Source organism: Cajanus cajan, chromosome 2, assembly GCF_000230855.2.
Source record: "Cajanus cajan strain Asha chromosome 2, NIPB_CcT2T_4, whole genome shotgun sequence".
In the NCBI taxonomy this organism is placed as follows: Eukaryota; Viridiplantae; Streptophyta; class Magnoliopsida; order Fabales; family Fabaceae; genus Cajanus; species Cajanus cajan.
The window spans coordinates 3007896-3079984 of NC_138518.1; the positions used below are offsets into that span (position 1 = coordinate 3007896).

The 72089-nt window shown below is 32.3% G+C and overlaps 5 protein-coding genes across 5 annotated transcripts; 3 read left to right on the top strand and 2 right to left on the bottom strand.

Annotated features, from left to right (window-relative positions):
• Nucleotides 1-6480: 6480 nt before the first annotated feature.
• LOC145954096 (cytochrome P450 82A3-like) lies at nucleotides 6481-9237 on the top strand. Its single transcript, XM_083067809.1, has 2 exons — nucleotides 6481-7563; nucleotides 8395-9237. The coding sequence occupies exons 1-2, from the start codon at nucleotides 6613-6615 to the stop codon at nucleotides 9022-9024; spliced, it is 1581 nt and encodes a 526-aa protein (XP_082923935.1). The 5' UTR covers nucleotides 6481-6612; the 3' UTR covers nucleotides 9025-9237.
• Nucleotides 9238-27964: 18727 nt separating this feature from the next.
• On the bottom strand, nucleotides 27965-28978 carry LOC145954079 (uncharacterized). The gene is made up of 2 exons (XM_083067757.1): nucleotides 28327-28978; nucleotides 27965-28224 (listed from the first exon to the last, which is right to left on the bottom strand). Exons 1-2 carry the CDS (start codon nucleotides 28976-28978, stop codon nucleotides 27965-27967), a joined length of 912 nt encoding a protein of 303 aa, XP_082923883.1.
• Nucleotides 28979-33287: 4309 nt separating this feature from the next.
• Nucleotides 33288-36044, top strand: LOC145954097 (cytochrome P450 82A3-like). The gene is made up of 2 exons (XM_083067810.1): nucleotides 33288-34370; nucleotides 35202-36044. Exons 1-2 carry the CDS (start codon nucleotides 33420-33422, stop codon nucleotides 35829-35831), a joined length of 1581 nt encoding a protein of 526 aa, XP_082923936.1. The 5' UTR covers nucleotides 33288-33419; the 3' UTR covers nucleotides 35832-36044.
• Nucleotides 36045-54772: 18728 nt separating this feature from the next.
• On the bottom strand, nucleotides 54773-55786 carry LOC145954080 (uncharacterized). Its single transcript, XM_083067758.1, has 2 exons — nucleotides 55135-55786; nucleotides 54773-55032 (listed from the first exon to the last, which is right to left on the bottom strand). The coding sequence occupies exons 1-2, from the start codon at nucleotides 55784-55786 to the stop codon at nucleotides 54773-54775; spliced, it is 912 nt and encodes a 303-aa protein (XP_082923884.1).
• Nucleotides 55787-60049: 4263 nt separating this feature from the next.
• Nucleotides 60050-62813, top strand: LOC109794776 (cytochrome P450 82A3-like). Its single transcript, XM_083067811.1, has 2 exons — nucleotides 60050-61139; nucleotides 61971-62813. The coding sequence occupies exons 1-2, from the start codon at nucleotides 60189-60191 to the stop codon at nucleotides 62598-62600; spliced, it is 1581 nt and encodes a 526-aa protein (XP_082923937.1). The 5' UTR covers nucleotides 60050-60188; the 3' UTR covers nucleotides 62601-62813.
• Nucleotides 62814-72089: the final 9276 nt, after the last annotated feature.

A 72089-nucleotide genomic window follows, 5' to 3' on the forward strand; every position in this document is an offset into this window, starting at 1 on the left:
ACTCCTACATTATGTAATTGTTTGGATTCTGGCAGCAAGGGGGAGCAATCACGCACAAATCAGTGAAGAAGATATGGCACTGCTCGCGGCTTTTAAGAACAACATTCAAGTTGATTGGGTATTTGTGGTAGAAGACATAATGCTAAAGACAAGGAGGTTAATGGACTGCAAGTGTCCATATGCTGTGTTCATAAGCAAGGTATTGGCGTTCTATAAAGTTCCCTTGACTGGTGAAGCAAGAGAGGTCACCAGAGATGTTCATGATATCAAGGATAGAGCTCTGAAAATGATGAAGCTAGTGAAAACAGATGCTGGTTGGATAGCAAAGGAAGATGTTCCTACTGCTGAGACTGCAGAGCCGTCTCAACCTGAAGTTCAAATTGAAGAAGAGGAAGCAGCTGAAGAGCCCAAGCCTCTTTCTACTTTTGAGCTATCTGTTCTGGCAAAGCTAGATGACATCAGAGAAACTCAGAGAAGAGATTATCAAGAGCTGAAGGCTTGTTTTGAATCTATATCTGAACGACTGGATGCGATGAACATACCCTACCCTGAAGAACTTTAGTTATGCATTACATTTTAGGCACTGCATTTTAATTTGTTCTGCATAAATACTTTGATTTATATTTCAGACTTAAAGTTTGTAATAGTTGTAGTATTTGTATGCTTCTGAACATTTTTAATGCTTATATGATGAAAGTCTTATTAAGTGCTTGTTGTTTTTGTTGCATAAGTATCATGTTATTTCTCTGTTTACTCTGTTTTTTTTTTGTTTGGTTAAGCCAAACAGGGGGAGAAATTCATGAGAAACTGATTAAATGTTTATATGGTTGTTTATGTATTGTATAAGAAAGAAATGGAAATAGAACTGCATAATGCTTTGTATGGAAGTTTTTGTTCTAGACATATGCAGGTTCAAATTCAAGTTCAAATTTCAAACAAACAAGTGAAACAAAACAACATGATGATCGTGAAAGTCAACATGAAGAGTTTGGCTCATCAAAACCAAAAAGGGGGAGATTGTTGAAGATTGAAGAATCTACATCTGGAAGATGTTCCCTAGAAGTTTTAGTTTTGATGTTTTGTTCTTGTTGTTTTTTATTTTAAGCCTATGTCAAAAGGATAATGTATTGATTGTTTAAAAGATTAGGCTTGTATGTGTTTGTTTGTTATGTGTTAAAAATTAGTAATTAACATGAAGGTGAAAATATCATAATACTCATTTTTCTTATTTCATTCATTGTTGAGAACATGAAGTATTAATTTACTGAGTGTTTGAGACTTTAAATGAAAACTTGAAAACATCAGAAATTTTCTGAGTTAAGGAATAGATTACCTGAACTGGTAATAGATTACCTGACTCATGTTGAAAAATTTGATTGATACTGGAATAATCGATTACCATGTATGGTAATAGATTACCAAACTGATTCTGATGATTTCAAGAGGAAAAAGGATCGTGTTAATCGATTACCTCTCTAAAGTAATCGATTACCTCTGTTCCAAATGTGAGTTTTGTGTTATTTTGGCATCGTGTTAATCGATTACTGTTTTAAGTAATAGATTAAAACAGTTGCTGAAACAATTAGTTCAGTTATTCTAACTCGTGGTAATAGATTACCATCACAGGTAATAGATTATCTCTGTTATGAATATAACTGAAATAACTGTTTTCTTGCACCTGAAAATTGTCTTTAAATAAGATTAAAACTGAAGTTTTTAAAAACACAGAAAAGATAGAAAATATAGAAAAGAAAAAAGAGAATAAAGATTTTCTGAAAAGAAGGAAAGAACATATCTGCTGAAAATCAACTTTTGGAAAAAGAAGTGTGCAAGATCAATTCAAGAAGATGAAGTTCATTTAGAAAATTCATTCTAAACTGGTTTACTTTGTTGAAGATCATATCTACACGAACAGGTGTATTCGTTTCTGATCTTTTCATTGTTTGAATGGTTTTAACTCTTGAGATTAGAGAATCTCTGGAAGAGTTGTGTAAAGAGAAATCTTGAGATAGGTTTTTCTCAAGTAGGATATTGTGGGATCAATATTCTTGGGTTATTTGTTTCTTGTGGAGTCAAGAAATGGTTTGTTAATCTTGTAGGTGTCAAGATTTGCTTGTTAAATTCATTGATTGGATATTGCTTGTGCAGGGTGCATGTAAAGAATATCAATAGTGGATTTGACTGGATTTAGAGGTGTATCTAAATCTGAAACTGGATGTAGGCCTTTGGATGGCTGAACCAGTATATATCTTGGTGCATGATTTTCTTAACCTTACACTCTTTACATTCTGTATAAGTTTCTTGATTAATGTTGTATGAAGAAAAACATTATCTGCAGAAACTGAACTTTAAAGATTCTTGGTAATTGATAAAATCAATCTTTACGTATCTTGTATTGATTCTGGTATTCAAATCTTGTTGGATAAGCTGTGCATTTATAACTCTGAATTACTTTTTATGTTTAAAGGTTTGTTTTAAATCAAGATTTGTTTGGTAAAGTTTTAGAAAGCAAACAAGGAAGGAAAATAACATAGAATCTATTCAACCCCCCCTTCTAGATTCTAACCGTAGGGACCAACACGTTCTGCAAGCAGTACAGGCTGTTCTGCTTGCAGAACGGGTCGTTCTGCTTGTAGAACGGGTCGTTCTGCTTGCAGTACGGGCCATTCTGCAAGCAGTACAGGTTGTTCTGGGGCCGTTCCAGACTCAAAGTTCGCCCAAAAACAACGAAATAAGACGCATGAAACGAAAATGTTACCTCAATGTTGTATTCGTCCCAGAAAATGAGAAGCTACACACTTCAGATGAGAGTCCCAGAGAGTAAAGAGGAAGAATATATGATATTGAAGCAAAATAGTAGAGAATGGAGCAATAGGAGCAGAGATAGTGTAATTAATTCTCTGATACTACTTTTAAAATTGGCTGTTCAATAACTGATTTTAAAAGTGATACTTTTAAAATCGGCTATTTAGAGCCGATTTTAAAAGTGAGACTTTTAAAATCGGCTGTTCAAGAGCCGATTTTAAAAGTAGCGTCAGAGACTTTTAAAATCGGTCATAACGTAGCCGATTTTAAAAGTAATGACATTATTTACAAAATTGCCACCGCATCACTTTTAAAATCGGCTACCTGATGACCGATTTTAAATCTCCGATTTTAAAAGCCATTTTTGTACTAGTGTATTCATAGATTCAAATGTTGAAATCCAACACAAATAAACAAAAATTTTCCAAAATTTTATAAACTAAAAAATTCAACAATATTAATGAAATCAACAACCCTAAAACGTCAACAATCTAAGTTGGGTTATTTTCTTGATCATTTTGTTTTCAAAACTTATATCGCCTCAACTACAATTAAATCATCTCAATTAAACCTAATTATTATTTTTTTAAATTTTTTTTGATCAGGTTAGTCCAACTTAAGGTCATTTGGCTCATCGGACTAAGTGGCCCAAGTCAAAATGATCTACTGCTATTTAGCAGGGGCAAATCCAGGTTGATAGAAGTGGAGGCAAATGCCCTCACTAAGTTTTTTATGTCAATTATTATCTCAATATATATTATAATAAAATCTATTATTTATTATGTTAAAAATTAAGTATTTCATTGCTTTTTATGTTTTATGTTGCAAAAAAATTTAAAATTAATATATTATTTTTGAAATATATTTTTCTTTTAAAAAAATTACATCTAAATGTAGTTTGATAACTTAATTTTTCTTAAAAATAAATGGATGTGAGTTATCAAATGTATGTGAGGTTTATTAAAATACATCTTCTTTTTTAAAAGGAGTATATTAAAAAGTTATAATTGTAATATTTTTTAAAATGTACCTAAATATAATTTGTTACCTTACTCCTTTTTTTATTTTTAAAAAATAGTTGTGAATTAAAAAAATTATATATGTGTGCATGGTGTGTCATGTTAATTATAATTAAGTAAATTTAGTCTTGACGGTTTATTCAAGTTCATATTATATTTCTTTTTATAAAAAAAAAAAGAAGACAATTTTAATGTTAGAAATGAATTGTTAAATGACTGTTTTGTTACTTATATAAAGAAAAATAATTTTGAAGATGTTAAAAATAAAAAAAATTATTCATTATTTTTAAAATATAAAATCTCGTAAAGACAATTAAAATATATATTTTTATTTAAAAAAATATAAAATTATATATTTATTATTACAAATTATATATAAATATTATTCTCACTACTTAAAATTCTGAATCTGTGCCTACTACTTGATCAAATTTTTTATGATCTAACCTTACTATATTTACCAACTGATTGAATCAACTTTAACATTAATAATCTCTACATATACATCTATACATATTTAATAATTCGTGCCTATAATAAAGTGATATATATAATTTTTTTGCGTACACATCTTTTTTTATTCTAATTTATTTTTCTAATCATTCCTTAAATTATTCTACAAATTATTTACATCCTTCGATTAATTATCCACTGGTATATATTGCTCTTTTTTTTTTTGCTTTAATTTCTTTTTAAAACAAAGTGGCGCGAAATGCCTCTTCATTTTTTTATTTTTACTAATAATTTTAAAAAGAATATTTCTTTTTAACATACACTATTTTACTCTTATAAACTACTTTTTAGCCATTTTTTCTCCTTTTTTAAATTTCAATATAAATTTCACTCTTGTAACTTTTCACACTTTCTAAATAACTCTCCAAATAATCGCCCATTCCATCAAAATTAATTGCCAAACTTTTTTTTTCTTTTAACAGAAGAAAAGTTTTTCCTCAACTCGTTTATATAATGCTTTTCTATTCTATTGTTATATTACTTTACTTCACATTAAATTTTCTTCTTTTTATATCTCTTATGTATAAAAAAATTATGTAAAAGTCTTGTATACATAAATTTTTAAAGTTTAATTATGATAAAAAATTTAAAATCAATACACACTTTTTTAACTCATAAAGATATAAATTTTAAATTTAATTCTTATTATTTTCATTGCCTGCATGGTAGAATAAATATGTAAGAATATAATTAATTTTCTTTATTTTAACACAATTATCTGTATGCGTGATAAAGTTAAAGCAACGATTTAGGGGAATAGAATTCATTGATTTTAGTTATTATTTTTTTTCAATTTAAACAAAATTTTATAACATAAAAAATAATATTGGCAATAAATAATTTTATGTTAATAAAAATAATCTATTGAAATGTTTAAAACTTTGAGCTGAATTTTTTAATTAGTATGAAAATTATACGATTTGTTGTTTTTTCGTTCTATTTTTATTCATTAAAATGAAAATATTATCTTATTTTTACTGTTCCACAAAGTGTAAACGTCACACGCAATACTGACTCCAGTGTGTTTGTCTTGTTCTCATCACGTGGAGGCCACCTTATCCTTGCTGATCAAGTATCCTTGGCCACCAAGGTTCTGATCTTGACTGTTCATAATACAATACTTGGCTGAAGTTAAAAAAAAAATAAAAAAAATAAAAAAAACTAAAAAAACTAAAAAATTCTAAAAGCGAGTATCCCAAAAGTATTAATAAGAAAATTATATATATATATATATACTAATTCATTTAATTTTTAAAAAGTAAGATAATTTTGATATTTGAATTTAATATTTCTTCATTATTATTTCTTTTATACAAAATTAAATTCATATTCGGTCATATATTAATTATTTTTAAATTAATATAATTTTAATTAAGATGTAATGATGTAATCTCTTAATTTAGTAAAATATATTAATTATAAAATTTTAAAAAAATATACATTCGAATTGATTAAAAGACATGGATATTAATTAAAAAAATAGTATAGGCGTAATTTTTGAAAATATATAAAAAATTAAATTTATGGTTATCAATTAAAATTAATTACTTTGTTTATCTTAACAAATTAAGTAATATAATTTTAGTAAATAATTCTACTTTTTGGTTTATCCATTCTTCTGTATTACGATCTTTGCTTTTTATAATACATTATTAACGGTTCCAAAAGAGTGAGTAGCCAAGTTTGAAAAAGAAAAGAAATCAAATCGCAGTCAACGTCTTTGTCTCAAATATGTAGAGCAGTAGAAGCATCTTATCCTTGCAGATCAAGTTACAATATTGGCAATTTTAAAATTATAATAGAACTGTATACACAGGCAAAACGATGCCATAATTCTTAATTCTGTCTATTTATCTTAACAAGTGAAAATGAGACACTCCTCATAAAATATTATTAAAAAGTAAATGAAAGATAAAAAAATAAAAAATTTGTGTAGTTAACTTTAAAACATTTAAATAATTAAATAAAATTAATTAAAGTGTAATAATAATTAAAAAATTAGTTAAAAAATAAAAAGTAAAAAATAATAAAAAAAGAATATCTCTTTTATTAATAAAATCATAGAATTATAAGTTATTGATATACACACAAAACCATTATTTTGAATTCTCTGATGATTCCAAGTACAATTTTGATGAATGGTCTAAAAAATGGCGTCATATTGGTCAAACCAATCGGCCATGACCCTATCCTAGATACATCAGATACCTATAAATGAAGAAAGGAGAAGGGTTTCAAATTGCAATTGCAGTGTATTGCAAAATAGCTAGCAAAAATGGACTTTCTCCTAAATTGCCTAAACCTAAACACTACCACTAGTGCCATTGCATTCCTTTCTCTAATCTTGTTATTTTTGTTTGTATGGAAAAAATCTAAAGGTAAAGAAGCTCCACTAGTTGCAGGTGCATGGCCAATACTAGGTCACCTCAAATTGTTGAATAGTTCACAAACACCCCATAAAACGTTGGGTGATTTGGCTGATAAGTATGGACCCTTATTCACCATCAAGCTCGGTGTCAAACCCGCTTTGGTTCTCAGCAACTGGGAAATGGCGAAGGAATTGTTCACCAAAAACGACCTTGCCGTTTCCTCTCGCCCTAAACTCGTTGCCGTTGAACTCATGTCGTACAACCAAGCATTTGTTGGTTTGGCACCGTACGGGACATATTGGCGCGAGTTACGTAAAATAGTTACGTTCGAGTTTCTCTCCAATCGCCGAATCGAGCAACTGAGCCACGTTCGTGTCTCCGAGGTTCAAACCTCGATCAAGGAGCTTTACGATGTTTGGTGCAGAGAAAAGAACGAGGGTAACTACGTGTCGGTGGAAATGAAACAATGGTTGTCACATTTGACTTTCAACATGGTTGTGCGAATGGTGGTTGGGAAGAGGTATTTCGGGGTAACCCATGTGGAAGGGAAAGAGAAAGCGCAAAGGTTTATGGAGAATATAGGGGAGTTCATGCGGTTGATGGGGACTTTCACGGTGGCTGATGGGGTTCCTTGTTTGAGAGGGTTGGATTTGGGGGGTTATGAGAAGGCCATGAAAGCAAACGCTAAGGAAATTGACAAGTTGTTGAGTGAGTGGTTGGTGGAACACCAAGAAAAGAAGGCTTTGGGTGAAAAGGATGAAAGAGAACGTGACTTCATGGACGTCATGATTTCTAAGATTAATGGTGCACAGATTGAGGGGTTTGATGCTGATACCATATGCAAAGCCACATCCTTGGTAAGCACTACTATATCTTTACCATTATGCTTATTTTGGTGTAGATAATTTTTCTTTTAATACAATTTTATGTTTATAACTTTTATATATATCTCATTTTATTTTTAATAACTACTCAAAAAATTGTTCAAATTGCTGATTATTAATCATCAATTTTAATTAATATTATTTTTACATGTTTTAAAAATATGCAGAAGTACAAAGTGTTTTTTATTTTACTTTTTTTATACTAGTAATAATACGGTGTGAATTCTGAAAGAGTTAGTGAAATTTCATTTTTATGACATTCAAACCTGTAAAACAGGGATTAACATGGGGACTGGTTGAATTTATTTTGGACTTCTAGTATTTTCTTCTTCTTCTTCTTTTTATTTTGTATAATACAATCTTCTAGCTTTATATTTATAGCATTAATTAATATGTTATATAATTTAAGTTTCATTTAAAGTATTTAATTTTAATATTAGCTATATAACATTTTTAAAATATAAAAAATTAAGATAAACATTACCTAAGAATCTCGTGTGGTGGCCAATATAGTGGCTTTTGTGAACTATAAGAAGAAAGTTGGAAGTTGACAATGAATACTTTTATATAAAAGCAGGTATAAATATAAAATTGGTACATGTAACTAGTTTCTTAGTTACGTATGTATTTTTTATATTTAATAATTAAATACTAATTATATGTCGAGAATACTAGGTAAAATTAGGACATAAAGGAAATTTTATCATGATAAAGATTGAATATAATATATAATTTTCCATTTTATTTATTTTTCTTAGATAATTAAACTACTCTTCTGATAAAGTTAGAACTTATTATTTACAGGAGTTGATTTTGGGCGGAACTGATACAACTGCTGTTGTTCTTACATGGGCATTTTGTTTGCTATTGCGAAATCCTCATGTATTGAAAAAGGCTAAAGAAGAAATTGATATTCAAATTGGCATAGATGGATTTATAAAAGAGTCAGATATGAGTAAACTGGTGTATCTTCAAGCTATAGTTAAAGAGACACTAAGATTGTATCCACCCGCACCTTTTTCATCACCTCGTGAATTTATAGAGAATTGTATTTTAGGTGGCTATCACATCAAAAAGGGAACTCGCCTAATGCCAAACTTGTGGAAGATTCATAGAGACCCTAGTGTCTGGTCGGATCCATTGGAATTCAAACCAGAAAGATTTCTTACTACTCATAAAGATGTTGATGTTAGGGGTCACAATTATGAGTTTTTACCGTTTGGAAGCGGAAGAAGGATCTGTGCTGGAATGTCCCTTGGCTTAAACATGGCTCATTTCGCTCTGGCTAATTTCTTGCACTCCTTTGACATTTTGAATCCATCAACTGAATCTCCTGATATGACTGAAATCTTTGGATTCACGAATACTAAAGCCACTCCACTTGAGATTTTGGTTAAGCCACGTCTCACTCCCAACTATTATGAAACTTTATAATCCTTATGTTAGTCGTGTGGTCTGTGTGTGATTCATATTGTTTGATACTTTGATGTCAAATAATGTGATGCTTTGTGGTCAATTGTATGTTAAATCGTGTCTTCCTTTGAAAATGTTATGTAACCATGTGATAGTTTTGTTCCTTGCAAAAGCTCGCTAGATGTATCATCGTCATTTAATTGTCATGAAACAAATAATATGATCTTGCTACGAGTTTATTTGTGTTAGTGTATTAATTTGCTTGTAATAGATTAAGAATATTACAGAAAAAAGGACTTGAGCATTATTCCCGTTTTTTTAGGGTGTTTTGAATTATGTGAATGGAATGATATGAGTAGGAATGTAAGTAAGTTGAGATTGATCCGTAAATCTAACTAACTCGATCCATCTCAAAGTTACACATTCACGTTAAGAGTGTTTTCCCTTCACGTGCATGACATTTTTAATAAAAAAAAAATCTAAAGAGTTTACAAGACTACTCTACTCAGTATTCATCCGACTCATCTAAACCCATTATTTAGTTTTTTTTTTATAAATAAGATAAATCCCAGAGAATAATTTTTTAATGAAAATTGTTGCTTCTTATTTTTCTAGCCGTGTTTCACAACGCTTTTTCAATAATTTATAATTGAATGTGGTTTATTTTAATTGTATCATGTAGTTATGTTAAATAAAACATTAATTATATACTTACATATTTATTTTGCTTTGCACTTAAATTAATACGTATTAAATTAAAAAAAAATAACTTTAAGGTATGTTTGGATGAGGAATTTTAATGGAGTAATTCATTTGTTTGAAGAATTTTAAATTCTTTGAGGTGAAATACTTTGTATGGATGGAGAATTTACAAAAAAATTTGAAATCTAAATATTTGTGAAAATCTTTGAAATAGTAGAATTTCAAATTCTCCCAAAAAGGTAAGAATTTGAAATTCCTCATATTTTTTCCCCTTATTTCACTTATATATTTTATCTTATATCTTCATATTTTTAATTATTGAATATTTAAAAATACTTTAAAAAATATTAAATATTATCTAATATTAATTTTAAAATTATTAAATATTTAAAATTATTAAATATTTTTATAAAATTTTATTTAAAAATCTCAACATATAAATATATTTTTAAAATCAATTTTATCATGATAGAATCAAATTATCATATCCAAATTAACAATTTAAAATTTTAAAAAAATTGAATTGACTTATCCAAACAAAATATTTTAAGAATGATAGAAATTGAAATCAAAGTAATTCAAATACCAAGAATTTCAAATTCCTTGAATTTGTAAAATTTCTCATTCAAACACACCATTAGGGAACTAAAGAATTTTTTATTAATTGTAAAACATTGTCATAAAATTTAAAAATTTATTTATATATATATTTTCAAGGAACAATAAGAGAGAAAAAACAAAAAAAAAAGTAAATTAAGTAATATAGCGAAACAATAAAAGATTATATAAATTATTATATAACTTTATCATGAGATTATATTATTTCTTTATATTTCTTTATATAGTATGTTAGTATACGTATCACTATTTGCATGATGAATTATCATCATCAATGTCTTCCATCACTGCACAAAAATTACTTTTAATGATAATTATTATACTTTTAGGGTAATTATTTTAATTTTTAATGACAATATAAATAGTTTCTAAACTATTTATCATCAATTAAATTATAGCTAATGTATCCAAAGTCAATAAAAATATTACCGATAATTATAACGAATAATAAAAGTTTGTTTATGATAACTAAAAATAAAGGGTGTTTAACTATTCACTTAAATTATATATACTAATAACTATTTAAATCACCACTAAAAGTGTGTTTAACAAATTTATATATTTTTTCAACAGCTACATTACATGATGAATATATCCCTTTTTAGAGCACACAACTAGAAATGTGCTGGTTTCCTGCTAGTTTCCTACGAAAAATTGTTAGCAGAAATTTTTTTTGTGAATTTGCTGCCATCATGTTAATGATAGGATTATTCTCCGTGAGCGAGTAATTTTGTATACTTTTTGAGGATTTTATTGCGAATCTAGATTGACAGAAAATATTTAACATTATTTTAATAAACCGCAGAAAAATGTCGCAAGCATTTTTTTAATAATTTTTTTTATACATTTAATTGAGGACTTTTTTTTTTGTGAATTTATATCCCCAGGAAATATTTCTCGTGAATTTAATTCCGTAAGAAAATCTACAAGTAATTCCTTCGTAATCCATATCAGTACTAAAGAAACCTTCCTCTACTTAATTTGTTGATAAAACTAGAAAAACATTGAATGCAGCGGTTATACTTCTCGTGGTTAGAAAGCAACACTAACTTCTTCAGACTATGCTTCTGTGTAATGTTGCTGTCATATAGGAAATTAATTGTACAAATTTTGATTATTGCAATGCTAGCTCTTTTTCGTATAGATTTCTATTGCTTAGTTAGAGTAACATGCGTGCCATTGTTGGAGGAGAGGTTATAATAACTGATTATTGGATTAATTTATGCTTCATGCAAGGCTTTTACAAGGCATCACTTTGGAATGATGATTTATCTGAAACTATAGTTTGTGCTTAAATTGAAACAATGCTTAATTGCTTATATCAAAATAATGGATTTGGCATTTTAGAATAACTTGTCGAAAATGGTCACGATGATTGGATTTGCTCTAACAGATGAGTATGCTTTTTGGTTTGCTCAGTAACTGTATCTGTATGTATTGATCGTGTATACTCTTAAGGGAGCTTCCTATTTTCTTGAGCTTCATTATCTGTCTTTTAAAGCCTCTATCTTGGCCAGCTCAACAAGTGCTTGCTCTTCATTGGTTTCCTTAATCTCCTTTTTAAGCACATCTATAGTTGTTAATTAAACATGAAAACATCAGAGTTTGATGCTTGAATTTCTTTCTCTTCCATCAAAGAAGCCACATCAAGATATTAACAAATACTAACACATCATAGAAATTAACAACAGCTTTAACTGAAATTTAAACGTGTGAATATGCAAATTTAATTACAGGTGTCTACTCTGACCATTATTAATTTAGATTTGGTAAGCTTTTTCCAAATTTATTTAATTTAATTATTTGCTAAGATATTTGTTTCAGGTGCAATATAGTTAATATTTTAATTTACAAAACTAATTAACTTTAAGATTGCAAAGCCCTAAGTTCATTCTTATTATTTACATTTTCTAATTTTATTAGTTCATCAAGATTGCAGAGGAAGCAGAATAAAGTTCTTTTCATTGGCAAATGAATTAAAGCAGGTATTACAATCAACTCTTTTCAACAAAATAACACGCCAATATTGAATATCTTCAGATTAGATTTTCACGAGTTGATCAAAATTTCACAGGTACCATGATGATGTTTCCATCATTATTATTTCACTAGTACAAAAATGGGTTATTACGTCACTCATTTTATGTTAGAAAAGTGAAACCCTGACGTTATAAAAACGCGGTGGCAGTTTCGTAAATATTGACTGACTAATTTACGTCGGATCCCCCAATGTCCGACGTAAATTAGTCACTATAGTAGCAACGTTCTTTTCACTTCCCGCGCGCGTCCCTTTGTTTTCTTTCATTCTTCTCTCAATCTTCTTCTCTCAATCTGTAAGTGTCTAAGTTCGTGTGTTTGCACATTCAAGACTAAGCCATTATTTTGGACTTATCTGATATGTGTATGGAATTGAACTATGAGATGTTGTGTGGAATGTGAATGAGATGTGGTTGTGGTTCTTCATACCTATGACCAGGGGTGAGCATGACCCGAGATTGTTACATGAGTATCGTGACCTTGGTTAACATGTCAGGGGTGAGCACGACCCTAGGTTAGGGGTAACGTGACCTTGGCACAGTGTTATATCAAGGGTGAGCACGGCTCTGGATTGTTACCTGGGTATCGTGACCTTGGTTAACATGTCAGGGGTGAGCACGACCCTAGGATAGGGATAACGTGACCTTGGCACAGTGTTATATCAGGGGTGAGCACGGCCCGAGATTGTTAAATGGGTAGCGTGACCTTGGCATAGTGTGAAGTGCAAGATTTGTGATGATTGGTGTGATTGAGAATTATGACGTGATGACAATGCATGATTGATTGAAATACGATATGTTGAAATATTTATGAATATTAAATTATAATGAGATAATATATTGTGTTTTCTTATGTGCTATATATATAGATGTTTTCTTTTCTCACCGTGCGATTTGTGGATATTTTAGGTGAGGAAGATCTGGCTACGAGTGGTATCTAGAATGCCAACGGTTGAATTGTCGGGATGCTCTGATATTGTGACATCGGGCAAAGGATTTTTTAGAACATAGGTTTTTATTGTAAATGTTATTTTTTGAAAATAATTTGAAAACTCTTGCGTTTCATTTTTGTTATTGTGGTTATTGAAGGATAATTTTTAAGATTCTCATGTGAACCCTTTTATCGAAATAAAAAAAATATATTTATAAGTTTTTATTATTACAATATATATGTTGGGGTAGTAAGGGTGTCACATTTAGTGGTATCAGAGAAGGTTGATCCAATCGGCCGTGAGTTGTGAGTCTACTATGCTTGTTTGGTAGATAATTGATGGAATGATTTGATTGTAGAATTTGTTGATATGTTAGTACTATGATTGATTAAGTTGGTTGTTTACTTATAGTATAATTGGTAACTTTTCTGGTGATCAGAAAAGTAATGGCAGGAGGTAGGAACGATCGTGCAATCGTTGATGCTCTTCAAGCGATGGCTCAGGCTCTGGGTAATATGAACCAACAACCAGAGGTAGATGGGCTGGAGAGATTCCAGCGAAATAATCTACCAAGCTTCCGTGGGGGTTATAATCCTGATGGAGCTGCTGACTGGATTTTTGAAGTTGAAAAGATATTCCAAGCTATGGGATGTCCTTTGATACAGAAGGTGACTTTGGCTGCCTTCATGCTTTCTGGTGAGGCTGGCATCTGGTGGCAAGGTACTTTACAAAGAATGATAGCTGCAGGTACCCAAGTGAATTGGGAGAATTTCAAGCAGCTATTCTTGGAGAAATACTTTCCCCGAGATGTAAGACATAAGAAATAGGTGGAATTCCTTGAATTGAAGCAAGGAGATGATTCTGTGGCTGAGTATGTGACTAAGTTTGAAGACTTGGTCAGATTTTGTCCCATGTATGATGGTGTGGGCAATGAGAAGGACAAATGTGTGAAGTTTGTGAGTGGTCTTCGCCCTGAGATTAAACAAGTTTTTAATTATCAAGGGATCACTCACTATCACAAATTGGTAAACAAGTGCCGAGTATATGATGACGATAACCGTGCTAGGGTAACTCATTATAAGAGTGGAGGAACCATGAGGAATAATAAGTTTGGGTCATCTAGTAAGGGTAAACCTTACACCAAGTTTTCCGGGAATTCGAGTTCTAAGGTGAATAATCAAGGTTCTATGCAACAAAGAAGCCAAGTTCCCACGGCTAGCCAAACTTCTAGAGAAGGAAGTGTGGGTTCTGTTTCACACAACAACTGCTACAATTGTGGGAAGCCAGGTCATAGGGCATATGAATGTTCGTTGCCTAGAGAAATAATGTGCTTCAAATGTCAAGAGAAGGGACACAAAGCTCGTGATTGCCCCAAGAACAAGACAATAGAGGTTGGGGGGAGTGCTAGCAAACCTCGAGCGACAGGAAGGGTGTTTGCCTTGAGTGGTGCTGAAGCTTCACAATCCAAAGACTTAATCCAGGGTATATGTTTCATCAATGGAACTCCTCTAATTGTTTTGTATGACTCTGGTGCGACTCACTCTTTTATATCACATGCGTGTGTGTCCAAATTAAAATTACCTGTTTCTTCCTTGTCTTTTGAATTAATAGTAGAGACACCAACTAGTGACTCAATGTCTACTTCTGATGTCTGTTTAAAGTGTCCTTTGATTATTAATGGTAGAGATTTTATAGTTGACTTAATTTGTTTGCCTCTAAGTCAGCTAGATGTTATTCTGGGTATGGACTGGTTATCTTCCAATCATGTCCTTTTGAATTGTGCTGATAAATCTATTGTCTTTGGTGAGCCTGTTGAAAAAGTGAGTAAGGATTATTTGACTGCCAACCAAGTTAAGGTATCTTTACAAGAGGATGCTCAAGTGTACATGTTGTTAGCATCTTTGAATTCTGAGAGTAATATTTTGGTGAATGAACTGCCTGTTGTATGTGACTTTTCGGATGTCTTCTCTGATGATATGTCTAGCTTACCACCTAGAAGAGAAGTAGAATTTTCCATAGACTTAGTACTAGGAACAGGACCTATTTCTAATGCACCTTATAGAATGTCACCCGTAGAGTTAGTGGAGCTTAAGAAACAAATAGAAGACTTGTTGGAGAAGGGGTTTGTGAGGCCTAGTGTATCACCTTGGGGAGCACCCGTACTATTAGTTAAGAAGAAGGATGGTAACATGAGATTGTGTGTAGATTATCGCCAGTTGAACAAGGTAACCATTAAGAATAAATATCCATTGCCTAAGATAGATGATCTTATGGACCAGTTGGTGGGTGCTTGTGTATTTAGTAAAATTGATCTTAGATCGGGGTACCATCAGATTAGAGTTAAGGATGAGGATGTACCTAAGACAACATTTAGGACTCGTTATGGACACTATGAGTATCTAGTAATGCCTTTTGGTGTAACAAATGCTTTTGCAATTTTTATGGATTACATGAACCGAATTTTTCATCCGTACTTGGATAAATTTGTAGTTGTCTTCATAGTTGACATACTAGTTTATTCCAAGACTAAAGAGGAACATGAGGAACACTTAAAGGTAGTTCTTCAAACCCTCAGGGAGAGACAACTTTATGCCAAGTTGTCTAAGTGTGACTTTTGGCTAGAGGAAGTGAGTTTCTTAGGACATGTGATTTCAAGTGGGGGTATAGCAGTATATCCATCTAAAATTGAGGCGGTACTTAAGTGGGAGACACCTAAGTCAGTTAGTGAGATTAGGAGCTTCCTTGGATTGGCTGGATACTATAGAAGGTTCATAGAGGGATTCTCTAAGTTAGCATTACCCTTGACAAATTTAACTAGGAAAGGAGTTATGTTTGTATGGGATAGTAAATGTGAGAATAGTTTCCGAACTCTTAAGGAGAAGTTGACTAGTGCACCTATTTTAGTGTTGCCTGACCTTAGTAAGACTTTTGTGGTTTATTGTGACGCTTCTAAGATGGGTTTGGGTGGAGTGTTAATGCAAGAGGGAAAGGTCGTATCGTATGCATCTAGGCAATTGAAAATACATGAGAAGAATTACCCCACCCATGATCTTGAATTAGCAGCTGTGGTATTCACACTTAAGATTTGGAGACATTATTTGTATGGTTCAAAATTTGAGGTGTTTAGTGATCATAAGAGTCTTAGATATTTATTTGACCAAAAGGAATTAAATATGAGGCAAAGCAGATGGTTAGAGTTCCTTAAGGATTATGATTTTGATCTTAGTTATCATCCGGGCAAAGCCAATGTGGTGGCTGATGCTTTAAGTAGGAAATCTTTGCATTTGTCTTCTCTTATGATTAGGGAGATGGACCTTTTGGCTCAATTTAGAGACTTGAGTTTGACTTGTGAGGTGACCCCTAGTAGTGTGAGACTAGGTATGACTTGGGTGACTAGTGAGTTGTTGAAGGAAATTGGAGAAACACAGTTAGTGGATTCATTTCTAGTGGCTAGACGTGATGCTATAGGACAAGGTGTTGGAGGAGAATTTACCTTGGGTGTAGATGGAGTGTTAAGATTTAAAGATCGAGTGTGCGTGCCTAGTGACCCTACACTTAGACGTTTGATCCTAGAGGAAGGTCATAGGAGCAAGCTTAGTTTTCACCCAGGGGCAACTAAGATGTATCAAGACCTTAGAAAGATATTTTGGTGGCCTAGGATGAAGAAAGATATAACTGAATTTGTGAGTGCCTGTTTAGTGTGTCAGAAGGCTAAGATAGAACATCAGAAACCTTCAAGACTACTTCAGCCTTTGAGTATACCCGAGTGGAAGTGGGATAACATTTCTATGGATTTTGTAGTTGCTTTGCCTAGGACTAGGAGAGGGCATGATTCCATTTGGGTTATAGTTGATAGGTTGACTAAGAGTGCACATTTCTTACCTATTAACATTAGGTATTCTCTAGAGAGATTGGCTGGACTGTATATTGATGAGATTGTGAGATTGCATGGGATACCATCTAGCATAGTTTCAGACAGAGACCCTAGATTCACCTCTAGGTTTTGGGAGAGTCTACAACGAGCTTTGGGGACCCAACTTAGACTTAGTTCAGCTTACCACCCTCAAACTGATGGTCAGACTGAGAGGACTATTCAATCTTTAGAGGATTTGCTTAGAGCCTGTGTGTTGGACCAAGGGGGTAGTTGGGATAGTCTTTTACCTTTGATAGAGTTTACCTATAATAATATTTACCACTCTAGTATAGGTATGGCACCTTTTGAAGCCCTGTATGGTAGGAGATGTAGGACCCCTTTGTGTTGGTGCGAGCCTGGTGATAATGTTATCTTAGGACCTGAGATTATGCAACAAACCACTGATAAGGTTAGATTGATACAAGAGAGGATGAGGACAACTCAGAGTAGACAGAAAAGTTATGCTGACAGGAGAAGGAAGGATTTGGAATTTCAAGAAGGTGACCATGTGTTCTTGAAAGTCACTCCGTGGACTGGGGTTGGCAGGGCATTGAAATCCAGAAAACTTACTCCTCGATTTATTGGTCCTTTCCAAATTCCTAAAAGAGTCGGTAGTGTTGCCTACTAAATTGCTTTGCCTCCTAATCTGTCAAATCTCCATGATGTGTTCCACATTTCCCAACTTCAGAAATACATCTATGATCCTTCGCATGTGATTGAGTCGGATCATCTTGAGGTTAAGGAGAACCTAACTGTGGAAGCTACCCCGATGAGAGTCGAGGATCGAATGGTGAAGCAACTTAGGGGAAAGGAAATTCCTTTGGTAAAAGTTATTTGGGGAGGAGCTACACCTGAAAGTGCTACTTGGGAGCTAGAGGAGAAGATGAAAGCGTCGTATCCGTTTTTATTTGCTTCAGGTAATTTCGAGGACGAAATTTCTTAAAGGAGGGGAGAATTGTAACACCCCATTTTTCTTATTTCAATTTTATTTTATTTTAATTAAGGGTATTTTGGTAATTTTATAAAGGAGATAGGGGTGATTTAGTAGCTTGGAACGGGCTGTTCCGGAATTGGAACGGGCCGTTCCAAACTACCAAAAGGTATGTGATTTAGTAACTTGGAACGGGCTGTTCCGGAATTGGAACGGGTCGTTCCAAACTACCAAATTGTATGTGAGTTAATAGCCCAGAACAGGCCATTCTCAAGATGAAACGGGCCGTTCCGGACTATTAAATATGCCATTAACCCTAAATGGGAACGGGCTTGGAACGGGACGTTCCCAAAATTATGGCCGTTGGGTGTAATTAATGCACACCAGAACGGGCCGTTCTGGTTTTGGAATGGGCCGTTCTAGATGTGATTTTTAGCCATGGTTTAAGGGTCTGGAACGGGCCGTTCCGGATTTGGAACGGGCCGTTCTGGTGTAAAAAGCCTATAAATAGAGCTGTTTGCCACTCCCAAAAAGCACACCTCTCATTTCTGATTTCTTTTCTTCTGGTCTCTCTCTTCTTTCCTCTACTTTCTGCTTCAGACCGAGGGGAACCCAACGAGGGAGATCAACTAGATCTAGTGTAGATTCAGCTTCTACATATCTAGATTCAGCTTCTTCATATCCAGGTACGGGGGAAAAGGGAAATTATTTATATATAGAGTTACATGAGAGAATTGGGTAGAGGAAAAACCCCTTAGGATTATGAGTAATTTTAGAATTATTTCTGTTTGAAGAATTATTGACATTATTTGATTCTGTATATATTTAGGACAACAAATATATGATTTGTTTGTAAAAATGATGCTCTAGGAGAGAGAACGAAATTATAGAAAAGTGCCTGTAGGTTAGGTTTTGAAAAAATTGGATTATTTCTGTTTGAGGAATTAATTATACCATTAGATTCCGTATGTGTTGAGGATTAGAAATATGTATTTAAATTGAAAGAATGATGATCCGGGAGAGAGAATGAAATTGTAGAAAAGTGCTTGTGAGCTAGGTTTTGGAACAATTGGGGGTTTTTACTGTTATGCTGAAATTACATTAAATTGCTAATTCTATTTATTATTATATTAATTTATGAATATCATTGTTATATTATTTGATAAAAATTGTTGATTTAAACGTGAATTGCTTGATATGTATGAAACCCATTATTTTGGACTTATCTGATATGTGTATGGAATTAAACTATGAGATGTTGTGTGGAATGTGAATGAGATGTGGTTGTGGTTCTTCACACCTATGACCAGGGGTGAGCACGGCCCGAGATTGTTACATGAGTATCGTGACCTTGGTTAACATGTTAGGGGTGAGCACGACCTTAGGTTAGGGGTAACGTGACCTTGGCACAGTGTTATATCAAGGGTGAGCACGGCTCTGGATTGTTACGTGGGTATCGTGACCTTGGTTAACATGTCAGAGGTGAGCACGACCCTAGGATAGGGATAACGTAACCTTGGCACATTGTTATATCAGGGGTGAGCACGACCCGAGATTGCTAAATGGGTAGCGTGACCTTGGCATAATGTGAAGTGCAAGATTTGTGATGATTGGTGTGATTGAGAATTATGACGTGATGACAATGCATGATTGATTGAAATACGATATGTTGAAATATTTATGAATATTAAATTATAATGAGATAATATATTGTGTTTTCTTATGTGCTATATATATAGATGTTTTCTTTTCTCACCGTGCGATTTGTGGATATTTTAGGTGAGGAAGATCTGGCTACGAGTGGTATCTAGAATGCCAACGGTTGAATTGTCGGGATGCTCTGATATTGTGACATCGGGGCAAAGGATTTTTTAGAACATATGTTTTTATTGTAAATGTTATTTTTGAAAATAATTTGAAAACTCTTGCGTTTCATTTTTGTTATTGTGGTTATTGAAGGATAATTTTTAAGATTCTCATGTGAACCCTTTTACCGAAATAAAAAAATTTATTTATAAGTTTTTATTATTACAATATATATGTTGGGGTAGTAAGGGTGTCACAGCTGAAGGAAAAGGAGCTCGAATGGTGGAACATCCATCTATATTTATTTAATTATTTTTATGATTATATTACACAAGAAATATAAGGAGTGAGAACAATTTTCAAATAAATATTTATAATCACATAATATGCATAGCAATAATTAATAAAAAAAATATATTAATGATGATTAACATTAAAATTTGAATTATACTTGTAATGACTAGTCAGGATAAATGAGCATCATCATAATATCAATCAATAAAAGGATATTTCACCTTAACCAACAATAGGATATTTCACTTTCATTTCTTACTCATTTAAATCCCCAAGGTAAAACCTCCAGCTACAAATAATTCAAATTTTATCTTCTATGGCCATAGAACAATATTTATCTTCATAAATACGTAAAAGAAATTAACAAAAAGACGAGTCCAAGAATTCACAATTATATCATAGTTGATTATAAACATATTTACAATAAATATAGTTACGTAAAAAGAATACATTAAGAGTACCAATGATATAAATAAATATGACAATCATTATAAAATAATTAAGTAATATAAAATATAAACACCTTAATAATTAATATGGATAAAAATAATTATAAGTTAAGCAAATAAATGAGGTTAGGGACACCTCACTAGATAAATGTACAAAGAAAATAACATAAATAAATAAACATAGTAGTAGATAAAATTTTAAAGAAACAAAGTTCTCCTCCCCCTTACCTTGAAATGTAGGTTTATCGAAATGTAGTTGTGTAAATTTTATTTTCTCACTCCGCTACTTCCTCTTTTTCTTCCTTCTCTCTTTCTCTCTTCTCTCTTTTTTTCTTTCTACTCCGTCAGTTTTGTATCTGAGTTTTGTGTGTCTCAAAATTACCACAACTGATGCCTATTTATAGCATACAAAGTAATGATTACATATTTATAATGTAATGGTAAAATTAATATAAATTCGTTCAGTTACACCTCCATTTGTACCTTTAGTTACTTAGAGATAATATTGAAATTGATTTGATTTCACGAGATAAGATTCTGAGCTGCGTTGCTTATCCCTGCGTTGCTTATCCGTGCATTTATTGCACCACATTTTTTTTTTGAAAATCATTAGAAATTCCGGAAAATGAAAAAAATTTGTAATATTTTATGTATTTATATATAATAATCCAAATGTTCATTAAATATATATATATATATATAATTTATAATTAGAGTATTATTCTAAAATAACATAATTTGTTGAATTAAATATTGTTTATTTCCATTTTAATTTCTGAAAATTTTGACAATAAAATTTTAATGTATTATAAATATCAAACTTATTTTCTATTTGTTCTTAAAATATAAAAAATTGATTACTATTTTAAGAATAATATAAAAATATTATATTTAAATTTTAGGATGTTACACTTCCCTTCATAACAGAGGTCTATTTCCTTGTTTGTATGCCCCCGGACGAAATTGGGTGTCTATAGGGTTGGGTCATTTTTTTTTTAAAAAAGCTCACATATTTGACCTAACACAACGTGATTAAGTTTAACTGAGTTGGATAAAAAATTAGATTAAAATTGACTTGACTCGATCTATTTACACCGCTAATTATGAAGGTGTTTAAAATCATGTAATTAAGACCGACACTTACATACGAAAGAAATACTATAACATTATAATAAAATTATATAATAATTAGAGTCGTCAAACAGATCAATCTTATAGTGTCTTTAAGGTAGTCTAACTTGGATTGAATTATATCTAGGATAGTATTTTTTGGCCTAGTGTGACCAATGTCAAGCCACTAGGCTATCAAGATAATTTGTCCTTAAATAGAAATTAATAAAAATTAGAAAAATGATTTATATCCAAAATTAAAAAATCTATTTTTAAATAAAAAACAAATAAAATGTTTAGTGAAATAAATTGTCCTTAAACTATTAATAATTATTTAGAGATAATTTAGTCTCAACACAATTGTAAATACAAATTAATATAAAAGAACTGATCATAGTCTCATTGCATTGATATATCTAACCTTAATAGATTAATATGTGGTAACACATAAAGGTGACAAATGCAACTATCCACAACACAAATATTTAAGTTTTCAAACTTCAACATATCACAAGTGGAAAAAACACTTTTAAAATCGGTCGTTTTTGACTTTTAAAATCGGTTCTATGATCGATTTTAAAAGAGCCGATTTTGAAAACTAGCACTTTTAAAATCGATCGTTGACCGATTTTAAAAGTCCCACTTTTAAAATCGGTCATGCCATGACCGATTTTAAAAGTTGTTAATTTTTTTTAAATATTTGACTTATTTTAGGAGGATCCCTGAACAAAACCTGCAAATTAATAAAATACTAGACAATTCATATATTTTTAATATACCAAATTACATACAAATAGCAAGAGTTGGTAAATGTCAACCATATATGTAATCAAAGTAACTTACAAATTATGTACATCCTAAACTACAAAATGAGTAAAACTATAATCATAACTCGTAGCTAGCCAATGTTTCAATGAAAAATGTAGTCCATTGCTCCCTAATGGTGTTTATATCTTCTAGCGACAATGGTGATCGATCTATAAATATCTATTAAGAAAATTTAGAACAATTAGAAGTAACTCTTAAAACATGATAAAATGCAAACTTAAAATAAAAAATTTTAAAATTCTAAAACGTACTTCAGTCCACCCATATACTATTTGTGAATCAACAATAGTATGCATTGCCTTCATTACATAGTATCCGCACTCATAGTTTCCTTTTTGCTTATGAGACTACAAAAAGAATATAAAAACCAATTTTAGTAGTAATGGTAATTCAAAAGAAAATACCTTAGAAAAAATATCATTACTAAAATAACTTACTTTAAGAGAGACCCAAAGCATTTTTTTCTTCAACTTTGAACCTTTAAGCATATGGTATCCTTCCATAGCCCTAATGATAAAAGGACATCATTATTATATTTTAAAATAAAATGTAATGATAAATAAAATAAAGTAGTTTTTTTAAAACAACTTACTTATCTAATAATTGTTTAAAATCTACAGGAGGAGGTTTGTGCATCGAACAAATGCATACAGATATATTGTCCATAGGACAAATAATCAGAAGTTGCCAATGAGCACTGCATTGAGAAACTATCAGTAATAGAAAATACATTTTTTAACAATTTATAATCAATTATATACAAATATACTTAGAAAAGTAAGGAACTAAGTAAACTTTTTTATTTGATTCAGACATCCAATTTTGGATGTAAGCTTGAATTTCTTCTGTCTTGTTCCCAATTTTTTGGATTAACTCGGGTTCCAAAAATCCATAAATGTGATCATTCCCTTTATCCACACCCAATTTATGGATAAATCTACAAGGTTAGAAATAAAGTTAGAAAAAAGAAACAAAACATAATTAAAATTAATTCAAATACTTACAATAACCACAATTGCAAAATTGATATGTTCAGCATGCAGTGCCCGTTTGTAATCTCTGATATGTCGCTCTGGCTTATATACAAGGGGTCATTACTACAAAAGCCAAACACTTCAGGAACCCAAGGGACCTGTTTGGGTCGATTGTCATCTTCCATATCTGCAACCAATCTCCATAGCTTTTTCATCGGAGTTAGATTTCTAGAATGGTTAAGCATAGCCTTTGGTGGGGCAACAACATCCTATTAAATAAAGTACACAAATAATGTTATACTACATTATAATAAAATAACACCAAGTTAAAATTAAATAGTTAAATAACTTACCTCCGTAGATATCACTTTTACCAACTTATAAGGCCATTGAAGGAAGGTATTTAGGGCTTGTTCCATCGTCTGAACCTCTTGTGTGGGCACAGGAACTCTAGCCTTTGGGTTTCTAACATCCAACATTGAAACCCTTACCATATCATTTCCCATGGTCTGATGGTGCACAACAGACCCCAACACGTGAATCCTCCCTATGCCCACAAGATCGAGTGATCCATCAATGAATAACTCACACTTATTAGATGTACCATGGTCAGTGGCAGAAGTAGAGGGATTTGTAGTTGCACATGAACCTTTTGTACTCACATGTGCAACAATTGGTTCAATTGGTGGAGTTTTCTGTTGAAATTGTTGGCTAAGTGACTGCATATACTCTTGCAGTTGCCTTTGCATGTCATATTTTAATTGCCTATTCTCATCTTGTCATTGTCTTTGCATCTCCTCTTTCAATTGGCTTAATTTATCCTCATAAGTTGCTACAACCTGAGAGACCTTCAATTCCAGCAATTGGTCCACCGACCCAGATCAATGTGAAGATGACTGTGGTCCAAAGTAAGTTTGCAAGGTATGACCTCTACCTGCTGCCCGAACTTGACCTGTGTGCTCGGGCTTCCCAATGGCAACAATGAGTATATTCTGTCGTCCATGGGAAACAAAAGATCCCTCTTTCGCCTGCTGATCTAATATATCCTACAATATATGACACATAAACAATTTAACAAATTCTTATCGATCAATATGTTAATTAGCATCATATGAACAGTAAAATTATACTTACTATCTTGCTAACAATCTCCTTTGCTGCCTCAGTTGTAAACTCGCCATTTTTTTTATGCGGGCAACCTTCCATAATTCATGGCGTTCAGGTGGAGATGGAGGATCACTAACTATACTGTCATCTTGTCTAGTCTGGCGCTTCATAGCTTTCTCCTTCATGATCTTCTTCTTAAGCCATTCATAACCTCCACGAGAAATCACAACATAGGTTTCATTCTTTGCCTGAGTCTCTTGTGCCTTCTTTCTTTTCTCCTACAAAAGTATCATATAATGAAATTAAGGGTAAAATATAATATTCACAACTACACAAATGGTAATGCATATAATCCTAACTTACCAAAAACTCCACACTCATTCTAGACTCTATAAATGTGTTCCACGTCTCTTGGTCTATAGTGGGATTTTTATCACCAGGAAATTGTCCTTTCTTTTCACAAAAAATATACTTGTTTGTGAGGGTGGTCTTATATTGCCTCCACCTCTTAACCACAATGGAGAGGGTCTTCCTTCTCATCCTCTCTATGTTGGGAATGTCCCAAGTTTCCTACATTTAAATTAACAACGAGTTAATACATATTGATACCCTAATTAAATTTAATAATGAAAATGAGTATAAACAAAATTTACCAAAACATCTGTCCAAATATGGTTTTTGACAACCTCCTCTACCTCATCCCAACTGGGCAATAAAATAGAAACCTTGGTTCTAGCATGAACCCCCATCATACTCATAAATTGAGCAGCTGAATCCCCCGTAGGTTGCCCAGTGATCTCATCTATATCAACATGTATCCTCTCTCCATTGAGGCATTTGGCTGCAACATTTTTCATTCTAGTGGGACCTCTGACATTCTTCTTGGTTGTAGATTGTGTAGAGGATGTAGACTGTGTAAAGCCTGAAGTAGAGTCTTGAGGTTCATCCATATTTACCTATTAACACAAAAATAAATTGTAAGTCATTAGTATAAATTGAATTGATAACATGTAGTATAAAAATAGAAGTTAATAAAAATACAAAATTATAATAACCTATTTCGGAAATATCATCAAGTTGGAATGTTTTCCCATATTCCTTCTTGATGATCATCACGAGTGGCATGTATGTCGTCCACATCATCATTTTCATTAAAAGTTGGCAGACATGTTGAGAAGGAAGGAGTATCCATAATATCAATTGAATCCCCAAATTCGTCACCGATATTGTTACTCCTACCTTGCAAAATAACTGACCACCTATTATTAGGTGGATCAGTGACATAAAATACTTGCTTTACTTGAATAGCCATGATGAAAGGCTCTTCTTTATGACCAACTTTATTAAGGTCCACCAAGGTAAATCCAAATTCATCAATTTTGACACCACTATTACTATCAACCCATTTGCATTTAAATACAGGTACTCGGAATGGACCGTAATCGACCTCCCATATGTCTTCAATAACTCCGAAATAGCACATGGACGCTTTGATAGGGTTCTTATCATTTTTGGTTGAGAAATGCATAGATTGAGCAACTATCATAATCCCACTATTTTGCATGGTACTTTTGTCATCTTGTGCCTTTGTATAAAATGAGTAATTGTTAATGTCATATCCACAAAAAGTAAACATATCATAGTTAGGTCCTTGAGCTAGGCGTTGTAAAGTTTCAGAAACATTTAAATCTGTCCCAACATTCTTTTTGAACCACTCGGTGAAAGTCTTGTTATGCTCATTCAACACCCATTTTTCAGGCATTCGAGGGTTGTTTGTCTTCACTAAGTCTTTATGGGCATTTAAATAAGGAAGAACCTCATCGGTGTTGTTCAATATATACAAATGTGCTTGAAGCACTTCTTCTCGTGGAATGCTCTTCAATTTTGTGCTTATCGTACCCTTCCCAGCAATTCGTTCCTCATGACGAGTCTTAGGAATGCCTATTGATTCAGCTTGGGACATGTATTCAGAACAAAACTCAATTGCTTCCTCTGCAATATACCTTTCTACAATGGATGCTTCTGGACGATGTTGGTTCTTCACATACCCTTTTAATATCTTCATGTATCACTCAATTGGGTACATCCATCTCAAAAAGACAGGACCACACAACCTAACCACTCTGACCAAGTGGATGATTAAGTGAACCATAATGTCAAAAAATGAAGGAGGAAAATACATCTCCAATTGACACAATATTAGAACAACTTCATTTTCCAACTCATCTAACTTATGTGGATCAATTACTTTGCTGCATATGCCATTGAAAAACAAGCAAAGCCTAGTTATGACTTGTCTCACATTTTTAGGTAAAACGTCACGTATCGCGACAGGAAGAAGTTGTTGCATTAGTACATGACAATCATGAGACTTCAAGCCAACTAATTTCAAACCTTTCATTGATACTAGACTTTTTACATTAGAAGAGTAACCATGCGGCACTTTGACACCATGTAAGCACTCACAAAAACTTGTTTTCTCCTTTTTTGACAATGTGTGACATGCTAGGTTCGCTTACCCTTAGGTTGTGGATACAATTGTTGTCGTATTCCCATGAGTTGCAAATCTAGACGAGAGTTGAGTCCATCTTTTGTCTTTCCTTGAATAATGAGAAGTGTGCCAATTACACTATCACATACATTTTTCTCAACATGCATGACATCAATGCAATGTCTAACATCAAGAACTTTCCAGTATGGAAGATCAAATAATATCGACCTCTTCTTCCATATGCTTCTTTCTTTCAGTTGTTTTCCCTTCTTTCCAAGTGTCATATTTAAATTCTTCACCCGTTCATAAACTTGCTCACCAGTTAATGCAGTAGGAGCACTGTCATATTCTTGAAATCCATTAAAAGCTTTTTTTAACCTTCGATATGGATGATTAGGTTTAAGAAATCTTCGATGGCCAAGGTAAACTGTCTTTTTCCAATTAAGTAGTTGATGGTAACAAGTGTCCTCTTCACATATAGGGCAAGCTTTATGCCCCTTAACACTGTAGCCGCACAAGTTTCCATATGTTGGAAAGTCATTGATTGTGCAGAACAACATGGCATGCAACCTGAACAATTCACCTGAATACCCGTCAAACACATCAATTCCCTCTTCCCACAACATCTTTAAGTCTTCCACCAATGGACTTAAATAAACATCAATGTCGTTTCCTGGTTGCCTTGGACCAGAAATCATCATAGATAGCATTAAATATTTGCGTTTCATGCACAACTACGGAGGTAAATTGTAAATTGTCAACAAAACAGGCTATGAACTATGCTTAGTACTTAAGTTACCAAACGGATTCATTCCATCCGTAGCTAGTCCAAGCCTCACATTTCTTGGCTCCTTGCCAAAATTTGGAAACATAGAATCAATTTTTTTCCATTGCAAACAATCTGCTGGATGCCTAAGACTTCCATCACACTTCCTTTCATCTCCATGCCATCTCATTAGCTTTGCGTCATCCGCATTAGCAAACAAACGTTTTAATCTCGGAACAATTGGCAAATACCATAAAACCTTCGCTGGATGACCCTTAGTGCTCACATCATAATCAGAATCATCTTATTTCTTTTTATATCGTGACAACCCACATCTTGGACATTGATGCAACCCTTCAAACTCACCATGATATAACATAAAATCATTTGGGCACACATGTATCTTCTTATACTCCAAACCCATAGGACACAACACCTTTTTTGCCTCGTAGTTACGATTAGGCAATGTGTTACCCTCTTGAAGCATTTCTTTTAGTAGCTCTAACAATTCTGTGAAGCTTTTATCACTCCATCCATTTCTTGCCTTCAAGTTGAACAATCTTAATATTGCTGAAAGTCTAGTGAATTTTTTACAGTTTGGATACAACGACTTCTCCAAATCGTTGCACATAGTTTCATACATATGTGCATGCTTGAATGATTCTGGACCAACATCACGAAGCATCTCCTCTAACCGATCATCCATATCTATCTCTTGTGTAAATGTTTGAGTTTGAGTTTCGACTGATTCACTTTGAATGTCAACATTTTCACCATGCCATATCCAACGTGTATAATTGTTAAGAAATCCATCACACAAAAGATGTTCTCTTATAACATCAAGTTCTAGGCGAGTCGCATTACAACAATTAACACAAGGACAAAAAAACCTTCCATTCATATCATCATTAGCATTTCGTATTACATATTCAATAAAATACTCTACTCCAGTCTCATACTCATCACTTATACGTGATGCATGTATCCAACTTCGATTCAATAACCAACTTTTATCCATAACTTCTGTTCTTCATAAAAAAAAAAACATAGACCATGAACGTTAATCTCACTATTTTAATCATTTGTATTAAATTTCAAAAGGGAAACTAAGGTTCACTCAATATGTGCATAAATATAACATCATACTAATTTATAAAAATCAAATAAACCACCTAATTTTTCTAAACACTAAATTACTAGGTAGACATTAATTATATAACAAATTATTAATAAAATACAAATATATAACACATACATACAAGGGGTCCAATTTAGAAAAAATCCTAAAACTGCTTCAGTGTCTGGAACGGCCCCAGAACGGGCTGTTCTGCAAGCAGAACGACCCGTACTGCAAGCAGAATGGCCCGTACTGCAAGCAGAACGGCCCGTTCTGCAAGCAGTACAGGCTGTTCTGCTTGCAGAACGGGTCGTTCTGCTTGTAGAACGGGTCGTTCTGCTTGCAGTACGGGCCATTCTGCAAGCAGTACAGGTTGTTCTGGGGCCGTTCCAGACTCAAAGTTCGCCCAAAAACAACGAAATAAGACGCATGAAACGAAAATGTTACCTCAATGTTGTATTCGTCCCAGAAAATGAGAAGCTACACACTTCAGATGAGAGTCCCAGAGAGTAAAGAGGAAGAATATATGATATTGAAGCAAAATAGTAGAGAATGGAGCAATAGGAGCAGAGATAGTGTAATTAATTCTCTGATACTACTTTTAAAATTGGCTGTTCAATAACTGATTTTAAAAGTGATACTTTTAAAATCGGCTATTTAGAGCCGATTTTAAAAGTGATACTTTTAAAATCGGCTATTTAGAGCCGATTTTAAAAGTGAGACTTTTAAAATCGGCTGTTCAAGAGCCGATTTTAAAAGTAGCGTCAGAGACTTTTAAAATCGGTCATAACGTAGCCGATTTTAAAAGTAATGACATTATTTACAAAATTGCCACCGCATCACTTTTAAAATCGGCTACCTGATGACCGATTTTAAATCTCCGATTTTAAAAGCCATTTTTGTACTAGTGTATTCATAGATTCAAATGTTGAAATCCAACACAAATAAACAAAAATTTTCCAAAATTTTATAAACTAAAAAATTCAACAATATTAATGAAATCAACAACCCTAAAACGTCAACAATCTAAGTTGGGTTATTTTCTTGATCATTTTGTTTTCAAAACTTATATCGCCTCAACTACAATTAAATCATCTCAATTAAACCTAATTATTATTTTTTTAAATTTTTTTTGATCAGGTTAGTCCAACTTAAGGTCATTTGGCTCATCGGACTAAGTGGCCCAAGTCAAAATGATCTACTGCTATTTAGCAGGGGCAAATCCAGGTTGATAGAAGTGGAGGCAAATGCCCTCACTAAGTTTTTTATGTCAATTATTATCTCAATATATATTATAATAAAATCTATTATTTATTATGTTAAAAATTAAGTATTTCATTGCTTTTTATGTTTTATGTTGCAAAAAAATTTAAAATTAATATATTATTTTTGAAATATATTTTTCTTTTAAAAAAATTACATCTAAATGTAGTTTGATAACTTAATTTTTCTTAAAAATAAATGGATGTGAGTTATCAAATGTATGTGAGGTTTATTAAAATACATCTTCTTTTTTAAAAGGAGTATATTAAAAAGTTATAATTGTAATATTTTTTAAAATGTACCTAAATATAATTTGTTACCTTACTCCTTTTTTTATTTTTAAAAAATAGTTGTGAATTAAAAAAATTATATATGTGTGCATGGTGTGTCATGTTAATTATAATTAAGTAAATTTAGTCTTGACGGTTTATTCAAGTTCATATTATATTTCTTTTTATAAAAAAAAAAAGAAGACAATTTTAATGTTAGAAATGAATTGTTAAATGACTGTTTTGTTACTTATATAAAGAAAAATAATTTTGAAGATGTTAAAAATAAAAAAAATTATTCATTATTTTTAAAATATAAAATCTCGTAAAGACAATTAAAATATATATTTTTATTTAAAAAAATATAAAATTATATATTTATTATTACAAATTATATATAAATATTATTCTCACTACTTAAAATTCTGAATCTGTGCCTACTACTTGATCAAATTTTTTATGATCTAACCTTACTATATTTACCAACTGATTGAATCAACTTTAACATTAATAATCTCTACATATACATCTATACATATTTAATAATTCGTGCCTATAATAAAGTGATATATATAATTTTTTTGCGTACACATCTTTTTTTATTCTAATTTATTTTTCTAATCATTCCTTAAATTATTCTACAAATTATTTACATCCTTCGATTAATTATCCACTGGTATATATTGCTCTTTTTTTTTTTGCTTTAATTTCTTTTTAAAACAAAGTGGCGCGAAATGCCTCTTCATTTTTTTATTTTTACTAATAATTTTAAAAAGAATATTTCTTTTTAACATACACTATTTTACTCTTATAAACTACTTTTTAGCCATTTTTTCTCCTTTTTTAAATTTCAATATAAATTTCACTCTTGTAACTTTTCACACTTTCTAAATAACTCTCCAAATAATCGCCCATTCCATCAAAATTAATTGCCAAACTTTTTTTTTCTTTTAACAGAAGAAAAGTTTTTCCTCAACTCGTTTATATAATGCTTTTCTATTCTATTGTTATATTACTTTACTTCACATTAAATTTTCTTCTTTTTATATCTCTTATGTATAAAAAAATTATGTAAAAGTCTTGTATACATAAATTTTTAAAGTTTAATTATGATAAAAAATTTAAAATCAATACACACTTTTTTAACTCATAAAGATATAAATTTTAAATTTAATTCTTATTATTTTCATTGCCTGCATGGTAGAATAAATATGTAAGAATATCATTAATTTTCTTTATTTTAACACAATTATCTGTATGCGTGATAAAGTTAAAGCAACGATTTAGGAGAATAGAATTCATTGATTTTAGTTATTATTTTTTTTCAATTTAAACAAAATTTTATAACATAAAAAATAATATTGGCAATAAATAATTTTATGTTAATAAAAATAATCTATTGAAATGTTTAAAACTTTGAGCTGAATTTTTTAATTAGTATGAAAATTATACGATTTGTTGTTTTTTCGTTCTATTTTTATTCATTAAAATGAAAATATTATCTTATTTTTACTGTTCCACAAAGTGTAAACGTCACACGCAATACTGACTCCAGTGTGTTTGTCTTGTTCTCATCACGTGGAGGCCACCTTATCCTTGCTGATCAAGTATCCTTGGCCACCAAGGTTCTGATCTTGACTGTTCATAATACAATACTTGGCTGAAGTTAAAAAAAAAATAAAAAAAATAAAAAAAACTAAAAAAACTAAAAAATTCTAAAAGCGAGTATCCCAAAAGTATTAATAAGAAAATTATATATATATATATATACTAATTCATTTAATTTTTAAAAAGTAAGATAATTTTGATATTTGAATTTAATATTTCTTCATTATTATTTCTTTTATACAAAATTAAATTCATATTCGGTCATATATTAATTATTTTTAAATTAATATAATTTTAATTAAGATGTAATGATGTAATCTCTTAATTTAGTAAAATATATTAATTATAAAATTTTAAAAAAATATACATTCGAATTGATTAAAAGACATGGATATTAATTAAAAAAATAGTATAGGCGTAATTTTTGAAAATATATAAAAAATTAAATTTATGGTTATCAATTAAAATTAATTACTTTGTTTATCTTAACAAATTAAGTAATATAATTTTAGTAAATAATTCTACTTTTTGGTTTATCCATTCTTCTGTATTACGATCTTTGCTTTTTATAATACATTATTAACGGTTCCAAAAGAGTGAGTAGCCAAGTTTGAAAAAGAAAAGAAATCAAATCGCAGTCAACGTCTTTGTCTCAAATATGTAGAGCAGTAGAAGCATCTTATCCTTGCAGATCAAGTTACAATATTGGCAATTTTAAAATTATAATAGAACTGTATACACAGGCAAAACGATGCCATAATTCTTAATTCTGTCTATTTATCTTAACAAGTGAAAATGAGACACTCCTCATAAAATATTATTAAAAAGTAAATGAAAGATAAAAAAATAAAAAATTTGTGTAGTTAACTTTAAAACATTTAAATAATTAAATAAAATTAATTAAAGTGTAATAATAATTAAAAAATTAGTTAAAAAATAAAAAGTAAAAAATAATAAAAAAAGAATATCTCTTTTATTAATAAAATCATAGAATTATAAGTTATTGATATACACACAAAACCATTATTTTGAATTCTCTGATGATTCCAAGTACAATTTTGATGAATGGTCTAAAAAATGGCGTCATATTGGTCAAACCAATCGGCCATGACCCTATCCTAGATACATCAGATACCTATAAATGAAGAAAGGAGAAGGGTTTCAAATTGCAATTGCAGTGTATTGCAAAATAGCTAGCAAAAATGGACTTTCTCCTAAATTGCCTAAACCTAAACACTACCACTAGTGCCATTGCATTCCTTTCTCTAATCTTGTTATTTTTGTTTGTATGGAAAAAATCTAAAGGTAAAGAAGCTCCACTAGTTGCAGGTGCATGGCCAATACTAGGTCACCTCAAATTGTTGAATAGTTCACAAACACCCCATAAAACGTTGGGTGATTTGGCTGATAAGTATGGACCCTTATTCACCATCAAGCTCGGTGTCAAACCCGCTTTGGTTCTCAGCAACTGGGAAATGGCGAAGGAATTGTTCACCAAAAACGACCTTGCCGTTTCCTCTCGCCCTAAACTCGTTGCCGTTGAACTCATGTCGTACAACCAAGCATTTGTTGGTTTGGCACCGTACGGGACATATTGGCGCGAGTTACGTAAAATAGTTACGTTCGAGTTTCTCTCCAATCGCCGAATCGAGCAACTGAGCCACGTTCGTGTCTCCGAGGTTCAAACCTCGATCAAGGAGCTTTACGATGTTTGGTGCAGAGAAAAGAACGAGGGTAACTACGTGTCGGTGGAAATGAAACAATGGTTGTCACATTTGACTTTCAACATGGTTGTGCGAATGGTGGTTGGGAAGAGGTATTTCGGGGTAACCCATGTGGAAGGGAAAGAGAAAGCGCAAAGGTTTATGGAGAATATAGGGGAGTTCATGCGGTTGATGGGGACTTTCACGGTGGCTGATGGGGTTCCTTGTTTGAGAGGGTTGGATTTGGGGGGTTATGAGAAGGCCATGAAAGCAAACGCTAAGGAAATTGACAAGTTGTTGAGTGAGTGGTTGGTGGAACACCAAGAAAAGAAGGCTTTGGGTGAAAAGGATGAAAGAGAACGTGACTTCATGGACGTCATGATTTCTAAGATTAATGGTGCACAGATTGAGGGGTTTGATGCTGATACCATATGCAAAGCCACATCCTTGGTAAGCACTACTATATCTTTACCATTATGCTTATTTTGGTGTAGATAATTTTTCTTTTAATACAATTTTATGTTTATAACTTTTATATATATCTCATTTTATTTTTAATAACTACTCAAAAAATTGTTCAAATTGCTGATTATTAATCATCAATTTTAATTAATATTATTTTTACATGTTTTAAAAATATGCAGAAGTACAAAGTGTTTTTTATTTTACTTTTTTTATACTAGTAATAATACGGTGTGAATTCTGAAAGAGTTAGTGAAATTTCATTTTTATGACATTCAAACCTGTAAAACAGGGATTAACATGGGGACTGGTTGAATTTATTTTGGACTTCTAGTATTTTCTTCTTCTTCTTCTTTTTATTTTGTATAATACAATCTTCTAGCTTTATATTTATAGCATTAATTAATATGTTATATAATTTAAGTTTCATTTAAAGTATTTAATTTTAATATTAGCTATATAACATTTTTAAAATATAAAAAATTAAGATAAACATTACCTAAGAATCTCGTGTGGTGGCCAATATAGTGGCTTTTGTGAACTATAAGAAGAAAGTTGGAAGTTGACAATGAATACTTTTATATAAAAGCAGGTATAAATATAAAATTGGTACATGTAACTAGTTTCTTAGTTACGTATGTATTTTTTATATTTAATAATTAAATACTAATTATATGTCGAGAATACTAGGTAAAATTAGGACATAAAGGAAATTTTATCATGATAAAGATTGAATATAATATATAATTTTCCATTTTATTTATTTTTCTTAGATAATTAAACTACTCTTCTGATAAAGTTAGAACTTATTATTTACAGGAGTTGATTTTGGGCGGAACTGATACAACTGCTGTTGTTCTTACATGGGCATTTTGTTTGCTATTGCGAAATCCTCATGTATTGAAAAAGGCTAAAGAAGAAATTGATATTCAAATTGGCATAGATGGATTTATAAAAGAGTCAGATATGAGTAAACTGGTGTATCTTCAAGCTATAGTTAAAGAGACACTAAGATTGTATCCACCCGCACCTTTTTCATCACCTCGTGAATTTATAGAGAATTGTATTTTAGGTGGCTATCACATCAAAAAGGGAACTCGCCTAATGCCAAACTTGTGGAAGATTCATAGAGACCCTAGTGTCTGGTCGGATCCATTGGAATTCAAACCAGAAAGATTTCTTACTACTCATAAAGATGTTGATGTTAGGGGTCACAATTATGAGTTTTTACCGTTTGGAAGCGGAAGAAGGATCTGTGCTGGAATGTCCCTTGGCTTAAACATGGCTCATTTCGCTCTGGCTAATTTCTTGCACTCCTTTGACATTTTGAATCCATCAACTGAATCTCCTGATATGACTGAAATCTTTGGATTCACGAATACTAAAGCCACTCCACTTGAGATTTTGGTTAAGCCACGTCTCACTCCCAACTATTATGAAACTTTATAATCCTTATGTTAGTCGTGTGGTCTGTGTGTGATTCATATTGTTTGATACTTTGATGTCAAATAATGTGATGCTTTGTGGTCAATTGTATGTTAAATCGTGTCTTCCTTTGAAAATGTTATGTAACCATGTGATAGTTTTGTTCCTTGCAAAAGCTCGCTAGATGTATCATCGTCATTTAATTGTCATGAAACAAATAATATGATCTTGCTACGAGTTTATTTGTGTTAGTGTATTAATTTGCTTGTAATAGATTAAGAATATTACAGAAAAAAGGACTTGAGCATTATTCCCGTTTTTTTAGGGTGTTTTGAATTATGTGAATGGAATGATATGAGTAGGAATGTAAGTAAGTTGAGATTGATCCGTAAATCTAACTAACTCGATCCATCTCAAAGTTACACATTCACGTTAAGAGTGTTTTCCCTTCACGTGCATGACATTTTTAATAAAAAAAAAAATCTAAAGAGTTTACAAGACTACTCTACTCAGTATTCATCCGACTCATCTAAACCCATTATTTAGTTTTTTTTTTATAAATAAGATAAATCCCAGAGAATAATTTTTTAATGAAAATTGTTGCTTCTTATTTTTCTAGCCGTGTTTCACAACGCTTTTTCAATAATTTATAATTGAATGTGGTTTATTTTAATTGTATCATGTAGTTATGTTAAATAAAACATTAATTATATACTTACATATTTATTTTGCTTTGCACTTAAATTAATACGTATTAAATTAAAAAAAAATAACTTTAAGGTATGTTTGGATGAGGAATTTTAATGGAGTAATTCATTTGTTTGAAGAATTTTAAATTCTTTGAGGTGAAATACTTTGTATGGATGGAGAATTTACAAAAAAATTTGAAATCTAAATATTTGTGAAAATCTTTGAAATAGTAGAATTTCAAATTCTCCCAAAAAGGTAAGAATTTGAAATTCCTCATATTTTTTCCCCTTATTTCACTTATATATTTTATCTTATATCTTCATATTTTTAATTATTGAATATTTAAAAATACTTTAAAAAATATTAAATATTATCTAATATTAATTTTAAAATTATTAAATATTTAAAATTATTAAATATTTTTATAAAATTTTATTTAAAAATCTCAACATATAAATATATTTTTAAAATCAATTTTATCATGATAGAATCAAATTATCATATCCAAATTAACAATTTAAAATTTTAAAAAAATTGAATTGACTTATCCAAACAAAATATTTTAAGAATGATAGAAATTGAAATCAAAGTAATTCAAATACCAAGAATTTCAAATTCCTTGAATTTGTAAAATTTCTCATTCAAACACACCATTAGGGAACTAAAGAATTTTTTATTAATTGTAAAACATTGTCATAAAATTTAAAAATTTATTTATATATATATTTTCAAGGAACAATAAGAGAGAAAAAACAAAAAAAAAAGTAAATTAAGTAATATAGCGAAACAATAAAAGATTATATAAATTATTATATAACTTTATCATGAGATTATATTATTTCTTTATATTTCTTTATATAGTATGTTAGTATACGTATCACTATTTGCATGATGAATTATCATCATCAATGTCTTCCATCACTGCACAAAAATTACTTTTAATGATAATTATTATACTTTTAGGGTAATTATTTTAATTTTTAATGACAATATAAATAGTTTCTAAACTATTTATCATCAATTAAATTATAGCTAATGTATCCAAAGTCAATAAAAATATTACCGATAATTATAACGAATAATAAAAGTTTGTTTATGATAACTAAAAATAAAGGGTGTTTAACTATTCACTTAAATTATATATACTAATAACTATTTAAATCACCACTAAAAGTGTGTTTAACAAATTTATATATTTTTTCAACAGCTACATTACATGATGAATATATCCCTTTTTAGAGCACACAACTAGAAATGTGCTGGTTTCCTGCTAGTTTCCTACGAAAAATTGTTAGCAGAAATTTTTTTTGTGAATTTGCTGCCATCATGTTAATGATAGGATTATTCTCCGTGAGCGAGTAATTTTGTATACTTTTTGAGGATTTTATTGCGAATCTAGATTGACAGAAAATATTTAACATTATTTTAATAAACCGCAGAAAAATGTCGCAAGCATTTTTTTAATAATTTTTTTTATACATTTAATTGAGGACTTTTTTTTTTGTGAATTTATATCCCCAGGAAATATTTCTCGTGAATTTAATTCCGTAAGAAAATCTACAAGTAATTCCTTCGTAATCCATATCAGTACTAAAGAAACCTTCCTCTACTTAATTTGTTGATAAAACTAGAAAAACATTGAATGCAGCGGTTATACTTCTCGTGGTTAGAAAGCAACACTAACTTCTTCAGACTATGCTTCTGTGTAATGTTGCTGTCATATAGGAAATTAATTGTACAAATTTTGATTATTGCAATGCTAGCTCTTTTTCGTATAGATTTCTATTGCTTAGTTAGAGTAACATGCGTGCCATTGTTGGAGGAGAGGTTATAATAACTGATTATTGGATTAATTTATGCTTCATGCAAGGCTTTTACAAGGCATCACTTTGGAATGATGATTTATCTGAAACTATAGTTTGTGCTTAAATTGAAACAATGCTTAATTGCTTATATCAAAATAATGGATTTGGCATTTTAGAATAACTTGTCGAAAATGGTCACGATGATTGGATTTGCTCTAACAGATGAGTATGCTTTTTGGTTTGCTCAGTAACTGTATCTGTATGTATTGATCGTGTATACTCTTAAGGGAGCTTCCTATTTTCTTGAGCTTCATTATCTGTCTTTTAAAGCCTCTATCTTGGCCAGCTCAACAAGTGCTTGCTCTTCATTGGTTTCCTTAATCTCCTTTTTAAGCACATCTATAGTTGTTAATTAAACATGAAAACATCAGAGTTTGATGCTTGAATTTCTTTCTCTTCCATCAAAGAAGCCACATCAAGATATTAACAAATACTAACACATCATAGAAATTAACAACAGCTTTAACTGAAATTTAAACGTGTGAATATGCAAATTTAATTACAGGTGTCTACTCTGACCATTATTAATTTAGATTTGGTAAGCTTTTTCCAAATTTATTTAATTTAATTATTTGCTAAGATATTTGTTTCAGGTGCAATATAGTTAATATTTTAATTTACAAAACTAATTAACTTTAAGATTGCAAAGCCCTAAGTTCATTCTTATTATTTACATTTTCTAATTTTATTAGTTCATCAAGATTGCAGAGGAAGCAGAATAAAGTTCTTTTCATTGGCAAATGAATTAAAGCAGGTATTACAATCAACTCTTTTCAACAAAATAACACGCCAATATTGAATATCTTCAGATTAGATTTTCACGAGTTGATCAAAATTTCACAGGTACCATGATGATGTTTCCATCATTATTATTTCACTAGTACAAAAATGGGTTATTACGTCACTCATTTTATGTTAGAAAAGTGAAACCCTGACGTTATAAAAACGCGGTGGCAGTTTCGTAAATATTGACTGACTAATTTACGTCGGATCCCCCAATGTCCGACGTAAATTAGTCACTATAGTAGCAACGTTCTTTTCACTTCCCGCGCGCGTCCCTTTGTTTTCTTTCATTCTTCTCTCAATCTTCTTCTCTCAATCTGTAAGTGTCTAAGTTCGTGTGTTTGCACATTCAAGACTAAGCCATTATTTTGGACTTATCTGATATGTGTATGGAATTGAACTATGAGATGTTGTGTGGAATGTGAATGAGATGTGGTTGTGGTTCTTCATACCTATGACCAGGGGTGAGCATGACCCGAGATTGTTACATGAGTATCGTGACCTTGGTTAACATGTCAGGGGTGAGCACGACCCTAGGTTAGGGGTAACGTGACCTTGGCACAGTGTTATATCAAGGGTGAGCACGGCTCTGGATTGTTACCTGGGTATCGTGACCTTGGTTAACATGTCAGGGGTGAGCACGACCCTAGGATAGGGATAACGTGACCTTGGCACAGTGTTATATCAGGGGTGAGCACGGCCCGAGATTGTTAAATGGGTAGCGTGACCTTGGCATAGTGTGAAGTGCAAGATTTGTGATGATTGGTGTGATTGAGAATTATGACGTGATGACAATGCATGATTGATTGAAATACGATATGTTGAAATATTTATGAATATTAAATTATAATGAGATAATATATTGTGTTTTCTTATGTGCTATATATATAGATGTTTTCTTTTCTCACCGTGCGATTTGTGGATATTTTAGGTGAGGAAGATCTGGCTACGAGTGGTATCTAGAATGCCAACGGTTGAATTGTCGGGATGCTCTGATATTGTGACATCGGGCAAAGGATTTTTTAGAACATAGGTTTTTATTGTAAATGTTATTTTTTGAAAATAATTTGAAAACTCTTGCGTTTCATTTTTGTTATTGTGGTTATTGAAGGATAATTTTTAAGATTCTCATGTGAACCCTTTTATCGAAATAAAAAAAATATATTTATAAGTTTTTATTATTACAATATATATGTTGGGGTAGTAAGGGTGTCACATTTAGTGGTATCAGAGAAGGTTGATCCAATCGGCCGTGAGTTGTGAGTCTACTATGCTTGTTTGGTAGATAATTGATGGAATGATTTGATTGTAGAATTTGTTGATATGTTAGTACTATGATTGATTAAGTTGGTTGTTTACTTATAGTATAATTGGTAACTTTTCTGGTGATCAGAAAAGTAATGGCAGGAGGTAGGAACGATCGTGCAATCGTTGATGCTCTTCAAGCGATGGCTCAGGCTCTGGGTAATATGAACCAACAACCAGAGGTAGATGGGCTGGAGAGATTCCAGCGAAATAATCTACCAAGCTTCCGTGGGGGTTATAATCCTGATGGAGCTGCTGACTGGATTTTTGAAGTTGAAAAGATATTCCAAGCTATGGGATGTCCTTTGATACAGAAGGTGACTTTGGCTGCCTTCATGCTTTCTGGTGAGGCTGGCATCTGGTGGCAAGGTACTTTACAAAGAATGATAGCTGCAGGTACCCAAGTGAATTGGGAGAATTTCAAGCAGCTATTCTTGGAGAAATACTTTCCCCGAGATGTAAGACATAAGAAATAGGTGGAATTCCTTGAATTGAAGCAAGGAGATGATTCTGTGGCTGAGTATGTGACTAAGTTTGAAGACTTGGTCAGATTTTGTCCCATGTATGATGGTGTGGGCAATGAGAAGGACAAATGTGTGAAGTTTGTGAGTGGTCTTCGCCCTGAGATTAAACAAGTTTTTAATTATCAAGGGATCACTCACTATCACAAATTGGTAAACAAGTGCCGAGTATATGATGACGATAACCGTGCTAGGGTAACTCATTATAAGAGTGGAGGAACCATGAGGAATAATAAGTTTGGGTCATCTAGTAAGGGTAAACCTTACACCAAGTTTTCCGGGAATTCGAGTTCTAAGGTGAATAATCAAGGTTCTATGCAACAAAGAAGCCAAGTTCCCACGGCTAGCCAAACTTCTAGAGGAGGAAGTGTGGGTTCTGTTTCACACAACAACTGCTACAATTGTGGGAAGCCAGGTCATAGGGCATATGAATGTTCGTTGCCTAGAGAAATAATGTGCTTCAAATGTCAAGAGAAGGGACACAAAGCTCGTGATTGCCCCAAGAACAAGACAATAGAGGTTGGGGGGAGTGCTAGCAAACCTCGAGCGACAGGAAGGGTGTTTGCCTTGAGTGGTGCTGAAGCTTCACAATCCAAAGACTTAATCCAGGGTATATGTTTCATCAATGGAACTCCTCTAATTGTTTTGTATGACTCTGGTGCGACTCACTCTTTTATATCACATGCGTGTGTGTCCAAATTAAAATTACCTGTTTCTTCCTTGTCTTTTGAATTAATAGTAGAGACACCAACTAGTGACTCAATGTCTACTTCTGATGTCTGTTTAAAGTGTCCTTTGATTATTAATGGTAGAGATTTTATAGTTGACTTAATTTGTTTGCCTCTAAGTCAGCTAGATGTTATTCTGGGTATGGACTGGTTATCTTCCAATCATGTCCTTTTGAATTGTGCTGATAAATCTATTGTCTTTGGTGAGCCTGTTGAAAAAGTGAGTAAGGATTATTTGACTGCCAACCAAGTTAAGGTATCTTTACAAGAGGATGCTCAAGTGTACATGTTGTTAGCATCTTTGAATTCTGAGAGTAATATTTTGGTGAATGAACTGCCTGTTGTATGTGACTTTTCGGATGTCTTCTCTGATGATATGTCTAGCTTACCACCTAGAAGAGAAGTAGAATTTTCCATAGACTTAGTACTAGGAACAGGACCTATTTCTAATGCACCTTATAGAATGTCACCCGTAGAGTTAGTGGAGCTTAAGAAACAAATAGAAGACTTGTTGGAGAAGGGGTTTGTGAGGCCTAGTGTATCACCTTGGGGAGCACCCGTACTATTAGTTAAGAAGAAGGATGGTAACATGAGATTGTGTGTAGATTATCGCCAGTTGAACAAGGTAACCATTAAGAATAAATATCCATTGCCTAAGATAGATGATCTTATGGACCAGTTGGTGGGTGCTTGTGTATTTAGTAAAATTGATCTTAGATCGGGGTACCATCAGATTAGAGTTAAGGATGAGGATGTACCTAAGACAACATTTAGGACTCGTTATGGACACTATGAGTATCTAGTAATGCCTTTTGGTGTAACAAATGCTTTTGCAATTTTTATGGATTACATGAACCGAATTTTTCATCCGTACTTGGATAAATTTGTAGTTGTCTTCATAGTTGACATACTAGTTTATTCCAAGACTAAAGAGGAACATGAGGAACACTTAAAGGTAGTTCTTCAAACCCTCAGGGAGAGACAACTTTATGCCAAGTTGTCTAAGTGTGACTTTTGGCTAGAGGAAGTGAGTTTCTTAGGACATGTGATTTCAAGTGGGGGTATAGCAGTATATCCATCTAAAATTGAGGCGGTACTTAAGTGGGAGACACCTAAGTCAGTTAGTGAGATTAGGAGCTTCCTTGGATTGGCTGGATACTATAGAAGGTTCATAGAGGGATTCTCTAAGTTAGCATTACCCTTGACAAATTTAACTAGGAAAGGAGTTATGTTTGTATGGGATAGTAAATGTGAGAATAGTTTCCGAACTCTTAAGGAGAAGTTGACTAGTGCACCTATTTTAGTGTTGCCTGACCTTAGTAAGACTTTTGTGGTTTATTGTGACGCTTCTAAGATGGGTTTGGGTGGAGTGTTAATGCAAGAGGGAAAGGTCGTATCGTATGCATCTAGGCAATTGAAAATACATGAGAAGAATTACCCCACCCATGATCTTGAATTAGCAGCTGTGGTATTCACACTTAAGATTTGGAGACATTATTTGTATGGTTCAAAATTTGAGGTGTTTAGTGATCATAAGAGTCTTAGATATTTATTTGACCAAAAGGAATTAAATATGAGGCAAAGCAGATGGTTAGAGTTCCTTAAGGATTATGATTTTGATCTTAGTTATCATCCGGGCAAAGCCAATGTGGTGGCTGATGCTTTAAGTAGGAAATCTTTGCATTTGTCTTCTCTTATGATTAGGGAGATGGACCTTTTGGCTCAATTTAGAGACTTGAGTTTGACTTGTGAGGTGACCCCTAGTAGTGTGAGACTAGGTATGACTTGGGTGACTAGTGAGTTGTTGAAGGAAATTGGAGAAACACAGTTAGTGGATTCATTTCTAGTGGCTAGACGTGATGCTATAGGACAAGGTGTTGGAGGAGAATTTACCTTGGGTGTAGATGGAGTGTTAAGATTTAAAGATCGAGTGTGCGTGCCTAGTGACCCTACACTTAGACGTTTGATCCTAGAGGAAGGTCATAGGAGCAAGCTTAGTTTTCACCCAGGGGCAACTAAGATGTATCAAGACCTTAGAAAGATATTTTGGTGGCCTAGGATGAAGAAAGATATAACTGAATTTGTGAGTGCCTGTTTAGTGTGTCAGAAGGCTAAGATAGAACATCAGAAACCTTCAAGACTACTTCAGCCTTTGAGTATACCCGAGTGGAAGTGGGATAACATTTCTATGGATTTTGTAGTTGCTTTGCCTAGGACTAGGAGAGGGCATGATTCCATTTGGGTTATAGTTGATAGGTTGACTAAGAGTGCACATTTCTTACCTATTAACATTAGGTATTCTCTAGAGAGATTGGCTGGACTGTATATTGATGAGATTGTGAGATTGCATGGGATACCATCTAGCATAGTTTCAGACAGAGACCCTAGATTCACCTCTAGGTTTTGGGAGAGTCTACAACGAGCTTTGGGGACCCAACTTAGACTTAGTTCAGCTTACCACCCTCAAACTGATGGTCAGACTGAGAGGACTATTCAATCTTTAGAGGATTTGCTTAGAGCCTGTGTGTTGGACCAAGGGGGTAGTTGGGATAGTCTTTTACCTTTGATAGAGTTTACCTATAATAATATTTACCACTCTAGTATAGGTATGGCACCTTTTGAAGCCCTGTATGGTAGGAGATGTAGGACCCCTTTGTGTTGGTGCGAGCCTGGTGATAATGTTATCTTAGGACCTGAGATTATGCAACAAACCACTGATAAGGTTAGATTGATACAAGAGAGGATGAGGACAACTCAGAGTAGACAGAAAAGTTATGCTGACAGGAGAAGGAAGGATTTGGAATTTCAAGAAGGTGACCATGTGTTCTTGAAAGTCACTCCGTGGACTGGGGTTGGCAGGGCATTGAAATCCAGAAAACTTACTCCTCGATTTATTGGTCCTTTCCAAATTCCTAAAAGAGTCGGTAGTGTTGCCTACTAAATTGCTTTGCCTCCTAATCTGTCAAATCTCCATGATGTGTTCCACATTTCCCAACTTCAGAAATACATCTATGATCCTTCGCATGTGATTGAGTCGGATCATCTTGAGGTTAAGGAGAACCTAACTGTGGAAGCTACCCCGATGAGAGTCGAGGATCGAATGGTGAAGCAACTTAGGGGAAAGGAAATTCCTTTGGTAAAAGTTATTTGGGGAGGAGCTACACCTGAAAGTGCTACTTGGGAGCTAGAGGAGAAGATGAAAGCGTCGTATCCGTTTTTATTTGCTTCAGGTAATTTCGAGGACGAAATTTCTTAAAGGAGGGGAGAATTGTAACACCCCATTTTTCTTATTTCAATTTTATTTTATTTTAATTAAGGGTATTTTGGTAATTTTATAAAGGAGATAGGGGTGATTTAGTAGCTTGGAACGGGCTGTTCCGGAATTGGAACGGGCCGTTCCAAACTACCAAAAGGTATGTGATTTAGTAACTTGGAACGGGCTGTTCCGGAATTGGAACGGGTCGTTCCAAACTACCAAATTGTATGTGAGTTAATAGCCCAGAACAGGCCATTCTCAAGATGAAACGGGCCGTTCCGGACTATTAAATATGCCATTAACCCTAAATGGGAACGGGCTTGGAACGGGACGTTCCCAAAATTATGGCCGTTGGGTGTAATTAATGCACACCAGAACGGGCCGTTCTGGTTTTGGAATGGGCCGTTCTAGATGTGATTTTTAGCCATGGTTTAAGGGTCTGGAACGGGCCGTTCCGGATTTGGAACGGGCCGTTCTGGTGTAAAAAGCCTATAAATAGAGCTGTTTGCCACTCCCAAAAAGCACACCTCTCATTTCTGATTTCTTTTCTTCTGGTCTCTCTCTTCTTTCCTCTACTTTCTGCTTCAGACCGAGGGGAACCCAACGAGGGAGATCAACTAGATCTAGTGTAGATTCAGCTTCTACATATCTAGATTCAGCTTCTTCATATCCAGGTACGGGGGAAAAGGGAAATTATTTATATATAGAGTTACATGAGAGAATTGGGTAGAGGAAAAACCCCTTAGGATTATGAGTAATTTTAGAATTATTTCTGTTTGAAGAATTATTGACATTATTTGATTCTGTATATATTTAGGACAACAAATATATGATTTGTTTGTAAAAATGATGCTCTAGGAGAGAGAACGAAATTATAGAAAAGTGCCTGTAGGTTAGGTTTTGAAAAAATTGGATTATTTCTGTTTGAGGAATTAATTATACCATTAGATTCCGTATGTGTTGAGGATTAGAAATATGTATTTAAATTGAAAGAATGATGATCCGGGAGAGAGAATGAAATTGTAGAAAAGTGCTTGTGAGCTAGGTTTTGGAACAATTGGGGGTTTTTACTGTTATGCTGAAATTACATTAAATTGCTAATTCTATTTATTATTATATTAATTTATGAATATCATTGTTATATTATTTGATAAAAATTGTTGATTTAAACGTGAATTGCTTGATATGTATGAAACCCATTATTTTGGACTTATCTGATATGTGTATGGAATTAAACTATGAGATGTTGTGTGGAATGTGAATGAGATGTGGTTGTGGTTCTTCACACCTATGACCAGGGGTGAGCACGGCCCGAGATTGTTACATGAGTATCGTGACCTTGGTTAACATGTTAGGGGTGAGCACGACCTTAGGTTAGGGGTAACGTGACCTTGGCACAGTGTTATATCAAGGGTGAGCACGGCTCTGGATTGTTACGTGGGTATCGTGACCTTGGTTAACATGTCAGAGGTGAGCACGACCCTAGGATAGGGATAACGTAACCTTGGCACATTGTTATATCAGGGGTGAGCACGACCCGAGATTGCTAAATGGGTAGCGTGACCTTGGCATAATGTGAAGTGCAAGATTTGTGATGATTGGTGTGATTGAGAATTATGACGTGATGACAATGCATGATTGATTGAAATACGATATGTTGAAATATTTATGAATATTAAATTATAATGAGATAATATATTGTGTTTTCTTATGTGCTATATATATAGATGTTTTCTTTTCTCACCGTGCGATTTGTGGATATTTTAGGTGAGGAAGATCTGGCTACGAGTGGTATCTAGAATGCCAACGGTTGAATTGTCGGGATGCTCTGATATTGTGACATCGGGGCAAAGGATTTTTTAGAACATATGTTTTTATTGTAAATGTTATTTTTGAAAATAATTTGAAAACTCTTGCGTTTCATTTTTGTTATTGTGGTTATTGAAGGATAATTTTTAAGATTCTCATGTGAACCCTTTTACCGAAATAAAAAAATTTATTTATAAGTTTTTATTATTACAATATATATGTTGGGGTAGTAAGGGTGTCACAGCTGAAGGAAAAGGAGCTCGAATGGTGGAACATCCATCTATATTTATTTAATTATTTTTATGATTATATTACACAAGAAATATAAGGAGTGAGAACAATTTTCAAATAAATATTTATAATCACATAATATGCATAGCAATAATTAATAAAAAAAATATATTAATGATGATTAACATTAAAATTTGAATTATACTTGTAATGACTAGTCAGGATAAATGAGCATCATCATAATATCAATCAATAAAAGGATATTTCACCTTAACCAACAATAGGATATTTCACTTTCATTTCTTACTCATTTAAATCCCCAAGGTAAAACCTCCAGCTACAAATAATTCAAATTTTATCTTCTATGGCCATAGAACAATATTTATCTTCATAAATACGTAAAAGAAATTAACAAAAAGACGAGTCCAAGAATTCACAATTATATCATAGTTGATTATAAACATATTTACAATAAATATAGTTACGTAAAAAGAATACATTAAGAGTACCAATGATATAAATAAATATGACAATCATTATAAAATAATTAAGTAATATAAAATATAAACACCTTAATAATTAATATGGATAAAAATAATTATAAGTTAAGCAAATAAATGAGGTTAGGGACACCTCACTAGATAAATGTACAAAGAAAATAACATAAATAAATAAACATAGTAGTAGATAAAATTTTAAAGAAACAAAGTTCTCCTCCCCCTTACCTTGAAATGTAGGTTTATCGAAATGTAGTTGTGTAAATTTTATTTTCTCACTCCGCTACTTCCTCTTTTTCTTCCTTCTCTCTTTCTCTCTTCTCTCTTTTTTTCTTTCTACTCCGTCAGTTTTGTATCTGAGTTTTGTGTGTCTCAAAATTACCACAACTGATGCCTATTTATAGCATACAAAGTAATGATTACATATTTATAATGTAATGGTAAAATTAATATAAATTCGTTCAGTTACACCTCCATTTGTACCTTTAGTTACTTAGAGATAATATTGAAATTGATTTGATTTCACGAGATAAGATTCTGAGCTGCGTTGCTTATCCCTGCGTTGCTTATCCGTGCATTTATTGCACCACATTTTTTTTTTGAAAATCATTAGAAATTCCGGAAAATGAAAAAAATTTGTAATATTTTATGTATTTATATATAATAATCCAAATGTTCATTAAATATATATATATATATATAATTTATAATTAGAGTATTATTCTAAAATAACATAATTTGTTGAATTAAATATTGTTTATTTCCATTTTAATTTCTGAAAATTTTGACAATAAAATTTTAATGTATTATAAATATCAAACTTATTTTCTATTTGTTCTTAAAATATAAAAAATTGATTACTATTTTAAGAATAATATAAAAATATTATATTTAAATTTTAGGATGTTACACTTCCCTTCATAACAGAGGTCTATTTCCTTGTTTGTATGCCCCCGGACGAAATTGGGTGTCTATAGGGTTGGGTCATTTTTTTTTTAAAAAAGCTCACATATTTGACCTAACACAACGTGATTAAGTTTAACTGAGTTGGATAAAAAATTAGATTAAAATTGACTTGACTCGATCTATTTACACCGCTAATTATGAAGGTGTTTAAAATCATGTAATTAAGACCGACACTTACATACGAAAGAAATACTATAACATTATAATAAAATTATATAATAATTAGAGTCGTCAAACAGATCAATCTTATAGTGTCTTTAAGGTAGTCTAACTTGGATTGAATTATATCTAGGATAGTATTTTTTGGCCTAGTGTGACCAATGTCAAGCCACTAGGCTATCAAGATAATTTGTCCTTAAATAGAAATTAATAAAAATTAGAAAAATGATTTATATCCAAAATTAAAAAATCTATTTTTAAATAAAAAACAAATAAAATGTTTAGTGAAATAAATTGTCCTTAAACTATTAATAATTATTTAGAGATAATTTAGTCTCAACACAATTGTAAATACAAATTAATATAAAAGAACTGATCATAGTCTCATTGCATTGATATATCTAACCTTAATAGATTAATATGTGGTAACACATAAAGGTGACAAATGCAACTATCCACAACACAAATATTTAAGTTTTCAAACTTCAACATATCACAAGTGGAAAAAACACTTTTAAAATCGGTCGTTTTTGACTTTTAAAATCGGTTCTATGATCGATTTTAAAAGAGCCGATTTTGAAAACTAGCACTTTTAAAATCGATCGTTGACCGATTTTAAAAGTCCCACTTTTAAAATCGGTCATGCCATGACCGATTTTAAAAGTTGTTAATTTTTTTTAAATATTTGACTTATTTTAGGAGGATCCCTGAACAAAACCTGCAAATTAATAAAATACTAGACAATTCATATATTTTTAATATACCAAATTACATACAAATAGCAAGAGTTGGTAAATGTCAACCATATATGTAATCAAAGTAACTTACAAATTATGTACATCCTAAACTACAAAATGAGTAAAACTATAATCATAACTCGTAGCTAGCCAATGTTTCAATGAAAAATGTAGTCCATTGCTCCCTAATGGTGTTTATATCTTCTAGCGACAATGGTGATCGATCTATAAATATCTATTAAGAAAATTTAGAACAATTAGAAGTAACTCTTAAAACATGATAAAATGCAAACTTAAAATAAAAAATTTTAAAATTCTAAAACGTACTTCAGTCCACCCATATACTATTTGTGAATCAACAATAGTATGCATTGCCTTCATTACATAGTATCCGCACTCATAGTTTCCTTTTTGCTTATGAGACTACAAAAAGAATATAAAAACCAATTTTAGTAGTAATGGTAATTCAAAAGAAAATACCTTAGAAAAAATATCATTACTAAAATAACTTACTTTAAGAGAGACCCAAAGCATTTTTTTCTTCAACTTTGAACCTTTAAGCATATGGTATCCTTCCATAGCCCTAATGATAAAAGGACATCATTATTATATTTTAAAATAAAATGTAATGATAAATAAAATAAAGTAGTTTTTTTAAAACAACTTACTTATCTAATAATTGTTTAAAATCTACAGGAGGAGGTTTGTGCATCGAACAAATGCATACAGATATATTGTCCATAGGACAAATAATCAGAAGTTGCCAATGAGCACTGCATTGAGAAACTATCAGTAATAGAAAATACATTTTTTAACAATTTATAATCAATTATATACAAATATACTTAGAAAAGTAAGGAACTAAGTAAACTTTTTTATTTGATTCAGACATCCAATTTTGGATGTAAGCTTGAATTTCTTCTGTCTTGTTCCCAATTTTTTGGATTAACTCGGGTTCCAAAAATCCATAAATGTGATCATTCCCTTTATCCACACCCAATTTATGGATAAATCTACAAGGTTAGAAATAAAGTTAGAAAAAAGAAACAAAACATAATTAAAATTAATTCAAATACTTACAATAACCACAATTGCAAAATTGATATGTTCAGCATGCAGTGCCCGTTTGTAATCTCTGATATGTCGCTCTGGCTTATATACAAGGGGTCATTACTACAAAAGCCAAACACTTCAGGAACCCAAGGGACCTGTTTGGGTCGATTGTCATCTTCCATATCTGCAACCAATCTCCATAGCTTTTTCATCGGAGTTAGATTTCTAGAATGGTTAAGCATAGCCTTTGGTGGGGCAACAACATCCTATTAAATAAAGTACACAAATAATGTTATACTACATTATAATAAAATAACACCAAGTTAAAATTAAATAGTTAAATAACTTACCTCCGTAGATATCACTTTTACCAACTTATAAGGCCATTGAAGGAAGGTATTTAGGGCTTGTTCCATCGTCTGAACCTCTTGTGTGGGCACAGGAACTCTAGCCTTTGGGTTTCTAACATCCAACATTGAAACCCTTACCATATCATTTCCCATGGTCTGATGGTGCACAACAGACCCCAACACGTGAATCCTCCCTATGCCCACAAGATCGAGTGATCCATCAATGAATAACTCACACTTATTAGATGTACCATGGTCAGTGGCAGAAGTAGAGGGATTTGTAGTTGCACATGAACCTTTTGTACTCACATGTGCAACAATTGGTTCAATTGGTGGAGTTTTCTGTTGAAATTGTTGGCTAAGTGACTGCATATACTCTTGCAGTTGCCTTTGCATGTCATATTTTAATTGCCTATTCTCATCTTGTCATTGTCTTTGCATCTCCTCTTTCAATTGGCTTAATTTATCCTCATAAGTTGCTACAACCTGAGAGACCTTCAATTCCAGCAATTGGTCCACCGACCCAGATCAATGTGAAGATGACTGTGGTCCAAAGTAAGTTTGCAAGGTATGACCTCTACCTGCTGCCCGAACTTGACCTGTGTGCTCGGGCTTCCCAATGGCAACAATGAGTATATTCTGTCGTCCATGGGAAACAAAAGATCCCTCTTTCGCCTGCTGATCTAATATATCCTACAATATATGACACATAAACAATTTAACAAATTCTTATCGATCAATATGTTAATTAGCATCATATGAACAGTAAAATTATACTTACTATCTTGCTAACAATCTCCTTTGCTGCCTCAGTTGTAAACTCGCCATTTTTTTTATGCGGGCAACCTTCCATAATTCATGGCGTTCAGGTGGAGATGGAGGATCACTAACTATACTGTCATCTTGTCTAGTCTGGCGCTTCATAGCTTTCTCCTTCATGATCTTCTTCTTAAGCCATTCATAACCTCCACGAGAAATCACAACATAGGTTTCATTCTTTGCCTGAGTCTCTTGTGCCTTCTTTCTTTTCTCCTACAAAAGTATCATATAATGAAATTAAGGGTAAAATATAATATTCACAACTACACAAATGGTAATGCATATAATCCTAACTTACCAAAAACTCCACACTCATTCTAGACTCTATAAATGTGTTCCACGTCTCTTGGTCTATAGTGGGATTTTTATCACCAGGAAATTGTCCTTTCTTTTCACAAAAAATATACTTGTTTGTGAGGGTGGTCTTATATTGCCTCCACCTCTTAACCACAATGGAGAGGGTCTTCCTTCTCATCCTCTCTATGTTGGGAATGTCCCAAGTTTCCTACATTTAAATTAACAACGAGTTAATACATATTGATACCCTAATTAAATTTAATAATGAAAATGAGTATAAACAAAATTTACCAAAACATCTGTCCAAATATGGTTTTTGACAACCTCCTCTACCTCATCCCAACTGGGCAATAAAATAGAAACCTTGGTTCTAGCATGAACCCCCATCATACTCATAAATTGAGCAGCTGAATCCCCCGTAGGTTGCCCAGTGATCTCATCTATATCAACATGTATCCTCTCTCCATTGAGGCATTTGGCTGCAACATTTTTCATTCTAGTGGGACCTCTGACATTCTTCTTGGTTGTAGATTGTGTAGAGGATGTAGACTGTGTAAAGCCTGAAGTAGAGTCTTGAGGTTCATCCATATTTACCTATTAACACAAAAATAAATTGTAAGTCATTAGTATAAATTGAATTGATAACATGTAGTATAAAAATAGAAGTTAATAAAAATACAAAATTATAATAACCTATTTCGGAAATATCATCAAGTTGGAATGTTTTCCCATATTCCTTCTTGATGATCATCACGAGTGGCATGTATGTCGTCCACATCATCATTTTCATTAAAAGTTGGCAGACATGTTGAGAAGGAAGGAGTATCCATAATATCAATTGAATCCCCAAATTCGTCACCGATATTGTTACTCCTACCTTGCAAAATAACTGACCACCTATTATTAGGTGGATCAGTGACATAAAATACTTGCTTTACTTGAATAGCCATGATGAAAGGCTCTTCTTTATGACCAACTTTATTAAGGTCCACCAAGGTAAATCCAAATTCATCAATTTTGACACCACTATTACTATCAACCCATTTGCATTTAAATACAGGTACTCGGAATGGACCGTAATCGACCTCCCATATGTCTTCAATAACTCCGAAATAGCACATGGACGCTTTGATAGGGTTCTTATCATTTTTGGTTGAGAAATGCATAGATTGAGCAACTATCATAATCCCACTATTTTGCATGGTACTTTTGTCATCTTGTGCCTTTGTATAAAATGAGTAATTGTTAATGTCATATCCACAAAAAGTAAACATATCATAGTTAGGTCCTTGAGCTAGGCGTTGTAAAGTTTCAGAAACATTTAAATCTGTCCCAACATTCTTTTTGAACCACTCGGTGAAAGTCTTGTTATGCTCATTCAACACCCATTTTTCAGGCATTCGAGGGTTGTTTGTCTTCACTAAGTCTTTATGGGCATTTAAATAAGGAAGAACCTCATCGGTGTTGTTCAATATATACAAATGTGCTTGAAGCACTTCTTCTCGTGGAATGCTCTTCAATTTTGTGCTTATCGTACCCTTCCCAGCAATTCGTTCCTCATGACGAGTCTTAGGAATGCCTATTGATTCAGCTTGGGACATGTATTCAGAACAAAACTCAATTGCTTCCTCTGCAATATACCTTTCTACAATGGATGCTTCTGGACGATGTTGGTTCTTCACATACCCTTTTAATATCTTCATGTATCACTCAATTGGGTACATCCATCTCAAAAAGACAGGACCACACAACCTAACCACTCTGACCAAGTGGATGATTAAGTGAACCATAATGTCAAAAAATGAAGGAGGAAAATACATCTCCAATTGACACAATATTAGAACAACTTCATTTTCCAACTCATCTAACTTATGTGGATCAATTACTTTGCTGCATATGCCATTGAAAAACAAGCAAAGCCTAGTTATGACTTGTCTCACATTTTTAGGTAAAACGTCACGTATCGCGACAGGAAGAAGTTGTTGCATTAGTACATGACAATCATGAGACTTCAAGCCAACTAATTTCAAACCTTTCATTGATACTAGACTTTTTACATTAGAAGAGTAACCATGCGGCACTTTGACACCATGTAAGCACTCACAAAAACTTGTTTTCTCCTTTTTTGACAATGTGTGACATGCTAGGTTCGCTTACCCTTAGGTTGTGGATACAATTGTTGTCGTATTCCCATGAGTTGCAAATCTAGACGAGAGTTGAGTCCATCTTTTGTCTTTCCTTGAATAATGAGAAGTGTGCCAATTACACTATCACATACATTTTTCTCAACATGCATGACATCAATGCAATGTCTAACATCAAGAACTTTCCAGTATGGAAGATCAAATAATATCGACCTCTTCTTCCATATGCTTCTTTCTTTCGGTTGTTTTCCCTTCTTTCCAAGTGTCATATTTAAATTCTTCACCCGTTCATAAACTTGCTCACCAGTTAATGCAGTAGGAGCACTGTCATATTCTTGAAATCCATTAAAAGCTTTTTTTAACCTTCGATATGGATGATTAGGTTTAAGAAATCTTCGATGGCCAAGGTAAACTGTCTTTTTCCAATTAAGTAGTTGATGGTAACAAGTGTCCTCTTCACATATAGGGCAAGCTTTATGCCCCTTAACACTGTAGCCGCACAAGTTTCCATATGTTGGAAAGTCATTGATTGTGCAGAACAACATGGCATGCAACCTGAACAATTCACCTGAATACCCGTCAAACACATCAATTCCCTCTTCCCACAACATCTTTAAGTCTTCCACCAATGGACTTAAATAAACATCAATGTCGTTTCCTGGTTGCCTTGGACCAGAAATCATCATAGATAGCATTAAATATTTGCGTTTCATGCACAACTACGGAGGTAAATTGTAAATTGTCAACAAAACAGGCTATGAACTATGCTTAGTACTTAAGTTACCAAACGGATTCATTCCATCCGTAGCTAGTCCAAGCCTCACATTTCTTGGCTCCTTGCCAAAATTTGGAAACATAGAATCAATTTTTTTCCATTGCAAACAATCTGCTGGATGCCTAAGACTTCCATCACACTTCCTTTCATCTCCATGCCATCTCATTAGCTTTGCGTCATCCGCATTAGCAAACAAACGTTTTAATCTCGGAACAATTGGCAAATACCATAAAACCTTCGCTGGATGACCCTTAGTGCTCACATCATAATCAGAATCATCTTATTTCTTTTTATATCGTGACAACCCACATCTTGGACATTGATGCAACCCTTCAAACTCACCATGATATAACATAAAATCATTTGGGCACACATGTATCTTCTTATACTCCAAACCCATAGGACACAACACCTTTTTTGCCTCGTAGTTACGATTAGGCAATGTGTTACCCTCTTGAAGCATTTCTTTTAGTAGCTCTAACAATTCTGTGAAGCTTTTATCACTCCATCCATTTCTTGCCTTCAAGTTGAACAATCTTAATATTGCTGAAAGTCTAGTGAATTTTTTACAGTTTGGATACAACGACTTCTCCAAATCGTTGCACATAGTTTCATACATATGTGCATGCTTGAATGATTCTGGACCAACATCACGAAGCATCTCCTCTAACCGATCATCCATATCTATCTCTTGTGTAAATGTTTGAGTTTGAGTTTCGACTGATTCACTTTGAATGTCAACATTTTCACCATGCCATATCCAACGTGTATAATTGTTAAGAAATCCATCACACAAAAGATGTTCTCTTATAACATCAAGTTCTAGGCGAGTCGCATTACAACAATTAACACAAGGACAAAAAAACCTTCCATTCATATCATCATTAGCATTTCGTATTACATATTCAATAAAATACTCTACTCCAGTCTCATACTCATCACTTATACGTGATGCATGTATCCAACTTCGATTCAATAACCAACTTTTATCCATAACTTCTGTTCTTCATAAAAAAAAAAACATAGACCATGAACGTTAATCTCACTATTTTAATCATTTGTATTAAATTTCAAAAGGGAAACTAAGGTTCACTCAATATGTGCATAAATATAACATCATACTAATTTATAAAAATCAAATAAACCACCTAATTTTTCTAAACACTAAATTACTAGGTAGACATTAATTATATAACAAATTATTAATAAAATACAAATATATAACACATACATACAAGGGGTCCAATTTAGAAAAAATCCTAAAACTGCTTCAGTGTCTGGAACGGCCCCAGAACGGGCTGTTCTGCAAGCAGAACGACCCGTACTGCAAGCAGAATGGCCCGTACTGCAAGCAGAACGGCCCGTTCTGCAAGCAGTACAGGCTGTTCTGCTTGCAGAACGGGTCGTTCTGCTTGTAGAACGGGTCGTTCTGCTTGCAGTACGGGCCATTCTGCAAGCAGTACAGGTTGTTCTGGGGCCGTTCCAGACTCAAAGTTCGCCCAAAAACAACGAAATAAGACGCATGAAACGAAAATGTTACCTCAATGTTGTATTCGTCCCAGAAAATGAGAAGCTACACACTTCAGATGAGAGTCCCAGAGAGTAAAGAGGAAGAATATATGATATTGAAGCAAAATAGTAGAGAATGGAGCAATAGGAGCAGAGATAGTGTAATTAATTCTCTGATACTACTTTTAAAATTGGCTGTTCAATAACTGATTTTAAAAGTGATACTTTTAAAATCGGCTATTTAGAGCCGATTTTAAAAGTGAGACTTTTAAAATCGGCTGTTCAAGAGCCGATTTTAAAAGTAGCGTCAGAGACTTTTAAAATCGGTCATAACGTAGCCGATTTTAAAAGTAATGACATTATTTACAAAATTGCCACCGCATCACTTTTAAAATCGGCTACCTGATGACCGATTTTAAATCTCCGATTTTAAAAGCCATTTTTGTACTAGTGTATTCATAGATTCAAATGTTGAAATCCAACACAAATAAACAAAAATTTTCCAAAATTTTATAAACTAAAAAATTCAACAATATTAATGAAATCAACAACCCTAAAACGTCAACAATCTAAGTTGGGTTATTTTCTTGATCATTTTGTTTTCAAAACTTATATCGCCTCAACTACAATTAAATCATCTCAATTAAACCTAATTATTATTTTTTTAAATTTTTTTTGATCAGGTTAGTCCAACTTAAGGTCATTTGGCTCATCGGACTAAGTGGCCCAAGTCAAAATGATCTACTGCTATTTAGCAGGGGCAAATCCAGGTTGATAGAAGTGGAGGCAAATGCCCTCACTAAGTTTTTTATGTCAATTATTATCTCAATATATATTATAATAAAATCTATTATTTATTATGTTAAAAATTAAGTATTTCATTGCTTTTTATGTTTTATGTTGCAAAAAAATTTAAAATTAATATATTATTTTTGAAATATATTTTTCTTTTAAAAAAATTACATCTAAATGTAGTTTGATAACTTAATTTTTCTTAAAAATAAATGGATGTGAGTTATCAAATGTATGTGAGGTTTATTAAAATACATCTTCTTTTTTAAAAGGAGTATATTAAAAAGTTATAATTGTAATATTTTTTAAAATGTACCTAAATATAATTTGTTACCTTACTCCTTTTTTTATTTTTAAAAAATAGTTGTGAATTAAAAAAATTATATATGTGTGCATGGTGTGTCATGTTAATTATAATTAAGTAAATTTAGTCTTGACGGTTTATTCAAGTTCATATTATATTTCTTTTTATAAAAAAAAAAAGAAGACAATTTTAATGTTAGAAATGAATTGTTAAATGACTGTTTTGTTACTTATATAAAGAAAAATAATTTTGAAGATGTTAAAAATAAAAAAAAATTATTCATTATTTTTAAAATATAAAATCTCGTAAAGACAATTAAAATATATATTTTTATTTAAAAAAATATAAAATTATATATTTATTATTACAAATTATATATAAATATTATTCTCACTACTTAAAATTCTGAATCTGTGCCTACTACTTGATCAAATTTTTTATGATCTAACCTTACTATATTTACCAACTGATTGAATCAACTTTAACATTAATAATCTCTACATATACATCTATACATATTTAATAATTCGTGCCTATAATAAAGTGATATATATAATTTTTTTGCGTACACATCTTTTTTTATTCTAATTTATTTTTCTAATCATTCCTTAAATTATTCTACAAATTATTTACATCCTTCGATTAATTATCCACTGGTATATATTGCTCTTTTTTTTTTTGCTTTAATTTCTTTTTAAAACAAAGTGGCGCGAAATGCCTCTTCATTTTTTTATTTTTACTAATAATTTTAAAAAGAATATTTCTTTTTAACATACACTATTTTACTCTTATAAACTACTTTTTAGCCATTTTTTCTCCTTTTTTAAATTTCAATATAAATTTCACTCTTGTAACTTTTCACACTTTCTAAATAACTCTCCAAATAATCGCCCATTCCATCAAAATTAATTGCCAAACTTTTTTTTTCTTTTAACAGAAGAAAAGTTTTTCCTCAACTCGTTTATATAATGCTTTTCTATTCTATTGTTATATTACTTTACTTCACATTAAATTTTCTTCTTTTTATATCTCTTATGTATAAAAAAATTATGTAAAAGTCTTGTATACATAAATTTTTAAAGTTTAATTATGATAAAAAATTTAAAATCAATACACACTTTTTTAACTCATAAAGATATAAATTTTAAATTTAATTCTTATTATTTTCATTGCCTGCATGGTAGAATAAATATGTAAGAATATCATTAATTTTCTTTATTTTAACACAATTATCTGTATGCGTGATAAAGTTAAAGCAACGATTTAGGAGAATAGAATTCATTGATTTTAGTTATTATTTTTTTTCAATTTAAACAAAATTTTATAACATAAAAAATAATATTGGCAATAAATAATTTTATGTTAATAAAAATAATCTATTGAAATGTTTAAAACTTTGAGCTGAATTTTTTAATTAGTATGAAAATTATACGATTTGTTGTTTTTTCGTTCTATTTTTATTCATTAAAATGAAAATATTATCTTATTTTTACTGTTCCACAAAGTGTAAACGTCACACGCAATACTGACTCCAGTGTGTTTGTCTTGTTCTCATCACGTGGAGGCCACCTTATCCTTGCTGATCAAGTATCCTTGGCCACCAAGGTTCTGATCTTGACTGTTCATAATACAATACTTGGCTGAAGTTAAAAAAAAATAAAAAAAATAAAAAAAACTAAAAAAACTAAAAAATTCTAAAAGCGAGTATCCCAAAAGTATTAATAAGAAAATTATATATATATATATATATACTAATTCATTTAATTTTTAAAAAGTAAGATAATTTTGATATTTGAATTTAATATTTCTTCATTATTATTTCTTTTATACAAAATTAAATTCATATTCGGTCATATATTAATTATTTTTAAATTAATATAATTTTAATTAAGATGTAATGATGTAATCTCTTAATTTAGTAAAATATATTAATTATAAAATTTTAAAAAAATATACATTCGAATTGATTAAAAGACATGGATATTAATTAAAAAAATAGTATAGGCGTAATTTTTGAAAATATATAAAAAATTAAATTTATGGTTATCAATTAAAATTAATTACTTTGTTTATCTTAACAAATTAAGTAATATAATTTTAGTAAATAATTCTACTTTTTGGTTTATCCATTCTTCTGTATTACGATCTTTGCTTTTTATAATACATTATTAACGGTTCCAAAAGAGTGAGTAGCCAAGTTTGAAAAAGAAAAGAAATCAAATCGCAGTCAACGTCTTTGTCTCAAATATGTAGAGCAGTAGAAGCATCTTATCCTTGCAGATCAAGTTACAATATTGGCAATTTTAAAATTATAATAGAACTGTATACACAGGCAAAACGATGCCATAATTCTTAATTCTGTCTATTTATCTTAACAAGTGAAAATGAGACACTCCTCATAAAATATTATTAAAAAGTAAATGAAAGATAAAAAAATAAAAAATTTGTGTAGTTAACTTTAAAACATTTAAATAATTAAATAAAATTAATTAAAGTGTAATAATAATTAAAAAATTAGTTAAAAAATAAAAAGTAAAAAATAATAAAAAAAGAATATCTCTTTTATTAATAAAATCATAGAATTATAAGTTATTGATATACACACAAAACCATTATTTTGAATTCTCTGATGATTCCAAGTACAATTTTGATGAATGGTCTAAAAAATGGCGTCATATTGGTCAAACCAATCGGCCATGACCCTATCCTAGATACATCAGATACCTATAAATGAAGAAAGGAGAAGGGTTTCAAATTGCAATTGCAGTGTATTGCAAAATAGCTAGCAAAAATGGACTTTCTCCTAAATTGCCTAAACCTAAACACTACCACTAGTGCCATTGCATTCCTTTCTCTAATCTTGTTATTTTTGTTTGTATGGAAAAAATCTAAAGGTAAAGAAGCTCCACTAGTTGCAGGTGCATGGCCAATACTAGGTCACCTCAAATTGTTGAATAGTTCACAAACACCCCATAAAACGTTGGGTGATTTGGCTGATAAGTATGGACCCTTATTCACCATCAAGCTCGGTGTCAAACCCGCTTTGGTTCTCAGCAACTGGGAAATGGCGAAGGAATTGTTCACCAAAAACGACCTTGCCGTTTCCTCTCGCCCTAAACTCGTTGCCGTTGAACTCATGTCGTACAACCAAGCATTTGTTGGTTTGGCACCGTACGGGACATATTGGCGCGAGTTACGTAAAATAGTTACGTTCGAGTTTCTCTCCAATCGCCGAATCGAGCAACTGAGCCACGTTCGTGTCTCCGAGGTTCAAACCTCGATCAAGGAGCTTTACGATGTTTGGTGCAGAGAAAAGAACGAGGGTAACTACGTGTCGGTGGAAATGAAACAATGGTTGTCACATTTGACTTTCAACATGGTTGTGCGAATGGTGGTTGGGAAGAGGTATTTCGGGGTAACCCATGTGGAAGGGAAAGAGAAAGCGCAAAGGTTTATGGAGAATATAGGGGAGTTCATGCGGTTGATGGGGACTTTCACGGTGGCTGATGGGGTTCCTTGTTTGAGAGGGTTGGATTTGGGGGGTTATGAGAAGGCCATGAAAGCAAACGCTAAGGAAATTGACAAGTTGTTGAGTGAGTGGTTGGTGGAACACCAAGAAAAGAAGGCTTTGGGTGAAAAGGATGAAAGAGAACGTGACTTCATGGACGTCATGATTTCTAAGATTAATGGTGCACAGATTGAGGGGTTTGATGCTGATACCATATGCAAAGCCACATCCTTGGTAAGCACTACTATATCTTTACCATTATGCTTATTTTGGTGTAGATAAATTTTCTTTTAATACAATTTTATGTTTATAACTTTTATATATATCTCATTTTATTTTTAATAACTACTCAAAAAATTGTTCAAATTGCTGATTATTAATCATCAATTTTAATTAATATTATTTTTACATGTTTTAAAAATATGCAGAAGTACAAAGTGTTTTTTATTTTACTTTTTTTATACTAGTAATAATACGGTGTGAATTCTGAAAGAGTTAGTGAAATTTCATTTTTATGACATTCAAACCTGTAAAACAGGGATTAACATGGGGACTGGTTGAATTTATTTTGGACTTCTAGTATTTTCTTCTTCTTCTTCTTTTTATTTTGTATAATACAATCTTCTAGCTTTATATTTATAGCATTAATTAATATGTTATATAATTTAACTTTCATTTAAAGTATTTAATTTTAATATTAGCTATATAACATTTTTAAAATATAAAAAATTAAGATAAACATTACCTAAGAATCTCGTGTGGTGGCCAATATAGTGGCTTTTGTGAACTATAAGAAGAAAGTTGGAAGTTGACAATGAATACTTTTATATAAAAGCAGGTATAAATATAAAATTGGTACATGTAACTAGTTTCTTAGTTACGTATGTATTTTTTATATTTAATAATTAAATACTAATTATATGTCGAGAATACTAGGTAAAATTAGGACATAAAGGAAATTTTATCATGATAAAGATTGAATATAATATATAATTTTCCATTTTATTTATTTTTCTTAGATAATTAAACTACTCTTCTGATAAAGTTAGAACTTATTATTTACAGGAGTTGATTTTGGGCGGAACTGATACAACTGCTGTTGTTCTTACATGGGCATTTTGTTTGCTATTGCGAAATCCTCATGTATTGAAAAAGGCTAAAGAAGAAATTGATATTCAAATTGGCATAGATGGATTTATAAAAGAGTCAGATATGAGTAAACTGGTGTATCTTCAAGCTATAGTTAAAGAGACACTAAGATTGTATCCACCCGCACCTTTTTCATCACCTCGTGAATTTATAGAGAATTGTATTTTAGGTGGCTATCACATCAAAAAGGGAACTCGCCTAATGCCAAACTTGTGGAAGATTCATAGAGACCCTAGTGTCTGGTCGGATCCATTGGAATTCAAACCAGAAAGATTTCTTACTACTCATAAAGATGTTGATGTTAGGGGTCACAATTATGAGTTTTTACCGTTTGGAAGCGGAAGAAGGATCTGTGCTGGAATGTCCCTTGGCTTAAACATGGCTCATTTCGCTCTGGCTAATTTCTTGCACTCCTTTGACATTTTGAATCCATCAACTGAATCTCTTGATATGACTGAAATCTTTGGATTCACGAATACTAAAGCCACTCCACTTGAGATTTTGGTTAAGCCACGTCTCACTCCCAACTATTATGAAACTTTATAATCCTTATGTTAGTCGTGTGGTCTGTGTGTGATTCATATTGTTTGATACTTTGATGTCAAATAATGTGATGCTTTGTGGTCAATTGTATGTTAAATCGTGTCTTCCTTTGAAAATGTTATGTAACCATGTGATAGTTTTGTTCCTTGCAAAAGCTCGCTAGATGTATCATCGTCATTTAATTGTCATGAAACAAATAATATGATCTTGCTACGAGTTTATTTGTGTTAGTGTATTAATTTGCTTGTAATAGATTAAGAATATTATAGAAAAAAGGACTTGAGCATTATTCCCGTTTTTTTAGGGTGTTTTGAATTATGTGAATGGAATGATATGAGTAGGAATGTAAGTAAGTTGAGATTGATCCGCAAATCTAACTAACTCGATCCATCTCAAAGTTACACATTCACGTTAAGAGTGTTTTCCCTTCACGTGCATGACATTTTTAAAAAAAAAAAAAAATCTAAAGAGTTTACAAGACTACTCTACTCAGTATTCATCCGACTCATCTAAACCCATTATTTAGTTTTTTTTTTTATAAATAAGATAAATCCTAGAGAATAATTTTTTAATGAAAATTGTTGCTTCTTATTTTTCTAGCCGTGTTTCACAACGCTTTTTCAATAATTTATAATTGAATGTGGTTTATTTTAATTGTATCATGTAGTTATGTTAAATAAAACATTAATTATATACTTACATATTTATTTTGCTTTGCACTTAAATTAATACGTATTAAATTAAAAAAAAAATAACTTTAAGGTATGTTTGGATGAGGAATTTTAATGGAGTAATTCATTTGTTTGAAGAATTTTAAATTCTTTGAGGTGAAATACTTTGTATGGATGGAGAATTTACAAAAAAATTTGAAATCTAAACATTTGTGAAAATCTTTGAAATAGTAGAATTTCAAATTCTCCCAAAAAGGTAAGAATTTGAAATTCCTCATATTTTTTCCCCTTATTTCACTTATATATTTTATCTTATATCTTCATATTTTTAATTATTGAATATTTAAAAATACTTTAAAAAATATTAAATATTATCTAATATTAATTTTAAAATTATTAAATATTTAAAATTATTAAATATTTTTATAAAATTTTATTTAAAAATCTCAACATATAAATATATTTTTAAAATCAATTTTATCATGATAGAATCAAATTATCATATCCAAATTAACAATTTAAAATTTTAAAAAAATTGAATTGACTTATCCAAACAAAATATTTTAAGAATGATAGAAATTGAAATCAAAGTAATTCAAATACCAAGAATTTCAAATTCCTTGAATTTGTAAAATTTCTCATTCAAACACACCATTAGGGAACTAAAGAATTTTTTATTAATTGTAAAACATTGTCATAAAATTTAAAAATTTATTTATATATATATTTTCAAGGAACAATAAGAGAGAAAAAACAAAAAAAAAAGTAAATTAAGTAATATAGCGAAACAATAAAAGATTATATAAATTATTATATAACTTTATCATGAGATTATATTATTTCTTTATATTTCTTTATATAGTATGTTAGTATACGTATCACTATTTGCATGATGAATTATCATCATCAATGTCTTCCATCACTGCACAAAAATTACTTTTAATGATAATTATTATACTTTTAGGGTAATTATTTTAATTTTTAATGACAATATAAATAGTTTCTAAACTATTTATCATCAATTAAATTATAGCTAATGTATCCAAAGTCAATAAAAATATTACCGATAATTATAACGAATAATAAAAGTTTGTTTATGATAACTAAAAATAAAGGGTGTTTAACTATTCACTTAAATTATATATACTAATAACTATTTAAATCACCACTAAAAGTGTGTTTAACAAATTTATATATTTTTTCAACAGCTACATTACATGATGAATATATCCCTTTTTAGAGCACACAACTAGAAATGTGCTGGTTTCCTGCTAGTTTCCTACGAAAAATTGTTAGCAGAAATTTTTTTTGTGAATTTGCTGCCATCATGTTAATGATAGGATTATTCTCCGTGAGCGAGTAATTTTGTATACTTTTTGAGGATTTTATTGCGAATCTAGATTGACAGAAAATATTTAACATTATTTTAATAAACCGCAGAAAAATGTCGCAAGCATTTTTTTAATAATTTTTTTTATACATTTAATTGAGGACTTTTTTTTTTGTGAATTTATATCCCCAGGAAATATTTCTCGTGAATTTAATTCCGTAAGAAAATCTACAAGTAATTCCTTCGTAATCCATATCAGTACTAAAGAAACCTTCCTCTACTTAATTTGTTGATAAAACTAGAAAAACATTGAATGCAGCGGTTATACTTCTCGTGGTTAGAAAGCAACACTAACTTCTTCAGACTATGCTTCTGTGTAATGTTGCTGTCATATAGGAAATTAATTGTACAAATTTTGATTATTGCAATGCTAGCTCTTTTTCGTATAGATTTCTATTGCTTAGTTAGAGTAACATGCGTGCCATTGTTGGAGGAGAGGTTATAATAACTGATTATTGGATTAATTTATGCTTCATGCAAGGCTTTTACAAGGCATCACTTTGGAATGATGATTTATCTGAAACTATAGTTTGTGCTTAAATTGAAACAATGCTTAATTGCTTATATCAAAATAATGGATTTGGCATTTTAGAATAACTTGTCGAAAATGGTCACGATGATTGGATTTGCTCTAACAGATGAGTATGCTTTTTGGTTTGCTCAGTAACTGTATCTGTATGTATTGATCGTGTATACTCTTAAGGGAGCTTCCTATTTTCTTGAGCTTCATTATCTGTCTTTTAAAGCCTCTATCTTGGCCAGCTCAACAAGTGCTTGCTCTTCATTGGTTTCCTTAATCTCCTTTTTAAGCACATCTATAGTTGTTAATTAAACATGAAAACATCAGAGTTTGATGCTTGAATTTCTTTCTCTTCCATCAAAGAAGCCACATCAAGATATTAACAAATACTAACACATCATAGAAATTAACAACAGCTTTAACTGAAATTTAAACGTGTGAATATGCAAATTTAATTACAGGTGTCTACTCTGACCATTATTAATTTAGATTTGGTAAGCTTTTTCCAAATTTATTTAATTTAATTATTTGCTAAGATATTTGTTTCAGGTGCAATATAGTTAATATTTTAATTTACAAAACTAATTAACTTTAAGATTGCAAAGCCCTAAGTTCATTCTTATTATTTACATTTTCTAATTTTATTAGTTCATCAAGATTGCAGAGGAAGCAGAATAAAGTTCTTTTCATTGGCAAATGAATTAAAGCAGGTATTACAATCAACTCTTTTCAACAAAATAACACGCCAATATTGAATATCTTCATATTAGATTTTCACGAGTTGATCAAAATTTCACAGGTACCATGATGATGTTTCCATCATTATTATTTCACTAGTACAAAAATGGGTTATTACGTCACTCATTTTACGTTAGAAAAGTGAAACCCTGACGTTATAAAAACGCGGTGGCAGTTTAGTAAATATTGACTGACTAATTTACGTCGGATCCCCCAATGTCCGACGTAAATTAGTCACTATAGTAGCAACGTTCTTTTCACTTCCCGCGCGCGTCCCTTCGTTTTCTTTCATTCTTCTCTCAATCTTCTTCTCTCAATCTGTAAGTGTCTAAGTTCGTGTGTTTGCACATTCCAGACTAAGCCTAAGATTATGCACATTTGACAAGTGAGGTAACTTTCTTAAACGAATTAATTTCTAAATTTTCTGTTAATGTTCATCTGGAACGGCCCGTTCTGCAACTAGAACGACCCGTTCTGCTTGATTTATTTGTTTGTTTATTGTTGATCTGGAATGGGCCGTCCCGAAACCAGAACGGCCCATTCCAGATAAACAATTAACAAAGAATTATGTAGCTGGAACGGGCCGTTCTGACTTTAGAACGGGCCGTTCCAGATGCATAAATCTTTGTTTATTTTGAATCTGGAACGACCCGTTCTGGTTTCAAAACGGGCCGTTCCAGATGCATTAAAGAGGGACTTTTTAATGCATTGACCTTTAGTTTATCATCGTATTAGTAGAAATATTTATGGATTTTATCCGAAATTACTATCGATTTTTTAGGGTTATAGTTTAGGTTAGAAAAATTATGAATAACTGAGTCAATAGTTAATTTGTGTTAATATATAGATAATGAATCGAAGTTGGATGAATGCAAGTCGCATTAGTCAAGAGTACAAAAATGAAGTTGAAGAGTTCTTGCAGTTTGCAAGAGAAAATGGGAAACCCATAAAAGGGGCATATTATTGTCTATGTGTTCGTTGTTTGAATCAGATACGTCAAGAAGTTGGGGAAATACGTGATCACCTGTTTATATATGGTATTGTGAAGAGTTATACAGTATGGACATGGCACGGAGAAATATTAGACATTCCAACGGTGTCAACAACTGAAAATTTTGAAGGGATGGACGATAATTTAGAAGAGATGATACGTGATGTTGGTGAAGGAAATTTTGAAAGAGCACATGTGTATGATACCTTAAAGTCTGATTTTGAGCAACCATTGTACCCAAGATGCAGTATGTTTACAAGATTATCAGCAACTTTAAGATTGTTTAGTTTAAAAGCAAGAAATAGCTGGACTGATAAAAGTTTCACAGAATTGTTGGAGTTGTTGAAGGAGATGCTTCCAGAAGATAACACGTTACCTAATCGCAACTATGAAGCAAAAAAGATACCATGTCCAATGGGTTTGGAGTATAAGAAGATACACGCATGCCCTAATGATTGCGTATTGTATACAAATGATTTTGCTACACTGAAAGTATGTCCGACATGTGGATTGTCGTGGTTCAAAAAGAAAACTGATGGAAGTAGTGGTGAGGAAGAAATAGAGGGTCCCCCTACTAAGGTGTTATGGTATTTGCCAATAATACCTAGGTTTAAAAGATTGTTTGCCATTAAAGAGGATGCAAAAAACCTCACATGGCATGAAAATGGTAGAAAATGTGACAATTTTCTTCGACATCCAGCTGATTCTCTGCAATGGAAGAGGATTGATGAAACATTTCCAGAATTTGGTGCAGAGTCAAGAAACTTGAGAATTGGTCTAGCTACAGATGGCATGAATCCTTATGGGAACTTAAGTAGTAAACACAGTTCATGGCCAGTTTTGTTGGTCATTTACAATTTGCCTCCTTGGCTATGCATGAAGAGAAAATATATTATGTTATCTATGATGATATCAGGACCCCGACAACCAGGAAATGACATAGATGTGTATCTTAGTCCATTGATTGATGACATGAAAATGTTGTGGGAGACAGGAGTGGAGGTCTTTGATGCATATCGTGAAGAAAAATTCACTTTGCGTGCAATGTTATTTTGCACAATAAATGATTTTCCAGCATATGGTAACTTGAGTGGGTATAGTGTGAAGGGTCATTATGCATGTCCTATATATGAAGAAAACACAAGTTATACCCAATTGAAACATGGGCAAAAGACTGCGTACACTAGGCATCGTAAGTTTCTTGTTCGTAGTCATCCATACCGTAGATTGAAGAAAGCATTCAATGGATGTCAGGAGGATGAAATTGCCTCGACACCGCGCAATGGTGAAGAAGTGTATCAGCGGGTGAAGAACATTAACATTGTGTTCGGAAAAACGTATAAAAGAAGTCATCTGAGAGAAATATCTGGAAGAAACGATCAATATTCTTTAATCTTCCTTATTGGTGCAAGCTAGATGTTAGACACTGTATATATGTGATGCATGTGGAGAAAAATGTTTGTGATAGTGTAATTGGGACATTGCTAAACATCAAAGGAAAGACTAAAGATGGTGTGAAAGCACGACAAGATTTGGTGGATATGGGTATACGTTTTGAGTTACATCCTCAATCTATTGGAAGACGCACTTACTTGCCTCCAGCTTGTCATACTCTATCAAAGAAAGAAAAAAAAGCTTTTGTGAGTGCTTACGGAGTGTGAAAGTTCCACAAGGGTACTCCTCAAATGTTAAGATTCTGGTGTCTATGCAAGATTTGAAGTTGATTGGTTTAAAGTCTCACGATTGTCATGTGTTAATGCAACAACTTTTGCCTGTGGCTATTCGTAACATTTTACCATCTTCTGTTAGAGTTTCTATTACTCGATTGTGTTTATTCTTCAATGCCATTTGCAACAAAGTAATTGACCCTGTAAAGTTAGATGAGTTAGAAAATGAAGCAATCACAATCTTGTGTCAATTGGAAATGTATTTTCCACCTTCATTTTTTGATATCATGGTGCATTTGATAGTTCATTTGGTTAGGGAGATTCGATTGTGTGGCCCGATTTATCTTAGATGGATGTACCCTGTTGAGAGATACATGAAGATCTTAAAAGGTTATGTCAAGAATCAATACCGCCCAGAAGCCTCTATTGTAGAGAGGTACATTGCAGAAGAAGCCATTAAGTTTTGTTCAGGGTACATGTCGAAATCAGAACCAATAGGAATTCCTAAGACTCGACATGATGGGAAACAATTTGGTAAGGGTATACTCGAAGTTTAAAGATTAGAACTGTGAGTCGAACAAAAGTTGACCAAGCACATTTGTACATATTGAACAACACTGATGAAGTAATTCCTTACATATCTGAACACATAGATGAAATCAAGATAGCACATCCCCGAATGAATGAGAAATGGGTATTGAATGAACATAACAAGAGTTTCTTAGCTTGGTTTAAGAAAAAGGTTTACGGTGAGGTTAATGCTTCTAATACACTTTTGAGACTCGCTCGTGGGCCTAACAATGATGTGATTACATTTGGTGGGTATGACATTAACAAATATTGTTTCTATACAAAGATAGAAGATGACAAAAGTAGAGTACAAAACAGTGGGGTTACAATTCAGGCTGAGGCTGTGCACTTTGCTAGTTCTAAAGATAAAAATCCCATTACAGCATCTATGAGTTATTTCGGAGTCATACAAGACATATGGGAAATTGATTATGTTACGTTTAGAGTGCCTGTGTTCAAGTGTAAATGGGTTGACGGGTGTGTGGACAGATGATTTAGGATTTACTTTGGTTGATTTGAACAAGGTCGGTTATAAGGATGAACATTTTATTATGGCATATCAAGCAAGACAAATTTTTTATGTCAAGAATCCATGTAATGAGAAATGGTCAGTGGTCCTCGAAGGAAGAACCATGCATGGAACTCACGAAGATGAGTCTCTAGATATGCATGAGACACCGTCTTTCTCAAGAAGATCATTTGGTCCTATTGCAGACAATGAAGTGGACGAAATACATGCTATTCGAAGTGATCATGATGAAGGAATATGAGAAAATATTCCAACCTAATATGTTTGTGTTTGTGTATTATTTATTTTTTTATTATTTATTTTGTTGCTATATTGTTATGGATGAATGCAATCTACGTCATGTGTGGCACATATTTTCATGCATTGTCATAAACTTTTCTGAACGTTATGTATGTAACAAATTTTTCATTCGTAAAAGACACTTCACATATTTGATTTTAATTTTAAAGGCATTAGCTTTATATTTCAGGATTATGGAGGATTCGGGATCTGGCAGTGGAAGGAGGGAAGGTAGATCTGTCACCCGATTGTCTGGGTTGACAGCTGGACGCATAGCCAAGGAGAGGACACCGGTTGAGGTGGATCCTCGTTCTGGCAAGGCGTCAGGCCTAAATGTTGCAAAGTTTAAGAGCTATTTGGGAGTCCTAGCTCGACGCCATGTTTCTATTATCATTCCATCATGGGATGACGTTCAGGAGGCTGACAAGAACCTCATGTGGCAGGATATTCAGGTATATACTTTCACATCCTTTCAATATTATATAACTTAAATACATTATTTATTATTTGTTGTTATTTTCATAGCAAAATTTTGACATTCCCAACACTGAGGTCATGAGGAGGAAGATGTTATCTGCCCTTGCCACTAGGTGGAGAGACTTCAAGACTTTCTTGACACGGGAGTATGTATTTGGAGAGCAACAAAATGAGACTCCCTGTCTAAAGTACCAGATCACTGATGAGGAGTGGATGTAATTTTGTGCCACTCGATTGGACCCTTCTTGGTAGGTTAGTTATTGACAACTCTTACATTGACACAAATACTTAAGGTATATTTTAATTAATCTCATTTTCTTTTTGGTATTATTGTAGGCCAAAAGAATAGCTGCCCAAGAACGACAGAGCAAGAATGATGCACCTCATCTATTGTCAAGAGGGGGATATGAAAGAAAAAAAAAAGAAATGAAGAAGGCAAGGGCAGAGGCAGCAGGGGTTGAGTCTGCTGACCGTGTGGAGTCACCTCCCCGCCATGAGATGTGGATAGCAGCCCGGACAAAATCAGATGGGCAAATGACTTCTGAGTCTGCAAGGGTCGTTGCTGATAAAATAGTAAGTAAAAATATACAAACTAAGACTCTTCATTTCAAATCATTTAATTCATAAGTGTAGTTTAGGGTATACTTATTGTTAATATGTTGCAGGAGGGTTTAGTTGAGCAGACCACCCAGGGCTCATTTGTTTCCCATGGTCGGGATGATATCCTCACAACGGCCATAGGAAGGCCAGAGCACGCAGGCCGTGTGCGTGGTGTTGGTGGTTCTTGGAGCCACCAAGATTTCTTTGGTGCACGATCATTGAGGAGCACTGTTGACTCTTGTAGTCAAGAGGCGATGCAGAGAATGGAGATGCAGTTTGAAGGCAAATTGAAGAACATTCGAGAAGAGTTTGTGATGGCAAACTCTAGGAGAAGTGATATCTTGCCTTCCTAAGCATGATTCCATCAGTTTGAACAGAAGTTTGAACTTTTGGCTCGTTCTCAGCAACAGACTGTAGTTGCTCATGATGGTGTTTGACTCAGCACTAAAGGGAGTTGTGTTGTTCCAGATCCCTCAGCAGAACAGACTCACACTGATGTACCAAACCAGTGTGAGTTATATGTTGAGGATGACCCCCTACGGTTAGTGGCTATTGGCCGAGTATTTGAGGGTGGCTCAACCATCCATGGTGTCCCTCTACAGCCAAACTGGACACGGGTTGTGGTTGACCAAGTTCAAGATGATGCTACTCCAGTGCCTTTGCCCAATACAGAGGTTCAACTAGTGGGGCAGGCAACCGACACATTCTTAGCTTGACCAAAACGTTTGGTTATGCCGCTTTCAGCACGGGCAAAAGTAATTCTACTATTGCTCTTTTATATTATTATAATTCTATTATTGTTTAACTAATTTTGATTATTTCTTTAGGATTTTATCAATCGTGGTAAGGAGGTCATGAGAGAACCTCATGTTGATCATGCTAATATCGCAGAAGCTGAGGATGATCCCATATCTACGCTTCTAACCATATTACCACGATTAAGGAAGAGACCAATTCAATTGCAGTGGGACATTAAAGTTTTTGAAGTTGATAGCTCTGATGTTCCACTGTACATATCTCTGCCTGATGCATTAGAGATTGTTAGGGGAAACTCCATGTT

Coding starts and splice junctions, on each gene's coding strand:
- LOC145954097 (XM_083067810.1), top strand. CDS start 33,420: ATGGACTTTCTCCTAAATTGCCTAAACCTAAACACTACCACTAGTGCC. Junction 34,371..35,201: donor TATGCAAAGCCACATCCTTG/GTAAGCACTACT, acceptor TATTATTTACAG/GAGTTGATTTTGGGCGGAAC.
- LOC109794776 (XM_083067811.1), top strand. CDS start 60,189: ATGGACTTTCTCCTAAATTGCCTAAACCTAAACACTACCACTAGTGCC. Junction 61,140..61,970: donor TATGCAAAGCCACATCCTTG/GTAAGCACTACT, acceptor TATTATTTACAG/GAGTTGATTTTGGGCGGAAC.
- LOC145954079 (XM_083067757.1), bottom strand. CDS start 28,978: ATGGATAAAAGTTGGTTATTGAATCGAAGTTGGATACATGCATCACGT. Junction 28,225..28,326: donor TGATTTTATGTTATATCATG/GTGAGTTTGAAG, acceptor AGGGTCATCCAG/CGAAGGTTTTATGGTATTTG.
- LOC145954096 (XM_083067809.1), top strand. CDS start 6,613: ATGGACTTTCTCCTAAATTGCCTAAACCTAAACACTACCACTAGTGCC. Junction 7,564..8,394: donor TATGCAAAGCCACATCCTTG/GTAAGCACTACT, acceptor TATTATTTACAG/GAGTTGATTTTGGGCGGAAC.
- LOC145954080 (XM_083067758.1), bottom strand. CDS start 55,786: ATGGATAAAAGTTGGTTATTGAATCGAAGTTGGATACATGCATCACGT. Junction 55,033..55,134: donor TGATTTTATGTTATATCATG/GTGAGTTTGAAG, acceptor AGGGTCATCCAG/CGAAGGTTTTATGGTATTTG.